Below are 72,089 nucleotides of genomic sequence, written 5' to 3'. Positions count from 1 at the left end.
AAGCCATCCACTGACCTTCTTATACCTATCTCCTAAATTGAACTCCTGGACATTTCCTGGCGATTTCTCTCTTCCTTTCCTACCACCAAAACCAGAGTTTGTAGTAAGAAAAGAAAAAGAATGGGATACAATTTATGTTTGGTTTGCAATGTACTTAAACGAGGTGAATTACCTCTGGCCTTAACCTGGAAGATTAAAATTTGAAAGCAGTTAAGTATCCTTAGGCTCTCCAGAGAACAATGACAGGGCTCTCTGACTCATCCTCCTGCACCTCCTTTCAACGACTGGCTTAAACCAGGAAAGTCTGACCACAAAGGAGAAACTAGACTGTTCCATTTCCTTTGGTTTGTATCCTCTGGGATGTTGGGAGAGACCTGTTTGAAAAGCCAACTGTGCCACTCACACCATTTCAGTTCCTAAAAACCTGTACCATCTTATACTATTATACACAGAGCCAAAATTATACTACTGACTACAGAGTTAAACTCGAAAGTAATGTCAAACACTACATGGCTTGTATTCTATGTCATAGTCCCATGCTCTATTTTATTAATGAATGACACATGATGAGCAGTTCTGTTATTTCCGTGGACACAAAATTTATCATTGAAACTTTGCTAGTAAAATAAGCCTGGGTCATCGGCATGAGACTATAGTTGACATGCTTCTGTTTCCATGTTTTTTAGCCCTCATGTTTTTCCAGCAATGATTTCATAAACACACCTCATCCTATTAATGACATCATGATCCCTAGCATGAAGCTCTCCAGAGGACAGAGAAACAAGCTAGTTTCAGGTTCTAGAAATGTACTCAGGCTATCATCATAGTCCTTGACAATAGGATATTTCCAAACTCTTACCTACCCTTCAATCCCTAATGCCTTAAGGGTAGCTTATGTTTTTCCTCATTCCAGAGAAGGGTGGAAGAGCAATATGAAAAGAATTCATCTTAGATATTTATTTTCATCTTTCACACTCATTGAGGCTATTAAAATGGTGATGGGGGTATTGTGACTTTTTTTAAACAAAGGAATGAAATGTAAGGGACTTCCTCTCAGCAAGTTGCCCAATTTATTTAATGTATTTAGATTAGACTGTATGGTCACTGAAATGGATTCCTCTATAATACAATTTTGAAATATCAGGTATAAATTTGAAAAGACAATGAAATGGGCGTAGAATGATTTTTTTTTAAGAATGTCTTCTGGGGGGATGCCTGGGTGGCTCGGTAGGTTAAGTGTCTGCCTTCAGCTCAGGTCATGATCTCAGGGTCCTGGGATCCAGCCCAGTGTCTTAGAGCTCCCTGCTCAGCGGGGAGTCTGCTTCTCCCCTCTCCCACCCCCCACCTCCACTCCCGTGCTTGTGCCTGTGATCTCTCTCTCTCTCAAATAAATAAAGAATTAAAAAAAAAAAAGTCTTTTGGCTGTGAAGATGGCTGCTGACTTGAACTGGTTTTCCAGCATGCTCTAGCAAAGCGTGCACCAGACCAAAGTTCAGGAACAGTTTAAAGGAAGTCGCAATTAAGTAAGGTTATTAAAGAAATATTGGATACTGTCTATGGTCACTTCCACTTCTAAAATTAAATTACATAGACTTCTTGTGGCTGATTTTTTTAAAAGGTCAGCTGGAAATGGATGTTTATTTCCACATGGAAAATCAGAATCAGAGTTGTCCCTACAGAGATGAACAAACAGCAACCCCAGCTCCCTGGTTCCTGTTCTACCAGTACCCACCTCAGACCCTGGTCTAGGGACGAACCCCAGGGCCAAGTCGCTCCCCACAGGCAAATCCTTCAACCCCTTCCCCTCAACATGACCTCCAGACCTCGTCTGACCCAAATGGATCAAGTAGGCAACACTAAGGTGAAATGCCACAGTTGGCACTGGTGGTGCACTTTCTGAAAATTTAGGCCATTTTTTCTTAAGAAGAATACTTTTATATAATGGGAGAAAAGTTTTTTAAATATTATTGTCCAACAAATAAATTTTTTATTTTTTTAATGCTGTCTATATTTCTTTGACGTTCTTTTCAAAATTGGCCTCAATAAAGCATAGTGTACTAATCAACTCAGTTTCCATGACATTTCAAAGTATATTTTTTAACTAAGGGGATAAAGTGTGAAATAAATTATAAATCAATTCTTATTACAGTACTTTTGACTTAATAAACTCTCAATAAAAACAAGCCAGTGAAAGAATTTTGAGGCACTTGTGTTGAACATGACCAGAGTCGGTCCATGACACCTACTACACTTTTAATAGATGCCATTGATATACAACCCCCAGGAGTGCGATGAGCAAACATAGAAAAATGTAAAATTACAAAATTTTCATTTGTTTACCTTACTAATTAACTCATCTGACAAGTTTTATTGAGAACCTACTATGTCTCAGGCATTGTTCTTGGCATTGGGAATCCTGTGGTGAACAAGACAGGGAAACACGTAGGGAAAAATAAAATAACTGGGTAGGAGAAGAAGCATATTCCATTGAGATATACATCTGGCTGATTCCTTTGTAAAAGAAGAGAAGATTAATCTCAAGTTAAGTACAAAATGCTGTATAAACAGCATTCTATAAGGATGAAAAAATCACCAATATAAACATTATGTGTTAAATCTGTTCATAGATCAGGAAATGTTACCCACTGCTTAAAAGGAGGTAGAGAACAGAAATGTACTGTTCGGTGAGATCGCCCAGCCTAGAGTGTACTTGCTCTTGGCTTCTTGGACAGCAATGTGTCCTGTTCTCTTCTTCCCTTGCTGGCTGTGCCCATGCAGTCTCCGTGGCTAACTCCTTCTGCTCTGACTCCTAAATATTGATACACAAACACATCTGTATTTTTTTTTCAGACCTTTGCACTCAGGCCCTTTCTACCATAGGTGCTCTGTACATGCTCTTTCCTCTCCTGGAACTTCCTTCCAACTCCCTAGCCTGGTTACTTTCCATCCACTCTACAAATATTACCTGTTATTTTCTCCTCTACCAGGTCAAATCCTATGAAGTCAAGCCTTCCTCCTTAAACAGCTCCTCTTGCTTACAGTACTTGTCACAAGTACAACGTTAAATTTGTTTGAATAATTATTTGACGAATGTTTGTTTCTCATCAAAGATGGTGTGGTTTCATGACTTCAGTGACTTGCTTCTTCCGGCTCAACCTTGCATCTCCAGCTCTACCCATCACGAATCCCCGCCCATAGACACCTAGTCAGTATGTGCTGTATGAGCGAGTAAATGAATGAATAAATGAGTAATGCCTGAGCACTTTTTGGTCAGTAATTCTTTGTTTTCCTTTCTCTATTTTTAATATTTATTGGCCTATTAAAGCAATGTCTTGGACCAGATTTAGCAGGATGGGAGTTCCTAATCTGACCTCAGGCATGATGGACATGTATTAGCATATTTGTTAAAATGTGTGATGGGCCCTTCAAGATTTCTAGTGTGTTTTTTGGGCACAAAAACAGATAAATATGCTAATGAATTTTAATTTAGAACTTAGAGACCAGTGCATATGTGGGAACTTAATATCTGATAAAGTGGGGATAGCACACACCATTGAGAAGAGGGGAGATTGCTTAGTGGTGGCATTAGGAAAACTGAATCATTATTGGAGAAAAACAAAACGGATTCCCTACTAAACACCACATACAAAGCGGCCTTCAGATGGTTTAAACTTTCCTGTGGTGACAAAGACATAAAGTCCACGGAAGATGATATAGAGAATATCTATGTGACCCAGAGGTAGGGAAAGATTTTTGAAATGATACCCCCAAAGCGTGTATCAAATAGGAATAATAATAAAATAGGATATATTCAATTACATTAAAGTCAGGCTTTCTATTCATCAAAGGACACCATGAATAAAGGTAAGACGCAGATGGTAGATTGGGAAAGACATTAGTTATGACTAACACAGACAAGGGAATAATATCTAGAACATGCAAGGAACTCCCACACATCAATGGGAACATGACAGAAACCTCAATAGAAAAAAATGGGCAGAGTCTGACCAGGCATTTTACAACAGAGGAATCCCAAAGCCTACAAAGTATATTTTTAAAAATTAGGGAACTACATGTTAAAATCATAAAATATCCTTTTACACCCGTTGAACTGACAAAATCAGAAGCTGATTCTCCCTGGTCAAAGTTACTCCCCAGTTCAGTCTAACTCTCCAGCTTCCCAGCTCCTGCATAGTCACGGCTGAATGTGGCTGAAGATGAACTCATACCCAAGTTCAGGAGTTTCACCTTAAGGTCACGATCAGTGTCTTAAGTTGGAATTAACACTGCCCAGAGCCTTACCCTATCTGCCTAGTCCACCCAGCCACCCCCCACTCTCTTTGGCTTTTTTTTTTTTCAAAGCCTCCTTTTCTGGGGCGCCTGGGTGGCTCAGTCAGGTAAGCATCTGCCTTCGGCTCGGGTCATGATCCCGGGGTCCTGCGATGGAGTCCAGCACCAGGCTCCCTGCTCGGCGGGAAGCCTGCTTCTCCCTCTGCCTCAGCCTCTGCCCCTCCCCTGCTTGTGCTCACTCACTCTCTCTCAAATAAATAAATAAAATCTTTAAAAAAAATTTTTAAAAATAAAATATAAATAAATAAAAGCCTCCTTTTCTCTGCTCAGACTTCCTGTATATCCCCCGTGATTCTCACTTTCCATTCTGACTTAGCTTTCCACTGCACAGAGAAAGAAGAAACTGTCAAGAGCTTTGGCAAGCTACCCACACCTACCACCTGCCTGGATCTGTACCATCCGAGTGGTTTCTGCTGTGCTATGGACGAACAATCTTGTTTCTCCCTTTGTGCATTCATTCCCATCTCCTCCCACCTACTCAAGGCCATTGCTCGGGTAGTGCTCCTCCTCTGCTACAGCATCAATTTAGTCCATCACTATCCTCTCCAGTAGCATATCAACTAAAAAATATAAAAACACAAACAGCAACAACAACAAAAACACCAGGCATCTCTCTGCCTTTCTAAGTCTTATCTCTCTGTCCAGCTATCACAGCCCATTTCTCTGCTCTCCTTTACAGAAAAAAATTCTAGGAAAAGATGTTTTATATTTACTGTCTTCGATTTCTTTCCCCATATCTCTTGAGCTCTTTCTTTTTTTTTTAAATGATTTTTTATTATATTATGTTAGTCACCATACAGTACATCCCCGGATTCCGATGTAAAGTTTGATGCTCCATTAGTTGCGTATAAACCCAGTGTACCATGCAATACGTGCCCTCCTTACTACCCACCACCAGTCTATTCCATTCCCCCACCCCTCCCCTCTGAGGCCCTCAGTTTGTTTCTCAGAGCCCATAGTCTCTCATGTTTCATTCCCCCTTCTGATTACCCACCCTTCTTTATCCCTTTCTTCCCCTACCGATCATCCTAGTTCTTATGTTCCATAGATGAGAGAAATCATATGATAATTGTCTTTCTCTGCTTGACTTATTTCACTTAGCATTATCTCCTCCAGTGCCGTCCATGTTGCAGCAAATGTTGAGAATTCGTTCTTTCTTATAGCTGAATAATATTCCATTGTATATATGGACCACAGCTTCTTAATCCAGTCATCTGTTGAAGGGCATCTCGGCTCCTTCCATGATTTAGCTATTGTGGACAATGCTGCTATGAACATTGGGGTCATATGGCCCTTCTCTTCACTATGTCTGTATCTTTGGGGTAAACACCCAATAGTGCAATGGCTGGGTCATAGGGTATCTTGAGCTCTTTCTGATCAGATTTTCTCGCCTACTGCTTCACCGAAAGTGTTTTTACAAAGGTTGGGGGGCTTTCATATTAGTATAATAGTCATTTTTCAGCTTCACATTGTTGTCTTAATTGCAAAGAGTTTGCACACTGTCCTTGAAACACATTCTTTACTTGGTTTCTCTTTTTCCTTCCGCACCTCACTGATTGATTCCCCTTCCCCTCCATGACCTCTAACTAGTTGAGTGCCCAGGACTCAGTGATTGGACCTTTCTTCTGGTTCTATCCCTGCTCACTCCCTTGTTGATCTCACCCAGGCTTCTGACTTTACGCGCCATCTCCATGCTGATGATTGGTAAACCAAAAGCTCTATCCCCCATCTTTCCCTTAAACTTCAGGCTCTGACTGTCCGTGTGACACTTTAGCTTAGATGTCTGGAAGGCAGTGCAAAGTTATTGTTTCCAAATCTGAGTTCCCAATCTTCCCCATTGAGGATGCCCACAGTCTCTTCCCTCTCAATGAATGGCGATTCCATCCTTCCCAGTTGTTTCTGTCAAAACATCTTGCAGACTTCCCCTCTTCCTCTTATACTCAAAATCCATTCTGTCAGTAAATCCTATGAACTCTACCTTTAAAATATACCCAGCATCTCCCCCCTGCCCACCATGTCCATTCTCGTCCAGATCACTGTTGTCTCCCACCTGGGTTGTTCAAAAAACCTCCTAATTGGTCTTTCTGCTTCCAAAATGCCTCACTTCAGTCTCTTTTCAATCCAGCAGCCAGACTGTCCCTGGTAATAAATAGGTCATATCATGACATTTCTCTACCCAAACTCCTCTAGAAGGATTCCAAAGTTAAAATATTAAAAAAAAAAAAAAATTCCTTCCGAGGTTTCTCATCTCATTGAGATCAAATCCAGAGTTTGTCCAGGGGTCCACGGGGGCTGACACATTCCACCGCGGTGTGTCTCGGGCTCCAGCTCTTAACTCCCGGATCTCGTGCTATGCCGCCAGCTCCCCCACCCCCGCCCCAGGGCGGGGGAGGGGGGGCTCGGCCGTTCCTTGAACGTGCCGGGTATAATCCTCCACAGGCTTTCCCTTCTGCACGCAACGCTCTTCCCTCAGCCGGCCACCCTGCCTGCTCTCTCACCTCCTTCAGCTGTTGATGCTTGTGTCCCCTTCTCTCTGGGGCTTCCCCTGTCCACCCTAATTGAAATTTCAAATCTCTGATGACTTCCTGTGGATTTTAGCTAAGAGCCCGGAGGGTTCATTGTGGCTCCTTCCCCTGGCAGGTCTTTGTCTCCCGCGCTACGAGACTGTGGAAATGGCTTTCTGTTTATCAGAGGGTTTTGCTTTTTGTTAGCTTCCCACCCCATGGAGGTTTAGAACCGAGCAAAGGCCTCGAAGGGAAAGCTGGAGGTAGGTGCAAACCCTCAAGTGTCTGTCACTCCAGCCTCCTACAACTGCCACTGCAGTGGCCTTCTGCTTTGGCCAAGCCTGGGTTCTTATCAGCTAGCCGTGTCCAGTAGCTTCAAACGCTCCCTGGGAAAATAGTGAAGTTATCTTCAGAGGATAAACTCCCTTTTCTCTGGTGCTCTCCTCTCCGGAATATCAGCCTCTCTAGCTCTTGTTGATTCTGCAACTTTCTGATGTCTCAAAACAGATAAATTTTTGTATTTTATCCAGGTCTCTTGGTCTTGGTGGGAGCTTTGGTCTCCCATAAGCTACTCTGTCCTACCATCAGTCTCTCATATTTTACTTATTTTGCTTTCTTGGTCTATCTTTGTCTATTAGAATGTCATTTTCATGAGGTCTTATATTGCTCTCCACTTTCAGTGGCCTCAGCTGTGCCTGTCACAATGTGGGCCTTTGTAAATATTTGTTGAACAAATATATTNGACCAAATATATATATATATATATATATATATATATATATATATATGCTATCAAACTGCCTGTAATCCATAGACTAATTATTAACAAATTATGATGTTACTTTGAGTTAAGCATATGTAAAATATTGGCTATAAGCAAACCTGAAATTTATACTCGGGCATCTGAGAAGTCACCCCATATAGAGGCAGTGATCCTTCAAAACAACTGAAAATGAGGCAGGAGAGATTTAAGTAATTTCCAGTTGCAGAAAACATATGAAAAATGTTAATAAACAATGGTCATAAGCATGAGGCTCAAACCAAAAATAAAAAGTCCCAGGATTCTTAATTATAAGCTTTGGTCTGCAACTAAGATATGTTCCATACAGACAATTCTATGGAGCTTGCGCGAGAGAAATAATAGCAGGGATTCAGGTATTTAACTACGGTTGGGTTTTTCCTCTAAGCAGTTTTGAGGAAGCCAGATAGTCAATATTGGATAGATAGAGAGATGGATGGATGGATGGATAGATAGATAGATAGATAGATAGATAGGGCTGTAGATAGAGATAGATACCCTAATGAAGATTAAAGTGTGTTTATCAGGGGCTGACAGGTAGGGGAGGGACAAAGATGCCAGTCAAAAGGTACAAGGCTTCAGTTATGAAATGAATAAGCTTTGGCGATCTCACGGGTACCTGGTGACCGTAGGTAACAACGCTGTATTGCGTACTTGCAATTCGCTAAGCAGGGAGACCCCAAAGCGTTCTTACCATACACACAAACCAAACAAGGTAACTCTAAGAACTGATGGATTTGCTAATTCACCTAATTCTGAGAATCATTTCATAAAGTATTATGTATAGTAAATCATCGCATTGTACACTTTGTATATATAAATTCTATTTGTCAGTTATGCCTAATAAAACTGAAGAGCAAAACCAAACACCAATGCCATCATTCCCCCGACGTTTGCCTACCAGTGACTGTGCTGGTGCTCCCAGCCGCCCCCGCCAGGCCCGGTCTCAGCCCATGGGCCTTCTAGAAAACACAGTCAAACACCAACCTGTTCGAGTACTTCCAGTCTTTTCTAGCCTTCTCAGGAGGTATTCTTAATACGCTGCAACCATCTTTACAATCTTTTCTTCCTTCCGGATGTCCTGTATTCAGTTTGTTGCTGCTTCCTGAAAACTTGAATTTAACTTTATCCTTCTTTCTCTTTCTCAACAACTATCACCACATACATTAAACCACCTCCTCATTCTCTGAGCTCTTCTTTTTTTCTCATCTCTTCTTTTTTTTCTTTCTTTTTTTATAACAAATTTATTGAGATACAATTCATACCCTTCTTTCTCACATTCATCTTATTTCACTCAGTAGTAATCCTCACTAGCACTGCTGGTTGGCGTGATTTTCACAACAAATCCTAGAGTCTAGAGTAGGGGTGAGGTGATACTAGTAGGGAAGGAGGAAAGACGTGTAAGGGGGGAAATGACTAGGTGGTCCTTGCTGAACAGAGGAAAGACGAGATGCTCTGAATATTCATACAGAGAAAACAAGTATTTATACCAATAGTTACTTAGATAGAAAGCAATTTAAAACGTTGTTCCTGCCCTAAATCAACTTCCAGTATTTAGGGACGGATAACCTGGACGTTATGTAATAAAAGGTAGGAGGTGGGGGTGGGGAACATCAATTATGTCCTTTCCAACTGTGAGACAGGACATACCTCTCTGCAACTCCCACAAATACTTCCAAGTTTAAAACCGCTCAAAACAAAGCCATTGTCTTTCCATAATAAAACTACTCTGCGTTTCTCTTTCTCGTGTTAATGGTTTCATGATGCTCCCACTTACTCAAGAAAGAAACCGGGGAGTCATCCTAGACACTGTCTCTGCCTCACGCTCACGTCCAGCTGTCTCCAGCTTAATTGCTGTATGTGATTCCTCATCTCTCATCTGGACCATCTTCATTGGTCTTCCAGCTCTAAGAGCCTTCCAATCCGTCCTCCATAATCGTGGTTTTTAGAACTGTGTTTTTTGGAACTCCAGTCATTCTTATTTTTTGCTTGTTTTGTTTTGCTTTGGGTTGTTTGTTTTTGGCTTTGTTTGCTTTGGGAATGCTGACTTCCACTTCAACTAGAATGCCTCCCTTCACCGTGCTCATGGAGCTGTCCCTCACTTCCCTGTGTAGGGAAAAGCACTTCCAAGTCTTCTGTGTGCATACAGGCGTTGACATGTGCCTCTGCTCTTTGCTATCTGACCCCAGTGTTGTAATTACTTGATTTATCAGTCTGTCTCCTCTGGGAGTGCATTAATTTTCTATTCTTCTTGTACCCAGATAATTGCAGAATTCTGGGTTTGTTGTATGTTTGGACAAAGAGTAGAAGATACTATTAGTCACAAAGATAAGGACAGCAGCAAAGTGCTCATTTGTGAAGGTTTTAAATGATTCGCTTTTGAAGATACTGAGTTTGATATTTCTGTGAGTCATGAGGCTGAAAATAATTTGTAAGGGATATGGATGTGGAAGTCAAGAGACATCCAATCTGGAGATGCAAACTTGATTGTTACACATAGACACATAACTAGGGCAACTCCAAATGGAAACAATTCATCTACTTAACCCAAGCTTCTGGTGTGGAGAGAATTGCTCTGATGTAAGAAAGACTGTGTTTTGTCATCCTCTTTCCCATAGAAATTTACCAGCTGACGATTGAAATTTACATTGTAGAAGGTCGTGAATAAGCAACCTAGAGTCACAGGACATATAATTTTCTTTTAGGATTACGAAGTCCTAAACCTTTTTTTCCATTGTGTTATGGATATGGAAGGCCATTTGAAGAGGAATGTTCAGGGTGCAATCATTGGTCAGACTTGCATTTAACTTCTGGCTCTTTGGAAACCTAGCAGTCTGAGCTTGTTTGAGTCAGCTAACCTCTCTCCACCTCAGTTTTCTTATTAGTAAAGAGGAATAATAATGCCTAAATTGGAAGTATGTTGTTAATATTTGTAATTGGATAATATTTGTGAAAAGAGAGTTCTGGAATGCTTGCACATAGTAAGCATGCAATAAATTTCTTCCAAAAACATGTATTGAGTTCCCTTTATGTGCTGTGCACCTTTCTGGTGGAGCTTACACTCAAATCCAGGGAGAAGAGAAACAACGAACACTGGGAAGAAAATTATATTGTGTGCCACATGGCAACATAATTCATTTTATATTGAAATTCATTTACCACAAGTAACTACACACCTCAATGCCTGCAGGGGTCAGGAAAGAAATCAAAATAAGTCAGGTTGGTTGGAAAAAGCAGCCCTTTTTAATTATTCTGAAATTGTTTCAAAAAAGATAAACGTATAGAAAACTTGTTTCAGCTGAAGCCTTCCTATCTAGACATGAAGGGCAAGCTTCAGAGGACGCTGGCTTTGACAGAGGGCACTGGGAAAGGCACTTTCCACTTCTAGCCAATTTGTAGCCTTTGGGAATATGGACTCAGTTTCACCAGAACTGCCAATTTTTCAAAAGAAGTCACAAATTTATGTTTCGGGTAAAATATCTTGATTTGAGTATAGCAATGCATTCATAATTTTTTTAAAAAACATTTGCCGGCTACATCTTGGCCTGCAGTTGTAATCAAGTTTTAATCTCTAAAAAACCTTAAGTTTTACTTATGTGATTTTTTAAAATAAGTTTTTGTTCCGCAGTACTTTTTAAAACTTGGCAAGTGAAAGAATATGTCTCTCCACTTTAAGTATACAGTCCCTTAACTATTATATAAGGAATAAATATTTTGCTAAGAATCATATTGACCTGGGGCAGAGTGATATTGGTTAAGAATAAGAAACAATATTCCTCATGCACATTTGTCCCCAGATTACCTCATATCATTATTAAACATCTTCCTTATAGTGCCTTGATTTTGTTTAGCTGAAAAACCACATTTCTTACTCTTTCTTGCAGATAGGGAAGGACATGTGGCTAAGTTCTCCAAAGGATATGCAGAAGGTGTTGGAGAAAGCTTCTGGAAATGCTTCCTAAAAAAAGTCTTCCTCTTTCCTCTTTTTTCCTCTTATAGACACAGATGTGATGGCTGGAGTTGCATTAGCCATCTTGTAATCGTGAAGCAATTTGTACAAAAGATGGTTGAGCAGAAAAAGTTAAGGTTCCTGGGACATTAAGAAGCATCCATACAGAAAAACAAAAACAAAAAACAAAGTACCAAACCCCAAAACTTATACTTGTACATGATAAAAAGAATACAAAGGATAAAGAGTAACTGATGAAAACATGTCTTTCTCATAAGAAAATAAGTCCTGCTTCTAAAATGTAACCATTACTAAAGCATTTTTATGTAACCTACCAAAAATCTTCTGAACAACTTCAAGTAATTTATAAGAGATTCTATTTCTCTACACTTTTTCCCGAATATATGTACTTTAAAAATTACTTAATTTGAATGAAAGAAATATAGTAGTAAACAGATGTTTAATTTTTCATTGTTTTAAATCTATCAGTGAGATTAGAATATTTTCATTCGTTCAAATGAAATATAACTGTTCTTTCTTCTATGAATGATCTGCTTATATTCTTTGCCCATTTTACTTAGTAATTTATTATTTTCATATCAACTTATGAAATTCACTAGTGTATTACTAACAGTAATACATTGTCTCTCACAAATGTTTATTTTTTTCTCCCTAATTTTCTTATTTGCTTTTTTGACTTACTTTTGGTTATCTATTCCTTTGGAGAAATCTTCAGACTTAATGGATTCAAATCTGTAAAGCTTCCTCTTCTGGCAATTCTAAAATAAATTAGAAAAAAAAAAAAGCATCCATACAAGTCCAAGATTTTTGAGCTTGTTTTACATTAGTGAAAATAAACTTTTACATTGTCTCAGCCACTTTATTTCCCTTTAGCAAGTACTCTAAGGCAAGTCCTAACCAATTCACTGAGATAATTTTTAAAATGCATTTTTATATGGCCACTAATGTTAAAAAACAGAATTCCAATGGAGTCTATTAGGATACGGAATCACCATTTGTCATGCACCCAAACCATAACATTGCCTTCTTTGTCACATGCTGAAACTTCTGTAATTTCCTGTATTTGTCAAACACGCCTTTACTCATTTTGAAGTCTATTTGAGCTGGTATAAGAACAGTTTCAGATTATGACAGAAATTCATTGGATTAATAGGAAAATAAATTTTATTTACTTTTATTTACCTATATGTTAATTAACTGAAAAATGAGAGCATGCGGCAGGCTATTAGAATGTAACAAAATATTGAATCTTTCAGACTTAAGGGAACACATCAATTTGATCACACAGTTCAGAGGAACAGAAGATGAAGTGGTAGAAATAGTAGGCAGCATTTAAAAATGTGTGTCTTGGGGCACCTGGATGGCTCTTTCAGTTAAGCATCTGACTTCGGCTCAGGTCATGATCTAAGGGTTCTGGGATGGAGCCCCAAGTTGGGCTCCCTGATCAGCGGGGAGTCTGCTTCTCCCTCTGCCCCTTCCACCTGCTCATGCTCTCTCTCTCCCTCTCCTTCTTTCTCTCTCACTTGCTCTCTACTCTCAAAAAAATAAATTAAATCGTTAAAAAAAATAAAAAATTAAAATGTGTGTCTTGGGGCACCTGGGTGGTTGTCGGTTAAGTGTCTGACTTCTTTTTTGGCTCAAGTCATGATCTCCTGGTGGTGAGATCGAGTCCCGCTCAGGCTCTGCATTCAGCTCAGAGTTGGCTTGAGATTCTCTCTCTCTCCCTCTGCCCCTCCCCCTGAGCACACTCACTCTCTAAAAAAAAAAAAAAAAAGGAAAGAAAACACTGAAATGTCTTCAAGACCAACCATTTTTAAAATCTTAGCCAAAAGAAAATGAGTTCCCAAGTTTATTGAATCATGACTTCGGTAAATCAATTATTTCCGTTCAGTCTCTGTTCTCTACCTGTATCAGATAAGGTTCAGCTACATTTAATGGAAAACCTAAAATTTCATTGATTAAACACTCAAGACTTTTCACTCGAGGGAACAAGCCTAGAGGTAGGACATCCAGGGCCGGTTTGGAGGCTCCACGATGTTACCAGCGATCCAGCCTCCTATCCTTACGTTCCTCCATTTTCAACAAATGGCTGATAGCTTCCAACCTGCAGCTCACAACGGGGTTGCCTGAGCACGGGCAACACATCTGTGTTCTAGGCACCATGAGATACGATTGGGGGAAGCAGGGGTACCTGGATGGCTCAGTCGGTAGAGCATGTGACTCTTGATCTTGGGGTCGTGAGTTCAAGCCCAACATTTGGTGTAGAGCTTACTTAAAAAACAAAACAAAAAACAATTAGGAGAAGAAAAAAAAACCATTCTTCTAGCTGAATCGGGTCCTTTAAGATACCTACTCAGAAATCTTATACACAGCATTTCACTTCTCACTGGCTAGAATTTAGGGCATGTCACACTTGGTTCAAGGGGGTTGGGAAATAGTGGTCTCTCAGCGAGGCACGTAGCCAACCGGAATGAAATCAGAGCTCCATCCCTAATGAAGAATTAAGTTAGGAGACAGTAGTTAGACAGCCAGCAGTCTCTGCCATCACCCTCACAAAATACCAAGGGACATTTGTTGTAAGTGTCAACAGTCTTCTTAATGTTTAACTTCAAATATATTTAATATAAAAGCATAAATATCAAATTAGTATTTAATATTAATCATTAATATTTAACATATTTAACAGTTATATTCTGTATTTCTACGGTATTATATATATTTAATATTAATAATGTACTATATTAAACTTAAAACAACTCTGAAATTTGTCTTAATTTTCTTCCACCCAGTCTGAAACAGAAGGAAATAATCATGACAGACTGTGGTTACTTAATATAACACCACTGGTTCTGACAGGTTCTCAGCCACACCTAGAATACTCAAAGTCAGGTCCACCCAGAAAAATAAAACGTTAGAAATGTACATGGAGATAAATTGATCCAGTCAGAAAAGAATACATCAAGACACCTATTTGCCAAAATGAAATCAGGAAACTATGAGTGTTTTGCTTAAACCATCAGGATTATTCAGGTTGAGTTTTAAACATGATTTGGTAAATTTATTGGCTAGGCTTGATCAAAAATAATTAACATCAAAATGTGATTTTTTAAATTATGGGTTAGCAAAATGAATTTACTAAAAGTAAAGTGACAATGAACGTGTCATCTCCCTAAATTTGGTTACCTTATGGGTCATTGTGTACTCTCCAGTGCAGGGCACTCTTAGGTATGAAGTCACTAGAGTCAGTTATCCAGGGACAGAAGTACAGAGAGCAGGACGTTCCGCTTTGTGGGTGGTGAGAGGCAAGCTGGCTTGAATTTAGGCTGCAAGGTGAACTGGGACAATTTTCCTACCAGATGGCAGCTGCAGACTTGCTGCCTGAGGCTGCTTGTGTCGCCTACTCTAATTGGCTCATTGTGCTGTTCACATATTAGTTTTTGCAGGTTCCTCTCAAGGGATCCACTACACACGCTAATCAAAGTTTCCTGTGAGGGTAGATTGCTGAAATGCAGATTCTGATTCACAAGGTCTGGGCTGGGGCCTGAATCCACTTTCCTCACAAGCTCTCAGGTGGTGTGAACAACTCAAGAGTAGCAAAGAACTAGGACTGAGGTGAATTTGGTAATAACTCAGCAATGCCAGGAGGGCCTCACCCTCCCTGTTTCCTCTCTGACGGACTAGGGGAGGGACCCCAAAATTAGCCTTTCTAACAAGTTCCTTTGTGATGTGGATGCTGCTGGCCCAGGAATCACATTTCAAGAACCGCTGGTAATAGAATTCCAGCATAGATCTCAGACAGGTGAGAAATATGGGGGGCATAGCCTGCATCATATCCATCTTACAGAATACTGACTACAGATGACCTGTCTTTGTGAATTTGGATTTTAAAATTTGTATAAATAAACTATACAAATGTCAGGCACCCTGAATTCCTCAATTTTCTATATACGTTAGGAGAGGCAAAGGCAGAGCAAGGGAATTCTTTTATTTCCACTTTGGGATTACAGAGTTCTGGCAGAAAATAATGCTACATGAATTTTTTTTTTAATAATAATTTCCTACATGGATTTTTAGTATGAATTCTAGGTAAAACCTCAACTATCTCAAAGGAAGCCTTGGAGTTTCTTTTTTTTTTTTTAAGATTTTATTTATTTATTCGACAGAGACAGAGACAGCCAGCGAGAGAGGGAACACAAGCAGGGGGAATGGGAGAGGAAGAAGCAGGCTCATAGCAGAGGAGCCTGATGTGGGGCTCGATCCCATAATGCCAGGATCAAGCCCTGAGCTGAAGGCAGACGCTTAACCGCTGTGCCACCCAGGCGCCCCTGGAGTTTCTTTTAACACTAGTAATTCCATGTTATAGCATTTAAAGTTCCCTAAATACAGGCAAAAAGGAACACTCCAAAATTACAGTTATTAATTATTGTACACTGACAACTAAATTTTAAAAATGTTGTCCCAGGGTCTTAGGATCGAGCCCCCTGTGGGGCTCTGCCGGCTTGAGGGTTCTCTCTCCCTTTCTCTCTGCTCACGCGTGCACTTGCTCGTGAACACTCTCCTGCAAATAAATTACTAAATCATAAAAAAAAAAATGTTTGGCCAAATACAGAGGAAGTCCACACCTGTTTCTAATTTTTTTTTTTCTCTACAGTTTGGAACAACTTCTAACTGTAGATTGGTTTTATCAAAGGGCATTTTATTCTTATCAATCAAAAAACTTAACTTCAAATAGTGTTGGGAAAGAACAACAGGCCCAAAATGGAGTCATTTGTCCCCAGGACAGCAATCCAGGACTTAATTGCAGTTTCAGACTCTCCCAGAAGTGTGAACTTTCAAGTCAATCTGAAATTTCCTGATCAGCATTAGTGAGATAATCTGCATAATAACTAACCTGGCCCAAAACAATCCTTTCTTTCCTTTTGCTAATGACTTTCTCCCCTCACCCCCTCCTTCTGCCTATAAAAACCTTCCATTTTGCACAACTCCTCAGAGAGACTGGCTGTTTACTAGAGGGGCTGCTGGTAGATTCATGAGTCCCGGAGTAAAGCCAATTACCTCTTCAAATCTACTCAAATTTTTGTACTTCAACACTGAAGACTTTAAAATAATTTGATCAATCTTTACAAAATGTGTGTTATGAATGTACTTAACGGATTTGTTTCTATGATGCTTCTTATTTTGTTTATTCATATATTTGCAAGTGGTTATTTTATTGTTAGTGATAAGAATTTGAGATTGTGATTTTTATTATTTTATGCAGCATTATGCTTTCAAAGAGTTTTTAAAAATTATGCTCCCTTAATTTTCCCAAACCCTACAAAATATACAATGGTCTATCCATTCTTAGTAACACATTCTCCTGCTCTCTCTTTTCCCTGTGTAATAGAAAGACAAATGCAGTGTTCCTTCAGATTTATTGGAAAAGCATCGATAAGAGACCAGAGACATGCAGAAATATACATAGTTTGTTTTGTTTCATTACCCTCCCTAATCTAACTGAGGATTTTCAACTGGTACAGGGTTTTTAAAGCTAAGACACCATGAAATGGAGTTAGCTTTTCTTTTCTATGATAATAAAATTCCTCAACTCAACATCTATTGTGAACAATTTCCAAAGAACAGCATATTCCATTTTCTAAAAGTAAACACAAGCATAGATATCAAGCTTTATAAAATATTTTTAATAAACTCAGGAGAATTGAAAGCTCAGTAAAGTTAGAGGTATTTAACAAAGCTAATTTAGAATAATTATATCAATTTTCATCTATCATGGTATCCCCATGGAATTTTTTCAACATGGTATACTTTTGAGACCTGAATCAAGATAAGAAAAACTTAATTGTATATTTTCCCTAACTATAGATTTAATAAAAGGAAGAACAGTTTGCAATGATTTACTTATTGATGGTTGATGATTAACTTATATGAACTAATCCATAAAAATAATAGAATGTTTTATTAACCAACTAAATTGGTAAACAGGACAGTGGAGTTTCATAAATTTTATCAGTGATACGAATAACATTTAATTTTGAATGTAAACAGAGAACATGGATTTCCTAAATAAAAGACAAATCATAGATCCCCTGTGAGATAAATTTTAATAATATTACAAAATATTTAAAATAGCCCAAACTGCTTAATACAAATTCATTTTCTGTACTTTCTAACAATTCTGATAATACTTTTAGTGTATCTTATTTTGCTATCCTTTGGACTTTAATTCTACTTTTTGTTCAGATATAAAATTTCTCTTTCCTATTGAAGTAAATACAAGAAATGAAAACATAAACAAACATATAAATTAATGTTTGGCTAATGGTTTTTAATTGCTCAGAAAATGTTCTGCACCTACATTCAAGAATATAACATGTCATGATTTATTTCCAAATTTTTAATATTATACCTAAAGATTTCTAAGCAGGTACCATTGTCAGAGTAATGTATACCTCAGACAACAGAAATTGCATTACCCCCCAAAATTATTTTACTCACAATTGCTATAAAAATCATACACTGTGGACATCCTATAAAATAAAATATTTATTTTTTAAAACTACTTTTATATCCTGCTCTAATATCCAATTTCACATCAAGAAACAGCTTTTTTAATCAGAAGCTGTAATTGAGAATAAGAAGAATAATTACAAAATTTAAAAAAATTAACCCCTTTTTTCAATAGTTAACTAGTTAATAGATTAAAGAAAATGAAACAGGTTTTTGGTCGGAATGAGAAATTTCCATGTGATATATACTGTATTGTCTGTAAATTTAGAGAGTTTGGCACAAAAGACTATTAAAATATTATTTAAATATATGGCTTCTTTCTAAATTACATTCAAAATAATCTATTAACTCACGTGTTCATTCATTTATCCATTGTTCAACAATTGTTTGGTTAAGTGTTGCTTTCATAGATTTCCATGTTTTAACATTTACATGCTAGAAATTCATTATTTCTGATTTTTAATCTCTTAAAGTAATTACCAAGGTAGGCAGAGTGTTAAATTCCAATATGGATGCTCCTTCCATTTTTAGCATATTTAAAAGGCTAAGCACCATAGATCAGGGTTGCAAGTCTAATGCCTGCCAGGCGGTTTCACAAACACTTGAAGATGGTGGGCCTCTGTCAAACTAGACAGTGCATGTTTTTGCCAAGGTATTTATGTTTTAAAAAGGTAATAGTACATCCTGGTGGGCAAACAAAACATATTTGTGGGTCTAAGTCAAACCATGGGCATCAAGGTTGCAATTCTTTCTTGGAAATCCTCCCATCTGATCATTACAAAATCTCTGTGGCTCACATTATTGTGGGCTTGTTCTGGTCCCTGCCTTTCCAACAATCCTAGAAGCTGTAGGAACCTGATTATGCATCCACAGGGGCAGAGATCCAAGGACCCAGTGCTGAAGGCTCCTGAAAGCAAACCGTGCTGAGAGCACCGCCGCAGCGTGAAAGTGTAGTGAGAAATGAGTATTTATTTACCAAATTGAAGACCGCACCAAAGAATACTTAAAAGTCCTTCAATACATAGCCACTCAGGTAGAGGAATCAATTCTCTGGCACCAAAGACAACATTTCTAAGAGTATTTCTAAGAGCAATCTCCCCAGAATTTTGAAAAAAAAAATTTAATTTTCATGTCAAATTAAAATTCTTTTTTTCATTAGCCTCGACAATACCCAGGTCTCCCACCACACACTTCATTAGCATAGAGAGTAACATAAGTTTTCAAATAGAAGATGCAAGAACACGCGTTGGTAGAGTCCTGAAAAGGGCAATATATACATGCGTATAAAAGAAAATTAACACACGAAATTTTCTTTCTAGAGAATATGGAAGTTATATCAGACGAGGAGACTTTAGGGGAGCTTTGTATTTATAGTATCCTTATCTATACATGACTCAAAGTTTACTTCCAATAAACAACATATTAGCAGATGCTGTCATCTTACATTCAATAAACTCCTACATATGCATTTGTAGATGTTTCTCTGTTAAAACACACATTTATTTCTTCACACATGTCTTTGCTAGCGTCCTAAATTTGGGTTCCAGATGATCTAGAAACTCAAGCCCTTCTTCTTCCTGCCGATCACTGCAGCAGCCTACAGAGCCGGCCATAGACCCTTTTCCTTCATAGTTATAGGAACGCACGTAGTCTTCGGAATGTTTACGCTCCTCGTCTTGTCCACACAGATACACCTTCTGTATAAAAAAAAAGCACATTTTATTATTTTTTTAAAGACACCTAAACATATTAGCATAAAAATAATGTCTTTGATTTACCTTTTACTGTTTAATTTTTAATCAGAGTGTGTCCTCTAATGGATTCCTACATATAAAAAATGCACATGATTGGTCTGTATTATATTCATTCTGAAAATATAGCAGATATATAAATGCTCCTAGAGAACACATTTATGAAAATTAAAGATACACACAAATCAAAAAGCTAATTTACAATTTCCCATTTGAACATAAGATTTGTATAGTTTCCATGTATCTTTGTAGCTTCTTCACATACTTGGGGGGACCAATATAGGCTATGATTCTTCTGTTTATGTACAGTTATATAGTGACAACAACGTAATATATTCAACTGGCTAATATTAACCAATATTGATTAATCTGAACATAAAACAAGGAACTAAAACCCAAAAATAAAAGCTGAACGGTCTATCTGGTCGACATCGATAGCTAGGCCTTCGTAACTAGACGGAAGATTCAGTACACTAAAAAATGTTTGTAATTTATGATCCATGCCTCACTCTATACAAATCTTTCATTTCAGATGATCTTCCTGGTAATTTTTAGGGAAGAAGCTATCGGTCTTCTTATACTTCCTAAACATGTATACACATGCCATTCCTAGATAGTTGTGCAGTTTTGTAAACCTTATTTTAAAAATTAAACTTGAAAAGATCATTTTTTTCCTTTGGGCTTGGGCCTGAAATCCTTATCTATGATAAAGACTGAAAAGGTGATGGGTTCCAGGTGCCTGAGGAGTAAAACTTTTGGGAAATCCTGATTTATAAATAGTTTTTAACTTTCATGGAATACGAACTCAAAGACATTGGCACTCACCTCTCCAAGTCGAGGTTGGGTGAAGCTGTGCCAGTCGTGATACGTGTATCTGCCAGTGTCCGTTACTCCCTGTCCTGCTCCCTTGATAGATTCCAAGGTCTGATGTCCACCTCCTTTGCTGGAATCCAAGGTGTAGCCACCTTTGACCATCTCAAAGCTTTGCTGTGTTTTGACTCCTTGGCCACCAAGAGTGCCAACAGACATGCTTGTGTCACAAATGTTGGATGTCTGTGTGGGGAGTCTAATATTTGCTTCCTGAAAATAAAGTTAAAGTTATAAGGTGAGTGAGTCGAATTGAAACTAACAATTTCCTTTCATTTCTTTCCCATCAAAATTCATTATGTTGAAGTCCTAACCCTCAGGGCCTTAGAACGTGATCTTGTATCAAAATAGGTCATTATATATGTATTTAGTTAAATAAAGATGAGGCCATACTCAATTAGGGTGAGTAAGGCAAAATTTGGACACAGACATGCACACAGGGAGAAGACTGCCATATGAAAATTTGGTTTATACTGCCATAGGTCAAGGAATTACCAGTTTGTGATTCTTTGCAGTCCTACAAAACTAATACAATAGAATTACAAAGTTTGGTTCCTGGGTGGCTCAGTTGGTTAAGTATCTGCCTTTGGCTCAGGTTGTGATCTCAGGGCCTTGACATTGAGCCCTGCGTGCTCCCTGCTCAGTGGGGCGTCTGCTTCTCCCTCTCCTTCTGCCCCTTCTCACTGCTCATGCTCTCTCTTTTTCACTGTCCCTCAAATAAATAAATGAAATCTTAAAAAAAAAAAAGTTAATGCATGCAGAGCATGTGGAGTTCTGCTTGACATAGTAAGTGCTCAACAAATATTAGTTGTTGTTATTATTATTATTATGTAACAATCAGCAGTTACCATTCGATCAACATACAAGTCATACAAAAGTGAAATCTAATTACCATCACTTCTTCTCCGGGTCCTTCAGTGTTTGACACAATTAAATTTTGCTGGGCTACATCTGGAAAACATTTCTTTACTGTTCTCTTAGCAGTAACACAGAAACAAGTGAACAGAATACCTAAAAAATAAAAAGTATTTAAGTAAAATAGTATTTTTTTCATGCAGGTGTATATCATTTAAATCATGTTTTTTTTAAAGTTTCTTCACAGAACTTTGAAGAATTTGTTCCATAAATTGAGATCTCTTTGGATCATGAAATTTAAAACACAATATTAACAAATGTATTAGCATATAGACCATTTCTGTCTTGTTGAGATTATGTTCTTAGCAAAATGAGAAAGAAATCAATACAAGTAAGAAGGATGAAGTGAGCATAGTTTACCAACAGGTCTCTTCTCAAGTCCAGAATTAACTTAAACGTTTCTCTTTTCTCCTCCGCACTGAAATACTAACTCCCTTTGATTGAAATTTAAGCTAGTATTATTGATAATTCAAATCGATAGAAAACACACTCAAAGGGCATTAGGCATAAATACAAACACGAAAGGCAGTGATCTAAAATCTGGGCCCAGTTTTAAAAGTGTATGTCAAGTAATAACCGTGTTAAGGGGAACGTCTAGTTTAACCTGAAACTCAAATCAGTGAATTAGGACACAGTGAAGACTATGGGGAAAGGCTGTACATGCAAATAGGTCCTGTATTCAAATACATTGTCAAAAAAAGAAAGGAAGGCATGAGGGAGGGTGAGTAGGAAGGAGAGATGAAGCGTGGGCAATGGTTTCCATCACTTTTGCATCTTGAAAAAAAGTCCACAGAATGCAAAATCTTAACATTCTTTGCATGTGTTACTTTTCCTCTGTGGTTCACCATATGACCATTTTCCACTAACAGGAGTCCTTTTTTTTTTTTTTAATAATTCCAAGTTTCTTTCTTTTTAAAGTTTATTTATTTATTTTTAAGTAACTCTACACCGAACGTGAGGCTCAAACTCACACCCCTGAGATCAAGAGTCCTGTGCTCTCTTGACTGAGCCAGCCAGACACACCTCACTGAAGTCTTCTTAAGACGTGTGTTCAATCCCTTCATTAATAACAGTGAGCATAAAGATCTAAGTGAATTTTGGAATACTCGTCACGAATTCTTCCTGTGTGTAAACCTGGCTCGCTAAAAGACTATGTTTTGTATGGGAAGGAATCTTAACCAATTTCTTTATTTTACTTGTGGAAAAATGAGCTCAAAGAAGAGGAAATGATCTATACAGCATCTCACACCTTCTTATTGAAAGAACTAAGGGTACACCTCCAAAAATTACTTTAAATTTAATTTGCTCTTACTGATATGTTTCTTCTGTGAATCGAAACCCCTAGGCATACAGTACACACAAGATTTTTAAAAGGACACATTTACCGAAGGCTATAAAGGTCATTAAATAAAGATCGACCATATATGTATATTTTAAATATTAGATAAGCTTTCAACTAACACATTCTAGATAATTATACTTACATAACAACAATGCAGAACCCAGCACCATGGCAAGAATAGCCCATCTTCCAAGTATCACATTTGATGGCTTAACATCTCTCACGTTTTTAGTATTCATTTTACAGTCAGACGGGGCTGTACAGTCGCAGACTCTCACTGTTAACATGTGTTTTGCATTTAAACCATGTCTATCTTTTATTATAATAGGCACAGTATAATAGTTATAATCAAGAGTTTGCCGCTGACGGAGAATGGCAGTTTTACCTAGAGAAAAAAAGACAGAATATATATTGATAGGACCTTTCACTAGCAATATTATTCCTACTTGGTATGCTTGGGGCAGGGTGCGGGGCAGAAGGTGCAGAGTTTAGCTTAAAGGAAAAACTCTATGGTTTTTTTTTGGTTTGTTTGTTTGTTTTTTTTTTTAAGAGGGAGAGACAGAGAGAGAGGACAGAGAGAGAAGACAGAGAGAGAGGAGGGGCAGAGGTAGAGGGAGAAAAAGAATCCTAAATTGACTCCACACCCAGCCCAGAACAGGGCTCAATCTCACAACCCTGGGATCATGACCGGACTGAAATCAAAAGCCCATGGACACTTAACCTACTGAACCACTCAGATGCCCCTCATTTTTGTTTCTAAAAATTGGTTTTGATTTCTTGAAAAACTAGGTAAAAGAAGTAATATTGCTGTACACAAAATACTTTAGACTAATCTATACTTAACGTTACTCAAATAGTATATTGAAATGGATTGATGTGTTTTCTTAAAAGATATTTGGAACAAGAATCTAAACATAAATATATTATCCATTGCTTTAAAAAGTAAGGTATCACTCTTTTGTCTGGGCTGCTAACACTCCATTCAGACAGAGGAAGAACCGGAAGCTTCGGAGCCACGGGAGGCACGGCCACTGCCGCGTGGGCTAGCACCGGAAGCACCCGGGAGGCCGGGCTGCTGCTGGCGGCATGCATGCGTCACTGCTGGATCGGCTTTGACAAACATCATCCAGGTCACTTTGTAAATGTTAGTATGAGGCATTACTGCTTGAAGAGGAACCAGAGCTTCTGCCCAGCTGTCGACCTTGACAAACTGAACCTCGGTCAGTGAGCAGACACGGGTAAATGCTGACAAGAGCAAGACTGCAGCTGCCCCTACCATTGATGTGCTGCGCCCCGGGTACTGCGAAGTTCTGGGGGAAGGGAAAGCCCCCCAAACAGGCTGTCATCGTGGAGGCCAGATTCTTCAGTGGAAAAGGGGAGAAGAGTAAGGGGTGTGGGGTTAGGACTGTGTCCTGGGAGCTTGAAGCCATGTGGAGGGAGATTCATTAAATGCTAACAAGAGCTTTTCAAAAATAAAAAAATAAAAAGCAAGGTATTATCTTTTTTGGGGGTATCAATAAAATAATTTACCAAAATGAATGTTTATTTATCATAATGAACTAAGGTGAATGTCAAAACCAACAGCCATCCTAAGTTCCTACTGATTAGAAGATTTAGCATAATTACATACCATCCTTTGTTTCTAAATTCCAAAGTTTGTTGGCAGAATTAACCAGAAAGAATTGAAAAGGTGGCCCATTCTCAGGTCCATCAGCATCTACAGGTTGGAGAACAGCATAATCCTTAGCGTGCTGACAAATTGTCACTTCTTTATCAATCTGTGGTGGGTGATCATTATAATCTTCCAAAAGAACCACTAATGTTCCCGTGCAAGATCTGCCATCTAAGAAAAATTAAAAATAGATTATTTCTTTATTTAAAAACCTATTTTCAACATCTCAGTGATACACATCTGACCTCTGCTGTCTAGTGGCTGTCTGAACTTGATTTTCACACACTTTTGGATCACAAAGACCATTGCTACAAGTACAAAATAGTGACTCGTCACTCTCCCTTGAAGATTGATGGCTGTAACAGATGATATCTTGAGGTGCTTTTTTCAAATGAAAAGGTATGAGATTATGAGCAATGTCACTACAGAATAGCCACTTGAAAATGAAATTGATTTCTTACAGCTTTCTTTGTGAAGAGCATATGTTCACCTTGAATATACGAAGACTTCACATTGGGTCTTCAATCGCTTCCTTGACTTCCTCTTCTGACTCATTTCCTCACATATTCTTTGCTCAAACTTTGTAAAACTTCTCATCAAACCCATTAGGTGCACTCTTTGCTGTCTGCTTTGGTACATTCTGTTGCCATTGCAGGGAATACTTTTCTCTTTGCCTGATAATATTTGGTTATCCTTCAAGAACCACTCAAATATCTCCTCCTCTTGAAACTTGCCATGACTTGTATGGACAATGGCAGCAATAGTCTCCTTTGATTTCTCAGAACACTTTGCTCATCACTGACTCACACACTAAACTGTGAACATGTTCATCCTAAGAACTAAGTCATGCTCATCTTGAGAGCCTAATGATCTGCCCAGCATTTCTTGGCTAACTTATAACTTCATATTAACACCTTGAACATAATGCAATTACTATTCTATACTTCCCAAAAAATGTGGTTGAATAAACCATAAAAAAAGTTTGCACGCCCTCCCTAATTCAACAAAGGTTTTTGACCATAGGAGCCATTACTCATCTCCAGATGGCCACTGTGACTGGCCTGATGCTTTACACCTTAAGTCTCAATATTTTTGATGAAAATATTGCCCATTATTTGTGTTTAAGAGATAATGAAGTTCCACAAACATGTTTAAATTTTACCGTTTGTGATAAGATAATAAGCTACAATAAATGGTAAGCTTTCAAAATTGAAATAAACATAAAATAATTGATACGGTTTCTCATTTTTTTGCTTTGAATGCTGGTCTAAATTTGGAGCATTAGATAAATTCATCATTTATCATAAAGACCGCTATAAATCATATGCAAATATAATCCATTTTTAATTTGAAATAACAATTACTACAAAATTAACTTATTAAAAGTTATTTTAAAATTCATTACTTCACAAAAGGCCACTATTGTATATACCTCTTTAAAAATTATTCTATATGAACAAATTTTATAATATCTAGAAATAAAAGAGAGATATAGCTCTTCTAATAAGAAATCTGCAATAGGACATAAACATTTGATCCTGCCAGAAATCTACAGATAAATTTGAATACAAGTAACAACATCAAAATCAGCAAACTAACAAAGATGTGAGTTAATTAGCACAATTAATCTAGTTAGAGGAACGTAATATAAATGAGAAGCAATGAAACACCCTTTTATAGAAAAGATACATTACTTGTGATAATTAACATATCATTCCTAGGGAAGGGGGACTTAAGAGGTATTAAGAGAGAAACTGGGGACGCCTGGGTGGCACAGCAGTTAAGCGTCTGCCTTTGGCTCAGGGCGTGATCCCGGTGTTACGGGATCAAGCCCCACATCGGGTTCTTCAGCTATGAGCCTGATTCTTCCTCTCCCACTCCTCCTGCTTGTGTTCCCTCTCTCTCTGGCTGTCTCTATCTCTGTCGAATAAATAAATAAAATCTTTAAAAAAAAAAAAAAGAGAGAAACTGAACACAGACGAATGGAAACAATCACAGAAGATGTCATTGCCTTTCATGTGAAGAAGCTAAGGGATCTGAATTTCAAACAGGAGGGGCAGTGCTGTACTAGGCAGAGGGTGACGACAGGGAAACCAGGCTGCTTGACAAAGAAGACTGACACAAGAAACAGAAATAAATAAATTGGATCTGAAGAAAGCTAGAAGAGGGGCGCCTGGGTGGCACAGTCGTTAACCGTCTGCCTTCGGCTCAGGGCGTGATGCCAGCGTTCTGGGATCGAACCCCACATCAGGCTGCTCCACTAGGAGCCTGCTCCTTCCTCTCCCACTCCCCCTGCTTGTGTTCCCTCTCTTGCTGGCTATGTCAAATTAATAAATTAAATCCCTAAAAAAAAAATGAAGAAAGCTAGAAGAATGTCTAGGTCATCATCCTGAACTATTTATGAACACCAGAAGTAAATGTTCATGTGGAAATACAAGGAATTACTTATATATTTGGTCCTTGGAAGTATATATTAATGGATTAAAGTTCAAATAAACAAAAGCATTGATGTCACCATGTGGTCTTACATTAAAATGAATAACATCCATGTTTTTACTTCTTTGTGCACCCAGCCAGGTTATCCATGAGCCTGGGACATAGATTCTTAGAGTTTAGGTTTGGCATTTCATTTCCTTGTATTTTTAGCAACAAAAGACAAAGTTAATTTCTTATATTTCTATTCTCTGTATTTTCCTTCTCTTCAAATAGTATTTCATTTTCCTATCACTAAGCTTCCTCATTTCTGTGAAATTTCCCTTTATCCTTTTATGGGGGCAGCTCCTAACTGATTTCTACTTCCTATGATACCCATACAGTCTTCTATGGGGAAAGTTGTCATGCCAAGAACCTGTTAGGAGAGTATAGTAATCCTTTCACTCATGTCATGTGAGAATTTGACCTTGTCTTCTGAATTCTAGTTTCTATGGTAACTTGCCTAGTACTTGGGACTAACTAGACTATCAACATTTGTGCAATAAATGAGTAAATGTAAATCCTTCTTTGACATCATAATTGTGCTCTTAAACCATTCAGCTTTCACTTCTGCTTATACAGGAGAAGCAAATCACCCAGGGTTTTAGAGTGGTGGCATTAATACATTAACTGTATTTCTCAGCTAATGTTTTCTCCATTCTTTAGTAGTTTTTTTTTTCTACCTATACGGAAAGAATTACATTAAAAGTCTGTGTGAGAGGTATCAAGAGGAACGGAAGATGATATGCATGTGGTTAAGTAATGATATTTACAATAATATTTACATTTAGTTTTTCTTTTAGATTTTGAAACCTAAATATTTTTGGGCACATGGAAATAGTACAAGTGCTTGTTTGTGCATTTGTAATTAGCCTAGTAGCACATGTATGCAAACATACTAGTAAACACAGAGAGGTTGCTGTGTGCAGATCTCAGTCTTGGATAACCAGTTTTGTGGCTAGGCTGGCCTTTGTGGTTCTTGTATGATTGCAATGTGTCCTAACCATCAGGAAACTTCGGGGGGAAAAAAGGTTTATTACTTACAAATCCTGGAGATTATGTGGCACTCCTGGGGCCACATGGCGAGATTGTGGGGGGCAGGGAGAAAAAAAAGCAAGCCTGGGATACTGCTTTTATTGGGGTCAAGAGTGGGGCCTGAGGGTTTCTCAAGCTCACTCTTTACTGGTGAATTTAAAACATATGAGCAGGAATTTAAAGCGCTTGGAAATGAAAAAAACAACAGCCCCAGGGGTCAGTTACTGAAATCAAGCAAGATCTCTAAAATAAAGGAGCCTGAGCTGGTAGGGCTATTGTGATGTGATCATTCTCTAGCCTGCTGGGCAACATTTATTCCAGATAGCCATCTTTGAAAAGGATGCCTTAGCAATCAAAGCTTAAGTCAGGCAGGCACTTGCATTACATCAAACAAAACTGTCAGGGCACATGCTACAATGGTCCACATTCAAAAATGGTGTACTGCAAGGAGTGTACATTCAAAAGGATTTGGAAATTACTACTTTATGACATTTGAAGGACATTTCTTCACAAGGTAAGTTCTAGAATTAACCTTGGAGAAGGACTGCAAACCATGTCAAAAGACTTAAGAGTCATGGTTTGACCATTTCTTAGGAAATAGGATAAATGTTCTATTCCCCGTTAAGAAAGCCTCAGAACAGACCAACCTTGAACCCAACTGTTTTAGGAGCTAAACCCTTTCAGCAAGGTTCAAACCATAATCATCCAAGTATGTACTCCTGAAAACAATGGGGATCTAGGAGGATGCTACCACATCTTTGGCCGTTCGTCCTCTCCTAGTTTTGCATTACTGATGCACTGGAGCTGACACTGGGTAGTCTCCAATAAATTGAACCATCAATGCAAATCTGTTTTGCATTAAATTTTGATATGAAAATAGGGGCGCCTGGGTGGCACAGCGGTTAAGCGTCTGCCTTCGGCTCAGGGCGTGATCCCGGCGTTATGGGATCGAGCCCCACATCAGGCTCCTCCACTATGAGCCTGCTTCCCTCTCCCACTCCCCCTGCTTGTGTTCCCTCTCTCGCTGGCTGTCTCTATCTCTGTCAAATAAATAAATAAATAAATTCTTTAAAAAAATAAATTTTGATATGAGAATAAACAAAATTCACCCCAAGATTTCCTTAAAAATATATCCTCTATTTCTAGAAAATTGCACTCACCTGTATCCATGGCAACCACAGAAACATTGTATTGGTCGTTTTTTACAAATTTTGATTCTCTATCTAGCACTTTTATAGTTCTCAAGTCACCAGTGTGTTCATTGATTTCAAACCAGTTATCTTCATCTCCTATCTTCTTATACCTAATTTTTAGAAATCAAATGTAAATGCTCCAACCAAAGAATGGACATAATCTCAAAATATGTCATTTTGAAGAATACCTTACCTTAAGCCTTCTCCACTGCGTGTTTCTGGATCCAACGCTTTGTATCCGTGCAATTCTTGTCCAGGTTGGAGGCCATCTCTACTCTGAACAACTTTTACTGGCGGTTGGCATTCAGGACCCTCATCACTGTCTTTAATTTTAACAGTGACAGTTGTAGTGCACATAGTAGGAGTTTTTGAATTTGCTGCTTTAGTGAATTGTGCTTCATTAAGCACGCCGATTTGCAAAACAACCTGGCGACTGACTTCATAGTTCAATGGCTGTTCAGTAAACATACGTTAATCAGTCAATTTGTAACACTATCTATAAAAGACAATTACGATTCCAAGTTTTAGCACAAAAAGGAATACTGTTTTTGTGTATAAAATGTTACCAAAAGCAGGTGCTAATGTAGTAAAGACTAATAGTTGACCTCCTATAATGATAAACACTATCAAATGCAAAATTGTTGATGACTCAACCAATTTTTCTTCTCACTTTTCTTCGGGAAGGTCTTGCCTTCATTGTTTTTCATTACAAGTTTAAATATTAATAGAAATGCAGAATAAGTGTTTGGATAAATCCAAACTCATCAAATGGGATAATAGTGATAACTAAACAACAGAAGTGTATAAAGAGTATAAGAAGTACGTAGAATCATTAGACCACTAGGACCTGAGATTTGGCTATCATGGAGCAGTTCCTCTGAGTGTATGTGTAAAAATTATAGTGATACTATTCAGTAGCATCTTTTGGAAGCACATTATATTTAGGGTTTTTTTAAAAAAATTATCATATTTAAGGTTGTATAGCTCCTAATCAAAACGCTCAGTCCTGAAGAATAAGAAAGAATTTTGAAACAATGTTTAAACAATTAGAGACTAAAATCCATCAAGATTACAAAAAAAGGAAAGCAAGAGAAAGAAACCTAGACACACCCCCCCCAAAAAAAACCCCCAAACAATCAGAAAGAAACACACAAAAAACACTGGGAAGAAAAAGAAAAAGAAAAAGGGAGTAAGTGAGAGAAAGTATAAGCAATATAATAATTTAAAGGGCATTTTCTAAAAATCTTAGAAGGAAAATACAACTTGTGCATGTAGTTTCTAACAAAATACACTGTCCCTAAGAAAGTAATCTGGGAAAATATGTCAGAGGTTAGTAAGGGCAATGCGTAGAAGGACTCAGAAATGAACCAGGTGTGTCTCTAGCTATACCACCCTGAATATGCCTGATCTCTTCTGATCTCAGAAGCTAAGCAGGGTCAGGCCTGGTTAGTACTTGGAAGGGAGAAAGGAACTAGATTTAGTGTATCATTCTGGGTGCTAGTAATTGGGACTGAATTTTTAAAATCCCAAAGTGCTGGCTACCTCAAATATAGGAGGATTAATGGGAACAGCTGCTGAATATTTAATAAATAGTCGGCCTTGAACATCATAGAGAAGTAAAAGTATAATGTGAGCAAGAAGGCAATTGTAAAGGCAAGAGGTTTGATTTCCAGTAGTGATTCTTCCATTTCTCTCTTCTTTGTGTTTTATAAAATAAGGGACAAGTGGGTGTCTAAGACTCCTTCCAAGACTAATATTTGATTGCTAATACAATATTTCTCTGCCTTCATTTTCCCCATGTATAGAGGACAATGTGTTTTGTGCTTGCAATGCCCATCTTCTAAGAAAAAAATATGAGGGTAAAATAACAATAATAATAATAAAAACATTTAAGTAAACCAATGTAAATCATTTCAGCATTGCATGGCAATTCTCTAGTCACATACATATAGGACTTACTATAGAGATATATAGTACATAGGATATAGATATGTGGGTACCAATGCCCAAGTGTACGTTAGTATTTTTTAAAGTATTGTTTGATTGTTTTGTTGTTGTTGTTTACCTTGACAACACACAAGACTCCTTCATTTGTATTGGGGTCTGTGCTAATTTTGAAGTTTCCATTTTCATTTCCCTGTAGGATCTTGTAGACAGCCTTTGAGTGAGGAGTGTTTGGCAAGTCCTGGTCACGTACTGCCATTCGTAAAATCTCGACGTCAATTCTGTTTTCTTCTACTTCTGTAAAATACTAAAACAATTGCCTCTTATTATTATAAATTCATAGCTTTAACAACATGATTTTCTACATTTAAAGAAAAAGAAAATAAAGTGATATGGGAACATGCAATCATAAATTGGAAAGAATTTACAAATTTCATGCACAGATTATCTTTCCTCACTAAAATGCTTTTTCAACTCTTACCCATTCTTCAAAGACTAATTCATTTCTTAACTTCTAAACTTCTCTGAAATCACTCAAGCCCTCATATTTGTCTCTATTCTGAATCTCCTCAAAATTTATAGGCTATGGCCCCTTTTGTATTAACCTATTAAGCCTTCAATATTTATAGATAATTATAACCTACATTGATTTCTTATTATTACTGGATGACTTTTTACTATGCCAATTTTTTTTTTAAAGATTTTATTTATTTATTCAACAGAGATAGAGACAGCCAGCGAGAGAGGGAACACAAGCAGGGGGAGTGGGAGAGGAAGAAGCAGGCTCATAGCAGAAGAGCCTGATGTGGGGCTCGATCCCACAACGCCGGGATCACGCCCTGAGCCGAAGGCAGACGCTTAACCGCTGTGCCACCCAGGCGCCCCCAATTTTTGTTTTTAATTTACTTCTGATTGCCTAGCAAACATCTAAAGGAAAAAATTTTTCCTGTTTTGAGAAATTAAATCACATTTTTTTCCTCTTCTTCCCCCCAAAAAAGAAATACAGTTACAGAAGCATATTATATTAAGAGATTTAGAAAAGTAGTAAATCAGAATCTTCTAGAAATGTAAAATGAATTCATAGAAAGATGATAACCTCATAGCCACTGGAGCACAAGAGATCTTGATCCTAATCCCAGGTTTTCCTCTTACATGGTCTATATTTATGAGATCGTAAGCAAGTCACTTAACTGACTTTTCATTTTCTCAAATAAACTATGGGATAAACATATCCTTGCAAGTTGTAGGGATTCATATAAAACACTGTATGAATGTGCCTATCACTGGAGGTTTTCTCTTCTTGAATCTGTACTCTGGTATAGATTGATGAAAAAATGATTACTTACTAAAAGTTCAGGAAAGAAGAGCCATTTCCTGGAAGTACCATCCTGTATATATATCTTGTATTGTGTACTTCCTAAGGGAAAGTTCACTCGTACATGATGCTGGGAGAATTTGCATATAGATAATGGCCTCGAGGGCCACACTGTACTTACTGATGTCCCAGCAAAGCAGAGGATATAAATCTAGTCTCTTTTCCACCTTAGGAAGTTGAAGTGCAAAGGATACCAGAGAGAGTGTGCCTCTTTTCCTGCACTCTATAAAATAAACTTAAATCCAAGGCATCCAATAATAGAACTTGGTATCTAAGAAAATGGTGAATACATGAACAGCATCAAGGGCTAAGAAGCCCTTAGATAGCCAAGAGAGTAGTTTTTTCCCTAGCATTTAGAAATAACTGGTCCTTCAATTATTTTTACAGAAATCATATTTTTTTGCATGTTATCTGTAAGTGGTAGCTCTTAAGACCGAATTATGCAATCTCACAGAACAACCAAATTTCTCGTGTGTTTTTTTGAAAAAGTAAATGAACCTAGGTAAATGAATACAAAGATATACTCACAGAAGTTTGAGTAAAATATGGTGGATTGTCATTTTCATCCTCAAGTGAAATAGTAATTGTTCCTGTATTAAATAAACCAAAAGGTTGGCCCCCCATGTCTCGCACTTCCATCACTAACTTGTATGTATCACAATGCTGGGAAAAAAAAGAAAGAAAAAGGTACATTGATGAACTCTGCTATTTCTTATAACTTGCAATTCTCATAGCCATTGCATAGGCTCTGATTATTTTACATTCCTTTTTGATTTTTTTTTTTACAAAAAAAAAAAGGCCACCTCAAATATAAATACAGAACAAGAGATTGGCTAGTTGGTATAATAGAAACCTGATAGGTCTAACATAATATTTCAAAATGTAAAGCTGTTGCACATCCACACAACACATCAGGTCAATGATCTTAAGTAAGAGCTTGTCTAACCTTGTACCTTCCCCAAACCTCTGTAGAGACAAAGGAAGTGTCCAGAGAAGCCCTCAGCACAGCCTGTATGGAAGCAAGCTTGGAGATGTGGCCAAACTCCTCTGGGAGTTCATTATCGGTTTAAATACAGTTTAGTGAGTCTAAAATTAATCAATCAGTTCATTACTTCTCTATCCAGTAAAGGTGTAGTTGTGGTGATGACACCTGTATCCGGATGTATGGAGAAGTGCTTCGGATGATCTGGAATTTGCTGTAAGATTTTATATTTCAGGCGAGTGTGCAGAGTGTCAGGTTCATCGAGGTCTATGGCAGTCACTTGTCCCACTGAAGTTCCTGTTCAGATAAATCCCATATTGTCAACGACTTAAAAGAGCGCTCTAATTGAATTACAAACAAACAAGGTATGGTTGTAGCATATTCTCCCCAAAATGACGATTATTGATTTTACAAACAAGTGGAGTGTCTTAAATGCTCTCCCAAACTCCAAACTCCAAACTCCCCTCACGTGGAAACTTCAATTATGTGGGTATTCTGAATAACATGATCTATATTCCACATGTCTGAGAACATCCACCCCACCTTTGGTAAGAGTGGTTCTCAAATTCTTCCCCCCATCCCACCACCCAGTTCACAGACCATTTTTGGATGGGACCTTCTCTGCATGTCTTGTTTCTTTTATAGGCCAACTTGATAATCTTAGTTAGAGGAATACCATAGCTTTGAATACGATAACAAAGTTTTATACCTTGATGTTTTAATAAATGTGCTGAATTGTTAATATATGCAAGTAATTATTAATATATGTAAGACAAACACTGTGTAGCAGTCTGAGTATCATTTGGACAAGATTTACAGCCCAGAAATCTGAGTATGAGAATGTTACTTTAGCAAACCACTAACTATGAAAAAACAATGTTAAACATGCATACATACATAAAGAAAAGAGAATGGAGGAGGGATTTCCTGTAACTTTTTTATTTTTAAAATAAACTGGATAATCTTCTGCCCGCTGATGTGCCTAGGTCACAATCCTGGCTGCCTATGACATCAAACCAGTTTAATTTTTTTAAATTTTTTTTGGAAAATATGCCAAGTAAATGTATATATATATATATAGTTATAAGTCAGATAAACATTTCCATTTGTTGATATATTTTGGGGTCCTTGAAAATGTACTGAAACTTTGTAAAGATTCAAATTATTTATTGCTTTATAAATGCATCTATGACACCTATGTACCTGGTCAAAATAGAAAATATGAATAGCAATTGCCTGTCACACATTCATATGCATTGTGGCTTAATCTAACAAAGTTGGTAACTTCATGTATCAGCCGCCTTGTACATGTGCACAGCAAAAATGAGCACAAAAAGGTTTGCCTTTGAAGAGTACATGATCTTCGAAGATTACAAAGTTTTATATAGAAGATCCTCGACATGCAAGCATTTTTAAATGTTTTTGCATACTTGTGTTTAAAACATTACCGAGGAATTGAATTGAAGCAAAAATTGAGTGTTTTCCTGAGACGTGAACTTACCAGTTCGACAATTTTCAGGCACACTAAAGACAGTCACTTTGTTTTCAAAATACGGAGCATTATCGTTATCGTCCTCAACTTTGAACAGCAAGGGGAGTGGGTACTCCGGGGCATAACCGTCTGCCGTTGTGGCATAGGCGTAGAGCTGAAAGATAGGCAAACACTGTCAGCTTGTTCTCCAATGACACCTTACGCACAAAATTAAGCCTATCAGTTGGGGAAAGACATAATGTTTAAAAAGTCATCCGCAAAAGAATATGCAACTAAGAACTTGTGCAATGGAAAACACACCAGCACAGTGGATGTGACATATGGCTTTAATCCTCCTGCAGTGTCCACAGGATTCTCCCACCAAGGACAATGCAGCCCAGGTAATGAGGCTACTCCATTCTCTGAATTAACCGCATGCCCTTCTGCTTGTTAGAATGTATGTAAGTTTCCCCCAGCTATGCTAATAGCAAGTATTTTATTAAAGTTTATCAAAAATATGATTCCATTTAGTAACAGATTTGCATATATGTATAAATAGATATCAACTCTCTTCAGTGATTCAATTACAAATTCTTTTCTCTATTTACCTGCATGTTCTCATTTTTCTATCATAAACATATTTCCTGCGTAATAAAAGTGCCAATAAAAACATATACACGTTCCAAATTCCATCTTAAAATGATCTATCTTGGTTCCAAAGGCCAGGATTTAATGTCTTTTTCTTTCAAAGACCATCAATTTATTTTTGCACTCCTCTAATGCGGTTTACCACCCCCACCAGCAGCACTGTGGTTTTCATCACCACCATCCTATCCGGATGTCACACTATTCAGCCTTCCTATCAATCTTTTCCTTTCCCCTCAGATTTTGCATGAATTTTTCTTTCTTTAAACTGCTGCCATTTTGAGATTTTTAGCTACAGAAAACTATGAAATTGGTTTATGTCTCTATAAGATGATAATTGTCCTCAGGGATGAAACCTGAGACATTCTGATATTTGTATGCCGAAGCTCCTAACACAGTGCCCAAGTCGGTAATTCTTCTGTAAATAGCTTTGTGCACTCAATTCCATCCATCTTTACTTTTTGAAAGACAAACTAGCCCTTAAATTGGTCCTTTGTAAAAAAATTATCGTAAACATTCTCCATAGAATCATTTGTAAGGAATTCTACTTCCTCACATTGGCCTTCAAATACCTCCCTACCTAACCTAAGTCCGTCCTGCTATAATTCACACAGCTCCTTGCTAGTGCCTCTCTGCGTCAGAAATGAAGATCATCTTGCTCCCACCATACAATCATACAATCACTTGTAGTTTGAAATAATAGTGTTTCCTGATGTTTAATAACAAGTAAATGTCATTATCTCACATTCCACGGATTCAGATGTGGTGATTTTGTTTCGGGTACTATTTTGGGTACACGGTTTTATTTATTTATTTATTTATTTTTACTAATGATGGGCTAACTATCTCCAAAATAAATCAAAATTGAAATCATTATTGTAGAAAGGATAATCTAAACTAGGAATATAACTGAACTTTAAAGCATAGCCTAGTTTCCTAGGAGAATCCATTTATGTGCCTGTAATAGAGGAACTAATTATAAATATTTTCTTATTTAGTCATTAAAGTAAACTCAATAATAGTACTGGTTTTACAATAGAGTTCACGTTATTTTATACTGCGAGCAATAATCACATACTTGATTATTGCTTTAAGAAGTATATAGAGTACTATACTTTAAAATTAGTGATATTTTTAGCTGAGTTAGAAGAGTATTATTTAAATTTCATGTGCATTTTTGATATATTGTTTCTCCCTTGAATCTTCTGTAGCTTGAAGAATCTCATATCTTTTAGCCCTTTCCCACTGCAATTTGCTGATTTTTTTTTTTTTTAAATCTTTGGGAAGATGGGAATAGTTGCCAACAGGAGTGGGAACTTGAGTTTGACGTTGTAAAGAAAGCTATCCAGTGTAGACTGGGCAGAGGTAAGGGAGAGCAGCAAAGCTGAGTGGGTACAGAATGTTATTAGCAATATACATATAAAGACAATGGATGGACCAGTGTGGCTGAAAAAGAAACATATGTTGCAAGATAATAAGGCTCTGGTTGGATGGGAAAGGGACTAGGCTGAAACCAATTTTTCCCTGTGTATTTACAAAAATACAGTCTCCCCAACACTCAAAGAGAAACATGTTTGCAAATGTTTTCTTTCATAGAATAGCCTGGAATTGTTGAAGAAATTCCTCTTCTTATACAACCATTCTTTGAAAAGCTTGGATAAAACGGACTTATACACATCCTGGAAAGATTAGATGAATTTAATGGTTTAAGACAAACTCCTCGCATTGCAATAATGGTGTGACTCATCCAGAAAAATACTTACACACCAAGATTAAATAATCTAACATGGGGCAAGAGAGAGAACAGGAGCACAACGAGGATGTGTATTGAATTAGACCCACGACAACCTGTGCCAATAATCAATGAAATAAAATTATTTCAAGTAACAATAATTGAGTAATACATAACATTTATATAGGTTAGATAAATGCAAAAAATTGAGAAATCCCATCAAAATCCTGTTTTGAGGACAAAATCCTAGAGCATGTATATTGTGTGACCTACTGCTAGAATATTTTTAAAAAGCCGTATGGTTTACATATTGATTTTACCAATATTTAATATGAGTATTTAATGTTTGCAACAGCTCTGAGGTAGATAAGACTATTAGTAGCCCATAAGACAGAGAAGGAAACAGATTCTTGAAGGTCGACCTATCCAAGGCTAAAAGAAAAAGAGGCAGATAATGAAGCTCTACTAATTTCCAGAGAAATAAGCTTTCCAATATAAAGCTAGTAAGTGAAATTGGTTTGATAGAAAAGCAAAGATGTATTATTTTAATTTACACCTCTATGTTGACAGAGAAATCTTCCATTCTCTATTGCCTCAAGTGATTTCATGTTTCATCATGTTTTCTTCTGGCTGTTATACATCCCTTTATGAATATTACTAATTTGCAAGTGGTATTTCTTAGTATCAATTCAGTCTTAACTACGTTAAAGGGAAATAGAGAAACATGGGTAATTCTGACATAAAAATTATCCAGAAGCCCAGTGTTAAGCCCAAATTCCAAATGATTTTATTCCTTTTGTCCTTTAAAAGATGTTTAAAAAAATAGCAAAGTAACTTTTTTTTTTAAAAAAAGTAATCTCTACATCCAACATGGGGCTTGAACTCACAATCCTGAGATCAAGTGTCACATGCTCTACCAAGTTGAGCCAGTCTGGCACTCCAACGAAACTTATTTTTATTTTTTTTTAAGATTTATTATTTATTTTAGAGAGAGAACGTGGGGGAGAACGGCAGAAGGAGAGGGAGAGAGAGTCTTAAGCCAACTCCAGGCTGAGCACAGAGCCCTAGGCGGCACGATCACCACCCTGAGATCACGACCGAGCCAAAAACCGAGAGTAGGTCACTTCACTGACTGTGACACCCAGGCACCTCTCTCCCCCGCCTTTTTTTAAATAAAACTATTCTCTCCTCCTTTTCTCCTGGAATGATCCAGTGAGAAGCAGCTGATGACTGCAAAATTCAAGAACACGATGTTATCGGCAGAGGAAAAAATGAAAGGTACACTGCCACAGCGGAATAGGCAGCTTATTATTTCTCCTTGGGAATGACTACTAGGGTTAGAACTTTTCTTACTATAATGGATCTATAAAAGGGGCAGAGGGATGCCTGGGCGGTTCAGTCGATTAAGCGTCCACCTTCAGCTCAGGTCCAGCGTCTTGGGATCGAGTCCCACTTCAGGCTCCTTGCTCAGAAGGGAGTCTGCTTCTCCCTCTGCCTGACACTTGCCCTGTTTGTGCTCTCTCTCTCTCTCTGACAAATAAGTAAATAAAATCTTTAAAAAGATGGGGGGCAGAGAATTTACATACTTACACACACACACCTATATCTATAGATTTATCCACTTTTTATTTGGTTTCTTGATAGACAAAATGTTTGCAATCATGCTTAGCATACCTCTCCTATTAGAGTCTATGTAAGCTATTTCTTAAAGTAATAATTTGATATTATTATGAATAAAGTATGCATATTCAGAGAATTTGGGTGGGAGCATAAAATTATAAAGAAAATATGTCATTCTAATCCAACCATTCAATTTAATTATGAAATCCCTAAAGTGGGACATTTATGTTGTTCTAAAAATTTCACCAGCTTATCCAGTGCTCTGACATCCTTAGGATGAGGTCTGCACTCCCCCTCCCCCCATGATCATTCATTTCTTTCATGGCTGCCTTTGTGTGGCTGCCAGTTCCTGCTTATCTTTCAGATACCTGCTAAGATGTTACTTCCTGGACTGCCCAAGTATGAGATAACTTTTCCCTTATATGGACTCCTTTAACAAAGAGTTCTTCCATTATACTCATAATTCAAGAATCCAAGCGCTTAAACAATTCAACTCACCATCTCCCTGAAACTCACTGTGAATTTCTCCTATATGTCAGGTTAGACCTCAGAACACTAAGGAGATATGTGAAGTTTGAAAGAGAAAAAAGAAAGGATTTAATTTTCAAAAGAGCTAGAATCTTTCTTTGGGTCAAATTAGATAGAGTAAGAGGAACTGGTAAACTTATTCTGGATTACTAAAGAAATAAAATGATACCCATGGTTCTCATGGCTGGACAATCAGAGAGAAGAAAAGAAGCACAATATTATTCAAGAGGTGAAAGCAGTGAACCTCAATCTTAGGAAATGTTTAGAATTACGTTGGGTGACTTCAAATTTTCAATTGCTGGGGCCCCATCCCAGAACAATTAAATCAGAATTTCTGGGAAGCGACCCAAGCATCAGTATTTTTTCAAAAGTTCTCATGTGATTTATAATGTACAGTCAGGTTGAGAATAATTGAAACCTGTTATTATAGGGAACTACAAACTCAAGAAAATTCACTGCTGTTGTCCCAGGGTTCTACAGATCAAAGCCTGTCCTTTAAAATCGTGTTGTTATATTTTATATAGCTTTTCTCCCCTTTTCTTCCCTTATGATACCCATTATCTTTCATTATCAATTGCACTAATAGAAATTTGAAGTTTACATTATACCTTAACAATTTTTAAAATAGTAAATGAAATAATTCTTCCAATATGTAAATAAGCAGCATTGAAAATATAAAGACAGTAACTAAAAAGATAATGCTTAATAATCCAATAATCTTACTGGAAACTGTTCATATTGCTCGCGGTCTATGCTTCGTGTACAAAAGATATCCCCCGTGTCCTTATCTATGTAGAACAAATTGAAGGGCTCTTTGTCCACTCCTGGTCCACTTATGGAGTAAAAGATGGTGTAATTCTGTGCAGCATCAGACTGGACCTATAACATTAAGTGACAATTTAGTAAAAGAACAGATATGCTATGGTAAATACCTTCAACCTAACCGGTTGTGATGCTTTAATTTTTATCATGTGCTCTTTCCTAGTCACCTATTCTTTATTTCCCTTTCTTACTTACCCATCATCCCTCATATTTTTCAGTTTGTATTCATATTCTGCAATGTGCAAAGCCACAAACTGGATCATCTATTTGATCCCAAATTCTTTTGAATTCTCTGCATATTAATGGAAAATGTTGGAACTGAGCATACCTTCACAATTCCAATTCACTTAATTCTTATTTCTATACAAAGTACAGTAACAATTTCAGTGGTTTTGAGTTATTTGGAATGGAAACGGTTCTGATTTTAAAAAGTAAAAATAATGCAACCTTCCACCCACAATTAATTCATAATTTCAAAGCTGGCCTATTTTTACACTCCAGCTAGCTGGCAGTGACATCACCTCTTTGGTAAACAAAAATACTGGTAGGTACAACTGAATTATGCAAAATCTGTAGGCACGTCCTCTGTCCAAGAATGCCGAAGTCTGGAAGTGTAGTCGGGAGAATGTGGATATCGATTTAAGAGCATCAGAAAATCAAAATATGAAACTTGTTTCTAAATGCTGAATAGGATTTCAGTGACAAAACACACCTTTTTTTTTTTCCTAGTTCTGGTGAATGGATGATCCTTACTAGCACAAACAGGTTAAAGCCCTGATTCTATTCAAATGTAAAGTTTTAAAAGTAAACAAGCAAAACCTCTACTATATAAAGTCAAATGAGGTAAAATGCACCTGCTGAACATGTTGTGGAAATGGCCCTAATGAGTTCTCCATTAGCGAGCAGGGAATAGGGGCCCATCGTCTCTTGCTGCGTTTGAGAACAGCGTCTCTGGTGTGTCTCTTCTCGGGAGCCTGCGTGGGAGGAGAGATGAAGAAATACAGCCCCGCCTCTCGTCAGGAACTGTGATTTTCACATGTACACCAACATGAAGAAAATGAGTGAGGGTTGTACATAGCCATATCACAGGGAATACCCAAACCATTTCTGCTTTTTATTAAGATACACACACACACAAGAACCAGTTTCATTCGATTTAACCAGTTAATCAACCAGAACTTTGTAGGGCATTGCTGAAAGATGCCATCTTGAGAAGTATAAACCCCCTAAACAGAGATAATCCGTCAACAAATATCTAAAAACTGATTTTATTCCAATATTTATTAAAACACTGGCACCAGTACAAAGCATTTGTTTAAGTATGCAAAGACAGAGGTCAGCATTCGTTCAAGTAAATTTAATTTTATGTGATGTGGAAACTCTACAATATGAAATAATGTTTTATAAGCCTTCTCCCAAATTTATCATATGTGTAATGCATATTAAAGTACAAAGCATATTCTAAATTTGGTGAAGAATTCTTATAATCAAAAAGAGTTTAGCCAGGGAAGTCTCTCATAAATTAAATTACTTATTAAAAATTTATCCCACAAGACTTAAACCTCATTGTGCAGAATTTGCTTAAAGTGAGATTCACGTGAATTTCAGTAACCTCTCCCTTTCCACTCCTCGGTCACTAGCGCTCACGGCAGAAAATGAGCCTAGAGCCAGAACATTCCAACCAGTCCTGTGGACTGGCTATACTTCATTCTTGGAAGAGAGGGACCCCGGTGACATTTTTCTGTTAAGATGGGAGTAAGCTTTAGACAATCTCTTTAAAGTGACTGAAACCCACAGTCACTTGGGAGAAAGCCACGCAGGGTGGAGTGCCACACCTCTGACCTGAATCAGTTTTCACTGAGTTTGAGACCCACCCCTGCCTGTTCTTCACGTTGTTTCTGCTAATTGCCACACCTCAAACCACTATCTGAAACCTTTGATATTCTGACCTTGCTTTCGGGCTGCAGAGCTGTTCGTTTTTACACCATTTTGTAGATAGCTCTACCACTCCTCGGAACGGTCTAGTCTTTACACAGGTTGCTTAGAAGTGGAATAAGCAGACAAGTGAGCGTTCAGGAACAATGATTTTAGCGTGAATCATAAGCAGATTGTATACCTTCTTTCCTCTCACATCCAGTACAATTTCTATCTTTTTCTGTTCCTGGCTCTGGCTGTCTGAAGGAAAAATGGAAAAGCTCTTGCTTTCAGAAGACAAAATGAGGTTGTGTGTTGTGTAAATGGAGCCATCTTCTAGAATCCTGAAGTCAGGATCACTGGACAGGATCAGGCTGGCGGACGGGAAGCATTCCTTCAGATTCACTGCAGGGAAGACATTAGCCGTAATTTGTAAAATAAAACAGGAATAGAACAAGTTTTACAGGAATGACAACTGTCAGTGAGTCCATGAGAAACAGAAAGAGGGAGGTTACCCTTGCTGCTTGTTAAGTACCTCCTATTATAAAATTGAGGGGCCATGGAAATTAAGTAATTAAATAAATGGAGTCACAGTTTCCATTATTTTCATCATAAATTAATTTGTGAAGAGATATAAAATATTTTCTTAGGGTCCCTGGATTTATTGTTTCCACTTTAACTCTTACTTATGGCTTGTACATATCCATACAAATTTATCATTTTATATGTCGTATATGCATATGGTATCAGTAGATTTGGAACATGTCTGCAACAATCTTTGATAACAAAAACTATCTTGCAAAAAGTAAGAAAACTGGCCTCTCCTTAAGTAATACTTAGTATATAAGGGGGTTGTTATCAAAATATTTCCTTTACAGATTCCTTTTTAACATATTTAGCGCATTTGTTATGTGTCTATAGAGTATAGGTTGTATTGTCGTTTAAGTGTTTTTAGAAGATATAAAGCAATGGATTAATTTAAAACTTCAAAGCACTGGGCTACAAGATGCCTGTCTGGGAACAGATACCTCTTCAGTATTCAAGGTGTAAACTTCAGGCCGAGGAAAAACCTGATAGAAGGAATGTGACCCTTGGACTCAGAGCAACCAACCCATGCTTTATGAATGGCTGCGATAGTAAGACTTGTGGAAACTGTATTTGACTTTCCCAAGCTATTCCGTGTGACAAATCACACACATTCGTGGGGGGTGGGGGGTCTTTGTTCATTGTAGTCAACCTCAAGCACAAATATTATTTGGGGGCATTTAAATTTTAATACATCTGTTTTCTATCTAATCAATTAAAGAGCATTGCCTTTGGAATTTGGGCAACAGATTAGTTGATATGAATTAAAACATGATTCTGGTTCCTGTACCTTCATTCGTGTGACCCAAGCTAATGTAGCCCTTTGATGTTTGCTAATTTTTCTGGCAAGAAAAGTATATAACTAACTTGGTACTTTCATTGTTTCTAACCACTACCAAAACACAAGCAATCCATCTTTCATTTTATGTTCATTTTAATGCCAAGGAGCTATTACAGGGCTTTATCCCAAACTTTACAAGAGCAGCCTGAAGCTACACGTAGCAGTTAACACTATGAAATTCTTAATACTGTTTCTCACCTTTGCCTACAAGTGTTTCAGCCTGAAGATGAGAAGGAACTTGAAGAGAAATTTTCTGACAAGCATCGCAAGAGAATATTAAAACCTCAAGAAAAAAAAAAAAAGAAAAAATCAGGAATTATATTTGATCACAGACTTATACATTACAGTTTTGTCTTATTGATAAAAATGTTAATTTCAGAGACAAATTTACCTTCTAGACCTTCAACATTTTTCATATTCATTTCATTTTAAAGATTTATTTATTTCATTCTAGAGAGAGAGAAGGTGGGGGTGTGGAGGGACCGAAGGAGAGGGAGAGAGTCTCAAGCAGACTCCATGCCTGATGCCCGATGCCTTGAGCCTGAGATCAGGACCCCAGCCAACACCAAGATTGCAATGCTCAACAGGCTGTACCACTCCCGCACCCCCTTATTCATTTTATTTTTATTTCTTTATTTTTTTATTTTTAAAGATTTCACTTATTTATTTGACACAGAGAGAGACAGCCAGCGAGAGAGGAAACACAAGCGGGGGAGTGGGAGAGGAAGAAGCAGGCTCCCAGCAGAGTAGCCTGATGTGGGACTCGATCCCAGAACACCGGGATCACGCCCTGAGCCTAAGGCAGGCGCTTAATGACTGCGCCACCCAGGCGCCCCCCCTCCCTTATTCATTTTAAAAGGGAAAAGCAAACGAAGTGGCTTTAGGGGCACCACAGTCATTCACTATTAATGAAAAATTAAAATGAACAGTAGTTCTTAGAACCAAATCATATGGTATCATTTAAAAGAAATGGGTTATAAACAATTGATTTTACATAGAGATTGTCATCTCTAAGGCCATTCATAAATGTCACTCTGATTTCTTAGCATGAAGAAAGTACTTAACTTTGGAATTTAATGATCACATATTTGTACACAAATCATTTCCACAGCCCCGCACAATTTGAGGTTATAGTTGATTAAGGCTAGAAACCATGAGGATTTTTTTTTTTTAACCTTGTAAAGAACAACACCCACAAATCATCACTCATCTCAGATCACTCCTGGGACTGGTTTGGCATAACCTTGAAAGAATGATCTCGAATCAAAAAACTAGCCTACAAAGTAATATAATTCAAAATATAGAGAGTAGCCTTCAACAGGTTAAAGATCAGTAACTAAATTCAAGACACAGCTATTGTTTTCAAAAACTAGGTAGTTAAAGGAAAGAAGATAGACTATCTGGGGGAAAAAGTTATTAGCTTAAAAGTGTTGACAGGTTCGAAACACAGTTTGCTGCTTCTTTTTTTTTTAAATTTTTTTTTATTGCTTCTTTTTCTTGGCATTTTGTATTTATTTGCTTCCTTTCTGTTTATCAAAATGACTGCTTTTTGAATATTTAAATATAAGGCAGAGCAGAGCTAGATTTCCCAGAAACAGGTCAATTTTATGATTAATGTTTCTGAGGACGTATTTCTAGAGTCATGGGACCTATTATTTGGGAGAAAGAGAGGGCATTATCGTTCATACTCAGAGTGCGTATTTCATTTCCAACTCAATTCAATTCCATTAACCATATTGTATCAGCCTATTTAAATAGTTTGTAATTTTACAAAAACTCTGTCATGGGGGTAATACCAAAAATTGTTATTTAAAAAGTCAATTTGTATTCATTTTAATTAATTAATCACACTTATTTTTTTTAGCCTCCATTATATTTTCACAACTCCCCCACATTTCCCTTCCTAGAATGTAGCATAAGCCTAATCATATAGTCATGAAATGCTCTTTCTGTTTCCAGGGCTCTGTTCCAATAGCTTGTAAGTTACTGAAGGGGAAAAGCCACACCTGTCTTGTTCTCCTTTAGAAACTCAGTGCTCAGCACATAGTAGGTACTTAGCAAATAGCTGCAGAATGAATTTGATGGAATTGTATTCAGTTTAATTCAAACGACCACTTTTTAAAACATCAGACATTCTTGTCTTTTTAATATACTCATTCCTAATGCCAAGGAATAAACTAAATTAAATCCCAAGAACTTTCTGAACATGAAGAATTCTATTAGTAATGATCTAAATATATGAAGAGTATTTTGTAAATGACAAAATATATATACATATGTGCACATCTGTGTGTGTATGTATGTGTGTGTGTGTACAGACATATATCTAACCTATATATACACACATATTATTCTCCTAGAGTATAGCCACATTCCCACTCCCACACCGATCTTCTTTCCTTCCTGCCCTAGGACCCCCACTTCTTTGTTTCTGCCTCTGTTCGCAGAGCCAATGGAGGTCTCCAGGAGTACTGTTCCAGTCTTCAATTTAAATTAGCAGCTTAATTATTTAGAGGGAGGTGGGGTCAGACACCCTTTTAGCTATTATGGGGGTTAAGGATGGATGGGCAAGGGATGAACCAAAGGATGCTGGACACAGCAGAGAGCAGAAGCAAAAGAAATCTGGACAAATCCCTCAGAAATCTTTCACTGCATTTTACCATATTAATTTAAGGTGGTCTCTGAGGTTGTTGTTGTTTCCCCCCCTCCAAGCAGTTACAGAATGAGAATGGGACCATCAACCCTGCATCATATATTTATGTGGAGAAAATGTTTACCCCTATACAGTTAAATCTTTAAATTCTGAAAATATAATTTGAAGCTAAAGTATTTTGCCAAAATGGAGAGGGGGAAACAAGGGAATTCCCAGGTCAGAAATGCCAGGTGGAGATATGGGACAAGTCTCCTCTCCCTCATCCCCACCAAAGAAAAACAACACCTGAGTACACACGTACAAAGCTCTGAAAAACCTAAGTGGAAGCCAACTGAATAGAATTTTTTCAATGATGGTCACATTTTTCTTTATTGCTTTTTTCAAGTTAAACCCCTAGCTCAAGCTGGGGGTTCTGCTCTTCTCTTAGCTCCTGGTGGGTAAAATGAAAGTCCTGGATAATTTGCACCTTCACCCAGACTCCTTTTCCTCTTCTTGCAACTCAGTGGAACTAAGCATGTAAAATACTGACAGCTTATTTAATGACTCCTAGCAAAAGCAAACCTCAGAACCTCTGGGCCAAATGTCTGAGGAATTAATTCATTCCACTAATCCTTAGGAAAACACCACAGCAAGACAACAGGGGATTCCCTCGAAAAACTTCAATGTCCTTGCAGTGGGCACGTGAAGAACAAACAAAACACCTGCCATCCCAGGTCACGGGTTTCTCAACTCTTCCTTGAATTTTCCTCCGCTCTGTTTTTGTTTTCCCAGTCTATCTTCTCTGCCTTCCACTGCCACCCCTACTCTCTTTCAAGCCCAAACTGGAGGGAGGAAGCACGTAGTGACATGCTTAAATTCCCTAATCCTTTGGTTGTTACTCACCAGGAGACAGAAAAGGAGCTGGTTACAGAAGATGCTCCCTGGGGTAGCAGAGGCCAGAGCCATCAGAAGTGGTCCCAATGGTCAGGGATGGTGGCTGGAAGATAGGGCAGCTTGGGAGGCACGGGGTGGCTTAAGCAGATTCCCAATGGCTGGCACGTGTGCAGGGTCTGCTGCGGCCACCTTGGCACATCTGAGCTGGGCTTGGAGGAGAGTCAGGAGGCAAGTGACAAAAGACAGGAGAAGGAGCAGCAGAAGATTTGCTTTCCTCCTATTTCCAGGTCAGTCCTCCTCCTTCCAATTCAATAACCTCTGAATGTGAAGAGGTTTTCCTACAAATGGGGAGGGTAGGGTACGAAACACCCCAAAACCCAGTCACTAGCTCCTCCTCACAGCTTTCAAAATTTCTTCTGCCACTTGACACATAGACAGAAGCAAGAGGGAACACCCTCCATCTTCCACCCTCCTCCTTTTCCCCCCCAGGTGGATGCTCCCCAGTTATTACCCACTCCCACGTCCTCCCCTCCTTCTTGGCCTTATTAATCTATCTTGCCCCTGGGTGCAAACAGAAATGGTGCACAAACTCCGTACAAGGAAGTGATGTCTCCTCAGCTGCCGTTTTGGCAAATCAGGGGCCATATGCATGTGCAATCACAGCCATCAGAAGTTATCTCCCCATCTAAGCGTTTAGGTGTTGTCTGCCACAGACAGCTCTGGAGCTCCTCCCTCCCTGCAGAGGGTACAGCGGCCACCTCGGCGTGTTCACTCCCTGTGATCGGCTGGCCACTACGGTTTGGTCTCCTAGGTATCACAAAGAATTTAGCAGAGTGTATATAGACCTCATAAAAGAAAATAAAGAAATAGCCGGGATGTAATTTTTTTTATGGCATTCTTTTTGATACTTGTGAGGCAATATATATTTTTTTTCCCCTGAGTATCATTATTTGAGAACAACTACGATCTGAGATGAATGCTCTTTCAAACCACTCCATTCATCCTAATTACCGGTACATCACCTGCAGGCTATCCTAGCCTAAAAGTACCATATTCCATCCAGTTAAGTTTTTAAACACTAATGACACTTGCAAGGAGGACTGCAGCATCACCNAAGAAAATAAAGAAATAGCCGGGATGTAATTTTTTTTATGGCATTCTTTTTGATACTTGTGAGGCAATATATGTATTTTTTCCCCTGAGTATCATTATTTGAGAACAACTACGATCTGAGATGAATGCTCTTTCAAATCACTCCGTTCATCCTAATTACCGGTACATCACCTGCAGGCTATCCTAGCCTAAAAGTACCATATTCCATCCAGTTTAGTTTTTAAACACTAATGACACTTGCAAGGAGGACTGCAGCATCACGTCTCCCGTCACGACTCAGTGAGTTCAGTATCGATGGTCCCCATCAGCAGTGATGGATGTTAGGAAAGGAGGGTAAATATTTTCAAATGGTAATTGTTTCATTTGGCCTATAAAGAAGGAACTAAAATTCGTATTTCCTGAACCACTGCGAAAAATCTGGAACCATGGCAGGCATTTCAGAGAATCCTCCCAGACAGCGCAGCGCGAGCTCCTTGTAGATGATGGAACCACGAGAAAGTATGTGATCATCCTTTGCCAACAGACCGATTTCAATGATAAATATAGACCCATATGTTGAAAAGGAGCAGAAAGTGATCAGGTGTGAGACACCCGGTGGCTCAGNGAGCAGAAAGTGATCAGGTGTGAGACACCTGGTGGCTCAGTCAGTTAAGCATCTGCCTTGGCTCACATCATGATTTCAGGGTCCTATGACTGCTCAGCGGGGAGCCTGCTTTTCCCTCTGCCTGCCACTCCCCCTGCTTGTGTGTGCGCACGCGCTCGCTCTCTTTCTCTCTCTGACAAATAAATTAATAAAACCTTAGAAAGAAAGAGAGAAAGAAAGAAAGGAAGAAAGAAAAAGAAAGAAAGGAAAGAGATCAGGCATGTAAAAATTTAGCCTGGCTGGATAAACCAGGTTGGGACTAGTAAAACCATTGCTAAACCATTACATTATGAATATTTATACATGAAATTACTCTTCCTGCTCTTGTTACTGATATTTCTACCTCGTGTTTAACTAAAAAGTAAAGGCACAGCCTAATACCCGTGCTGCTGAGAAAGGAAGGATGAAAGATTTTCTTTCGGTTATTTGACAGTGAGAGCAATTCCTTTCCTGCATATAAATGTGGAAACAGCAATATAACTGCTCCTTTGCACATAGAGGCTGGGAAGATTTGGGAAATAAAAGACCAGGGAACAACAACTAAAGATACCTTGTAGTATTCTATTGCCAAAGGTATAGCTACCGATAAATATAGTCTGTGTTTGCTCAGAAAATAAAGTCACTTTAATTAGATATCTTCATATTTGATACTTCGGGAGAAAAGAAAAGAAGGGAATTAAAGAAATAGGAATAATTACCTGAGTGTGTATGTGCAGATCCAAGTGTAATTCTGTCCGTGTGTGTTTCTGCCTGATTATCTAGGTGTATATTTAAATATAGGTATATCTAAATGTATTATAATACTATAGATTATTCAGAAAAAGCCCTATTTTATTTTCATTTTTATGTGTATGTTAGTTGTATTTTGTTTTAATCTATGTCTAAATTGCCAGCATATGAACGATTGATGGTGCAGTACAGTGGTTAAAAGTTTAGATTCTTCAGATTAAGAGTTTAGACTCTGTAGCTAGATTACTGGGCTTCAACTCCTGGCTTTACTACTTACTAGCAATATGCCGTTAGGCAAGTTACTTAACCCTTCTGCATCTCAGACTCTTCATCTATAAAATGGGGATAATAATAGCTGCTAATTTATAGATTATTATGAAGATAAGTGTAATAACACATAGAAAGCACTTTGAACAATGTCTGGCTCAGAGCAAGTGCTAGTGCTTTATACCATGTGATTGCCTAAGTGTGCAATACAAAGTTAAAGAGACTGCACTCCAAGTAAAACAAACACAACATTATTGTAAGTCCAAGGTCTCTTATGTAAAACCTATCTAAAGATACACAAACAGATGTATTCATTGAACAAATATTTAAGGGTCCGTATACAGGACTGTCACCTCTGCTGGAAGATAAGCACCATAGACAGAAAAAAAGGAAGACAGGCATCTTATCAAAATTTTAAAAAGGCACGACTTTCTGGAGGAAAGCAGAAATGTAGTTTTCTTTCTAGTTCAAAATATAGAATAAAAGAAGGCACTATAGCAAATATTAACTATCTTAGCAATTTAGAAAGAAATTAAGAATAGACAATGATTACATTCTAGATGCAGAGTCCTGTAGAAGAAAAAAAAATTTAAACATGTCAGCATTACATAACCTGTTTTCCACCCCAGATTTATGGTCATATAGAGAAAGATTTAAATCTAAAACCTCACATGGCCTTTATAGTTCTTTCATTTTTAGCTTAAGACATGTTGAGAAAATATGTCTTCTTATGAATTTCCAAGAATATGTCTTATGGAAATATAGTGACAAATTTCATAAGAAATGTTTATGCACAGACAACTTGTAGAAAGTGTTATTTATGAATAAATTAAAGGCCTCAAAATAGCCACATACTGATAGAATTATTCTCTCTGTCAGGTGACCCAATTTATTTTAAACGACTCTGGACTGGTAGGAATCTCTATACATTGATGAACCCACAACAAAGCGCTTTGTGTTAAATATGCAGGACCAAAGATAACAGAAACTACAGGGGTAAATGAGGGTGTGTGATCTTAATGGGAGGCTAGAAGTGTATGAACAAAGAAAAAAAAAGTCTTAGCTATAAAAGACACATTGGGTCCCATGAGTTCAATGTACTGCAGTGGAAAGCCCCTTCAATTCCACTGGACTCATAACCTTTCAAAAGGTTATTGAAAATTAGAAGTAATTCATAAATACTGAAAATTATTAGCAATGATTTCTTGAGGTTGCTTGCATAGGGGATGGATTAATTTAACCTTAAAAATGACTACTTCCTATTATCAAAACTGTTGGCAAACCTATGAAAAGAAAGGCCAGCATAACGTCTCTGTATGATTTAGAACTCTATTCTGCACTCACACCTAAGTCAAACTGGCTTAAGAGAAACAAAACAAAACAGTTAGTTAGGGATAAAGGGATTTGTTGGGGCATGTAATTGGAAAGTCCAGGGATATCTCGGATTCAGGCATAGCTCAAGCCAAGTGATCAAATGATCTCACCACCACGCTCTTAGTTCTCTCTGTCTCTTAGCTCGTTCTTTGTGTTCTTTGTGTGGGTTTCATTGTCATTCAGTGCTCTCAGTGTGGAGGCAGAGATGACCACCAGAAACACTAAGATTATATTCTACCAGTTTGGTAACCCAAAGTTGAAAGAGCATGTCTTGCTTCCAATAGTTTGGGCAAAACACAATTCCACTGGCCAAATCTTGTCCATAAGTTTAAAGTCAAAGGGCAGGACAGATCACATAGGCAGAAAGTGGAGGAGAGGTCATTGCCCAAAACAACTGTAAGCTATTGACAGAAAAAGGAGGAATAGTAGCTCAGCAGGCAAACATCCTCCAAACTGACCATTTCTTTGTCATTTCCATAATACCAATTATGCACCAAATCATTTATTAACAGTGTCTATACTCTAAGCACTACTGACGGTGCTGATGACAGAAAGCCAAAGAAAACACGACCTCTGCCCTCATGGACCTAAGAATCTATTATACATTTTGAAAATTAGTTAAAGTACTTCATATAATATAGTTAGGATTAAAATCCTGGTGAAATGAACATAATGAATATTTTAGACTTTTATTCACTTCTTGAAATTTCCTCCAATTTTTATTTTCTTTGCTGGCCTTCAAAGTTAAATGTTAGAAAAGTGTGTTGTTTTTTTCTATGATACATGGAATCTTACTGTCAATTACTTATCTTACAAATTAAAAATAATGTTATTAAATGTTGATATTTATGGATAAGAATAGATGCTCACTACCTTAACTTTGTTAAGATAGAAAATTGGGGGGAAAACTTCACCCATGATCTAAATGTAATCTTCCAGTGTATATCTTCTAGTCTAGTTTCTGTGTATAGAATTTTATTTTATTTTATTTTATTTTATTTTATTTTATTTATTTTTTAAAAAAGATTTAATTTACTTATTTGACAGAGAGAGAGACAGCCAGTGAGAGAGGGAACACAAGCAGGGGGAGTGGGAGAGGAAGAAGCAGGCTCCCAATGGACGAGCCTGATGTGGGGCTCGATCCCAGAACGCCGGGATCATGCCCTGAGCCGAAGGCAGATGCTTAACGACTGAGCCACCCAGGTGCCCCAAGTGTATAGAATTTTAAACATTGTTATACTGTGCTAGAAATTTAATTTTGTAGCATGCATTTTCCCTTTAATAATTTTTATAAAACAGACTTTTGTCCCATATCATGGCAAGTCCTATTTAGATATGTCAATAATTTTATTAAATTCCTTCAAATAAATGCATTACAACTGATTTAACCACTCCCTAAGGTTGAGTACTTAAGTTTTTCCCAATTTTTTATTATTATAAAAACCATCATAAAAGCTAAAGTCTTTTCTGGATATAGGATCAATTCTTGAGATAAAGTCCTACACACAGATGTTCTGGGTCAAAAGATATGAAATGTATCTTTTTTTTATATAAAGATTTTATTAATTTATTTGACAGACAGAGAGAGAGATCAAACAAAACACAAGCAGGGGGAGCAGCCCAGGGAGAGGGAGAAGCAGTTTCTCCGCTGAGCAAGGAGCCCAATGTGGGGCTCGAACCCAGGACCCTGGTATCATGACCTGAGCCAAAGGCAGACGCCTAACCGACTGAGCCACCCAGGTGCTCCTAAAAGATATGAGATTTAATGGCTCTTGGTATATAAAACCAACTTAATATCCCAAAAACAGAGTACTGACGTGCACGCTCACTGACAATGAACACAAACAGTAAGGATCCAGTCAGGATCGAATATTAACATTTTGTTAAAAATCCTATTTTGATAAGTAAGACGTTACCATTTTAATCTGAATTATTTATCAGATCATGTCAAGCCTTTTCACAACTGCTAAGCCATTGCATTTTTTTCATGATATATATACTCTTTGAATATGTTGGCATATATTGGCAATCATAAGGAAATTGGCACATTTGAAGTAAACCAAACAAGTTAATAATTGAAACTCTCTTCAATGGAGCTGCTTCTTTGAAATAAGAAGATTGTTACATTTTTAGTTTCTAGCCTTTTATATATTTGCGATTGAATCTGATGACAGTACAAAAATATTTTTGCCTTATAAGTCCTTTGAAAAGCTAATACTCCCTGAGAAACTATTGGTATTTTCTGAAGTAACAACCACAAAACTCACCTAGAGCTTTATAAGTTGATTTGTTGGCTAGATTGCAACGTAAGTATTGTCATTTCTATAGGAAATGTGATACCTACTCAAAGGAACCATTTCTAATTTATTTGCTATTAAACTGAAAAGAAAACCCATTCTCCACGATTCCAGCAGCTTGTTTTGGATGTAACAAAAATAAATGCCTATTGATCAGATTCTGTATCTTGTTTCACGAAACACCCCTGAGAATTTGTTCTTACCTAAGGTTAATTGAACAGACTGTCATCTCAATGGTTCTCTGCTGCTTCATGGGTCTAAGGTGAAGGTGAGGAATTACATTGCTGGTCTACCTGGGTTGCTATGAAACGCTGCTATTTCTTACATTCTGGACAATAATTAGAAAGATGAGAATGGGAAACAGAAAGTGCTCTGCGTGATCAAACAAAACACATTCTCTTGGGTGCATAGAGTAACATTTTGTAAATCATGCTGTCTTTTGGTCAAAGTGTCCCTGTGTGAAGTTGAACTAGAATGTTTCTGAGAATTTCTGCCTTTACTTTGAAGATGTGCATGCATGCATGTACTATGTTTCTCTAAAACAGGTCAGAGGGCTCAGGTACAGTGAAAAAGCTCGGTGTTACCTCAATTTAGCTGAGTCTGTTAGGCTGAGTGTCTTGCTATTTTACCACTATTCTGAAAGGGAAGCACAATTATGGTATGTTTTGCTGAAGCCTTGGTGGTGTTCTTTTACAACAAATAATCTGACTTCTAGAGAATGTGTTGTTGCACGGCCATGTCCTGTGGGCTATTCTCGTCTGGGGAGGAGGGTGGATATTGATCTTAATGGAGAGAGGGGTAAACAGATTCATACTGTGAACAACTGAAGACAGGAGATTGGACCAGCCCAGGAAGTGGAATCAGTGAATAACTTCTGGTGGCTTTCTTTTTTTCTTTCCTTTTTCTTCTTCTGCCTGGGATTGAGAGGAATAGTCATGCTTTGAATTGTTTTAATTTTTTCTGATGTTTTAAGATTTTTTATATATTTAGAATTTAAATATTTTAATTTATATATTATAGCATACTATATATCTATATCTATATCTATATCTATATCTATATATATGGAGAGAGAAAAAGAGAGAAAGAGAACCTAAGTCTAGGAAGAGAATCATAGGAGGAACCAGGTGACAGAGGAGAAGCAGGCTGCAACTTACATTGGCTCATGGATAGCCTGTCAAATGCCCAGTTTACCTATTATACTAGAAAATAGATAGCAGAAAATGAATATAGCCTGATGGAATAGTTGAGTTGTACTACTTTAAAAATGCAATGTAAAGCATTCTACAACTCTAGTGTTTTTTAAATGAAATAATTGCATATATCTCAATGTATCGAAATAAAACCACAACATCTAGGATTTTTAAATGCTGTGGCACAAATTTAAAGATAGTAGTAATAGTAAAAAAAATGATAGAAAATATCCAAGTTTATAAATTTTAAAATAATATGCTTGACAAAACTATTAAAAATGAATTAGAGTCAGAAAGACCAGGAGTAAAGAAAAAGAGACAAGACATGAGAAAAGATAGAAGAGGAGAGAATGATTGATTCAACTAGCTGTACTGAGTGCCTATTATGTACCACACACTAGAGCAGGATTTGCTCAAAGAAAAGGGCAAAGTGACATGGCTACAATAAGCTCACTGTCTGACAAGGCACAAAGGAGTCATAATTAACCAACCTAGAGCAGAAGGGACAGGGAGATCTTTCCAGAAACATGGCATTGGAAATGAGTCTTGAAGGAGGTGTAGGAATTTATCGATAAAAAAGGAAAGAGAGAAAGGTATTCTATATCAACAGGACAATAAACAATGACACAAAGGAGAGAGAGCTCAAGATTTGCAATATGATCAAAGCACTCTGCATGGCTAAAGCAAACAGATGTTTATTTCAGAGCTGATTCAGAAAAAATATTATAAATCAACTTGGAATAATTCTTTGTGCTGTGCACCTTATCTGTGTCCTGACCTACCTGTGAAAGTCTGACAGAATGTACAACTGCCTTCACCAAAAACAACAGGAGACTTTGTTAAATTGATTTTTGAGGTCCCCGATGCTAAAGACTATGAAGAAGGGAGCTCCTAAGGTTACTCAGATTTTACTCTTTTTATCTTCAAATTTTATCATTTAGGCTAAGTATTTTCTTTGAAGTACTAAAATATCATATTAGAGTTTATAGAACCCTTAGAACCCTTTTGCATGCATTAGTTCACTTAATCCTTCATTTCCAGCTGAGAAAACTAAGAGAAAAAGGATGTGCCCAAGGTTACACCATTGACCTTGGATACAGTCAGATCTAGGCCTATTGCCTGTAAGTCCATATATCTGGCTTATTGATTTGAGCAGTAAATCAGTGAAAAATAGAAAAATCAAGGCTATAAGATAAGGGTTTTTTTTCACAATTATAATTTCTCAAATTGGATGTTAGGTGCTTTACGATAGCATTATCTTTCATATTTTTAACTTCTGTAAACCTCTTAGTGAATTTCAGTTAAAAGAAATGGCAAATATTTGGGAAAATCTTTAATATTATTAGTTGCATCATAAAACAAATAGACAAAATATAGAATGGAAATAAATCTTTGCGTGGACATCTACATTTCTATTTTCATTAATAAAGTATATAAGAACTTTTACCTTACAGATTTAGTGTAGACTATATAAATAGAGATGGAGAAAGAGACAGTAGTAGCCCATGAATATTATTAGACTAAACTACATTAAAAATACACTTCTAATTTTAGATTTATGTTAACTGTGGTTTCCTTAGTGTAAATGGATTAAGAGTGAGTATCATTAGACAAAAGAAACTAGACCCTTTAAAGCACACTCCCTCTAAGAATTAGCCTCAATTAGCCACTGGGCTCAAATTGTTATTGCATTATAAATGCTTCTGCAATCAATTGGTAACAGACCATTTCCCTGCCACGGAATAATTCAGGAAAAGTTAGTCTAGAAAATGCAGAGTTTAGGAACTCCCAGATTCCATTCACGGAGTTTGGATTTGGACCCAATATTTTAGTAGGTCCTCAGACAGTGTGAGTCTAGAATAAGCCCACTATTTATTAAGTATCTGTTATGTGGCTAATAGGGAAGAACAATTATGCCTTAAAGAGGCTTACAATGTTGCTAAGCAGACAAAATGTATATGTATCAAAGAGAAAACGGAACAGCAAACATAATCACAGGCTAAGTATTGGTACAGAATTGAAGTGTTCCCAGCATTTAGAGGAAGGACATTCAGTGAAGAATAGGATAATCAGAAAACCAAACCATCAGCACATAGTAGTTAGCCAAATTAGTTAGCCTAGTAAGGTGACCTGTGAGGAATACAAGCATAACATAAGACAAGGGTCCTGTGCTCAGACAAACTAAAAGTACATTAAAACGAGGAGAGGCAAATTAATGGTGTCTTACTAACTATAAATGAAACAGGTTCAGAGAGAGACGAGCATATCCCATAAATGGAGACATGAAAGGCAGATAGGGATTTGATAAGTAGAAGGAGGATAGAGAACACCTGAAACGAGAGAGGTGCAGGAGAACTGACCAAAATGGATCAGAAGGAATAGCTACGGGTGCCTGGGTGGCTCAGTCGGTTAAATGTCTGCCTTTGGCTCAAGTCATGGTCCTGGGGTCCTGGGATCGAGTCCTGCGCTGGGCTCTCTGCTCCGCGGGGAGCATTCTTCCCCCTTTCCCGTTGCCTGCCGTTCTGCCTGCTTGTGCTCTCTCTCTGTCAAATAAATAAATAAAATCTTAAAAAAAAAAAAGGAAGAAGGAGAAGAAGGAAATATAGTCCAAGTAGGACCAACTTTATCAACCGATATTCAGCATGCCCCTTCTATGTGTCTAGTGCTTTCCTAGGTTTTCAGCAGACAGGCATGGCCTCTCTTATTTGTGTAATAAGACAAACAGAAAAATATTACAACAGAGCATGATGAAATACAGCTATGAACAAATGCCATGAATATAGAGAAGAAAGTCATTCAGCATGGTAGATAAGGAAGGGTTATTAGATTTGGTGTGTTGCAAGGAAGGAGGTACTTTTTAGTGGCTCTTAAAATCATAGGAGTTAACCAAAAAGAAGGGTCCAGAGGAAAGACAACTGCCAGAGAATTGTATAATTAAAATCAAAAAAGCATGAAAGAGCAATGCTTATTCAGGAAATGATGAGAAACTCCTAGGCAGAGACAAAATTTCAAGTTGTATCATGCAAAGAATGGTTAAGGAAGAGGGGAACTTTCATCCTACAGAAAAGGACAGGGGTGATAGTATATAATACTTGTTTTCAATGATCACAGAGGGGAAATTTTACACTTGGTTTGCCTGTTTTTGTTTTTATGCTTTAGAACAGTTTCAGATTTACAGTAAAATTGCAAAGACAGTACAGAGTTCTCATATACTTTGCACTTACTTTCCCTGTTATTAATATGATAGTAATAATTATCAGTATCATTAGTTATTAATATCATTAGTATGGTACAATTTGTTATAATTAATGAACCAAGATTGATACATTATTATTTTTTTTAAGATTTATTTCTTTTAGAGAGGGGGGAGAGAGTGAAAGTTGGGGGAGGGGCAGAGGGAGAGAATCTTCAAGCAGACTAACACTGAGTATGGAGCCCAATGCTGGGGTCAATCTCACAACCTGAGCTCAAACCAAGAGTCGAACACTCAATGGACTGAACCACCCAGGCACCCCACAATTGATACATTATTATAAACTAAAGTTTATACTTCATTCAGATTCCCTTAGTTTTTACCTAATGTGCCTTTTCTGTTCTAGTTATTCCAAGGATAACACATTGCATCTGGTCATTATGTTTTCTTAAGTTCCTCTTGACTGTAACAGTCTCTCAGGGTGTCCTGATTTTTGATGACCTTGACTGTTTTAAGGAGAGCTGGTATTGTGTGTCCTGTTTGGATTTGTCTGATGTTTTTCTCATGATCAGATTGGGGTAAAGTGCCATTTTCATTACATGCTATCAAAGGTACATACTATCTACACGACTTATAATAAATTTGAAACATGCTAAGAAGTAGAAAATATTCTAAAGAATGTCATTAAAAAGCAAGATTTAAGTACATTATTTCCAAAGACTCAGGGTCAGAGAGGATGAAGTTATTTACCTGAGTTCATGTGGCCAATAAATAGCCAGACCAAGACTCAGATCCAATTATTCTGATTTTAAATTACGTGTTTCTTCTTCTATTTCGTCTGGTTATAATGGATATCAAATGAGCAAATGCGAGTAAATTTCCTGCCGGGGTGTGCCGCATGTCCTGGTTCTCTAGAGCCAACAATGAATATCTCTTCTAACATCTGCACTAAGAGGCATCGTGTTGGTAGTTCGAAATCAGCTATGGTGGCAATATTCACACCATGGCAATCATCACGTGTTCTAAATCAGAGGGGTTTCCTTTTTAATTTTTTATTTTTATGGAGAGTTCATTGTTAAGTAAGCGATAAGTAAAGCATTGATTGTCTATTCTGTATGTTCTGCTTTGGTTTTACACCTAGACAATCTCATTCTATTTCCAACTGTAAATTAAAAAAAGAAAAAAGAAAAAGAAAAGACAGTATATCAATACATTTCATTTTTTCAAAGAGGAATTAAAGCAAAGTAAAAATATTAAGCCTAAGTAAAAAATCTAACTGCAGAGAGTTTGAAGATCTGAGTGAAATATCCATAGGTAAAAAGGAAAGAATATAATGACGAAGGGAAAGGAAGAAAGGAAGGAAAGAAGGAAGGAAGGAAGGAAGGAAGGAAGGAAGGAAGGAAGGAAGGAAGAAAGAAAAAGAAAGCAAGCTTTTTGTTATTGTCTCAAATTGTATTTTTTCCTCTTATTGTTGATAATGATGCCGTTTTATTCATTTGTGTTTGTTTTCTTCGTTTGCTAAAGGTGGAAATCCTCCTGTGTCTGGAGCAACAACTTGATATTACTGAACACAAGTTGCAAAGTGTTCCTTTTAGGTCAAATATGTATTTCTAGAACTCCATGCTGATTTGAGAAGTACAAATGTACATAGCAGATACTGTAAATTAAAATGCTCTGTGTAATATTTAAGCTATGAAAATATAGGAGTTCTTCCATCCCTACTCCACCCACTTGGACTTGGTAGTTGCAGTCTGATCCCTGGTTGAAAGACACCTGTCTAACAAAGCAGCTTTGTAGACAGTCTCATTGGGCAGAGCCACTTGGAAAGACTGGTCAGCAGAATGGAACTCCCTTCCCACCCCCAATTAGTGGTATTATCTCTAAAATGAGGATGAGCATAAGGTGATCTGGTGCAGAAGATTTGAAAATTGAAGGAAAATGTGCTTGGTTATATGCATCCTAGACCCAGTGTTGTCACACTCTAAGAACGTCAATTAAGAATCTCCAATTTGTTTGCATAGAACATGATGATTCAGAGCTGGTAAGGAAAGAAGGCTCTGATTGTAGAGAAAGAAATGCTCCCCAAAGAAAAATATCACTTAAAAAAGTGTTTTTGGTGTTTAGAGTGATTATATATACACAAATATTTTACCACCGTTTAGTTTGTTGTTTTCCTATGTTGCGTGCATGTGTGAATGTGTATGTATAAAATAAATATTGCAAATTGGTTCTTGAATGCTCTGAAAGGCATTGATGGATAGCTAAACCAAATACACATACACAAACACATACAAACATAGAAAAAAGTAGAATATTTTGAAAGGAGATTTTTTCAATGAGAGGCTGCGGTAAGATAAGTTTGAGGAAATTTTGTCATAAAGCAAAAAACAGACGAGTCTAGCTTGTTTTGCGTTTTTATTGGCTGTCTCCAGCGTTTCTCAAACTTGGCTAGTTATCAGAGGCGGATAGGGTTCCTATTAAGGTGCAGATTCCCTTGGTCCACCTCAGACTTACCGCATAAGGTTCTGAGGGCGTGGCCTAGGAATCTGCCTATTTAACAAATGCCCCAGGTGATCTGGATGAGTAGCCAGGATGAGAAACAGCCCAGATCAGGGATTTCCAACCTTGGCTACACACTTCAATCGGTTGGAGAGTTAAAAAATATATATATACTGATGTCCCGGCACCACCTCAGACCAATTAAATCAGAACCTCTGAGATTGGAGCTCAGGCACATTCATTAAAACGAAACAAAACAAACAAATAAAACACCACAAAACTTCCTGGTGATTTTAATGTGCTACCAAGAGTGAGAATCACTGGCCTTACCTTAATAGGAAGCTGACAGAATACTACTCTAAAACGGGAATCACTGAAATCATAATGAGGAAACACCTATTGTCCAATCTGTGGACACTACAGATATTTAGGGAAAAAGTAGCAAATTTGGGGCATTTCTAGATGTTCTGATGACTACAGAGGTGAATCTCTCCCTCTTGTCATTTCATGTATGCATTTTTGGACAGAGAATTGGCAGGAAGGGAGGAAATAAAGTGGGAGAACTCCCAGCATAATCTGATAATAAAAAAAAAATAAATAAAATAATACAAAATAAAATCTCTAAGGACATCTCACCCACTCCCCTTAGCAATTTAAACGTGAGTCTAGCCTATTTATATGGATGTCTACTTGATAAGAACTTTTTATTTTCATTATCCCATCTTGTAGAGAAAATACACTCCTTCAATTTTAATAAATTCCAATAAATGTCTAAATAAGGATATAATCAAGTTCCCAAGGAAGTTGCTCCCATCTTCACAATTTGCAAATCCAGCAAAGGGCAGCAAATTGGGCAGTTAGGACATGGCTAGGATTAATGTTATTGGAGAAAACCTTATCTTTTAAAAAAAAGATACTTTTTTTTTTTTTAACACTTCAGAGTGACTGAATACCATTGTCACTTATGGAATAAAATATAGAATTAATTATCAAGTACAATTTACAAAGCTGCATATTTACCTATAAATAGATTTTTTTGAACAGACAGACATGTCATACTTAACATTTACCAAATGAGAAGGATTTATTTCGCTTTCACATACTTTCTGGTATATTCTACATATACAGGCCTTGCAAAACAAGCTGTTGCATTTTTAAAGAAGCTTTATTTTTTAGAGAAGTTTTAGGTTCATGGAAATCCTGAGAAGAAAGTACAGAGATTTTTCATATACCCTCTTTTCATATACCCGCATTATCAATATCCCCCATGAGAGTGTGACGTTCCTTACAAGTGAGGACACATTGACACATCGTGATCACCCAAAGTTCATAGTTTACATTCGAGTTTACTCCTAGTGGCGTACATTGTACGGATGTGGGCAAATGTACAAGGACATACATCTATCATTATGGTATCATACAGAGTAGGCTTGCTGCCCTAAATATCCTCTGGGCTCTGCCTATTCATCCCCTTTCCCTCCTAACTCTTGATGACCACTGATCTCTTGATTGCCTCCACAGTTTTGCCTTTCTCAGAGTGTCATTATAATTGGAATTACATGCTGTATGCAGCCTCTTCAAATTGGTTTCTTTCACTTGGTAGTATAAGTTCAAGTTTCTCCACATCTTTTCATGGATTGATAGCTCATTTATTTTCAGTGCTAAATAATATTCCATTGTTTGGATGTATCACAGTTTATCTGTTCACCTACTGAAGGACAGCTTGGTCGCTTCCAAGGTTTGGCGATTACTAATTATAACTACATATAAAATTCATTATAATTAATAAAGCTGATATAAACAGCTGCATACAGGTTTTCACGTGGACTAAGTTTTCAGTTCCCTTGATGGATTACATGATAGGTGTAGGTTTAGTTTTGTAAGAAATTGCCAATCTGTCTTCAACAGGGCTGTGCCATTTTTCATTCCCACGAGTAATGAATGGGAGTTACTATGGCTCCACACTCTCAACAGCATTTGGTGGTGTCAGTGTTCTGGGTTTTGGTCATTCTAATAGGTGTGTAATGATATATCATTGTTATTTTAGTTTGTATCTCCCCGATGGCATTTGATGTGGAGCATGTTTTCATCTGCCTATTTGCCATCTATCTTGGTGAGGTCTCTTAAGTTCTTTGGCCCATTTTTTCGTTGACTTCTTTGTTTTCTTACCGTTGAATTTTAAGAGTTCTTTGCATATTTTGGATAATAGTCTTTTGTCAGATATGCCTTTTGCAAATATTTTCTCCCCAGGGCACAATATTTATGTGTAGGTGCATGTGTGTTTATGTGTGTGCTTGTGATACAGTGCCAAGTTATAGGTGAGGGTATGCACTTCTGTATATTTATTTCATTTAATAAATATTGTAGGTAATTCCAAGTTTATATTTGTATTAGTTTGCTAGAGGTACCATTACAAAATATCACAAACTGGGTGACTTAAACAACAGGTGTTTATTATCTCAGAGTTCACAAGATGTTAGCAGGGTTGATTCCTTGAGAGAAGGATCTGTTCCAGTCCTTGCTCCTTCACTTACAGATTGCTGTCTTTTCCTTACATTTCCTTACATGTCTCCTTACATTGTCTTTCATCTACATGTGTATCTGTGTCTAATTTTGCCTTTTTAGAAATACCAGTCATATTGAATTAGTGTTCACTCTTATGACCTCATCTTAACTAATAATATCTGTTCCCGGATAAGGTCACATTCTGATGTATTGGAAGTTCGGACTTTAGCATACGAATTTTGGGGGCACGCAATTCCACCCATAACAACGTTGAAGTCATTTATTCAACTTTCTTGATCTGATGGAAAACACAAAACCAAACCAAACCAGTTACGCCCCATGTATTTTCATGCACTGTTTGTTACATATAACTCCATATAAGTCCACATATCTGCTTAGACATCACTTTGTAGGCAAATCTTTCCTGGTTCTGTTATGCCCATCCAAATTTGTGTTAGCTACTCTTCTCTTAAGAGGCCTCCTCACTCGTTAGTAGTTCACCTCCAGTGGACTCGTAAGTTTTCCTTCCTGGATGATAAATTCTTTATGTTCAGGGACCATGTATTCTCAGTGGCTGGAATTATGCCTACCACATAGAGGGAAACAAGTAAGTATTTGTTGAATGAAAAAGAACAAGATTAAGTATTGAGAAATAACTTTGTCTACACAGGACCACACACTTCAGAAGTTGTTCTTGTCTTGACTTGGCTGCTTCCTGTCCCTCTGTCTAGAGTGCCTCCTTACCACTAGCAGGTGGCTCCTCGTTCTCGTCTACTATGAATCAGCTTAAATCATCTCAGAGAGTTTCTCCTGGGTACCCAATGTAAAGTAGATACCCTGGTCCCCATTATTTTCTCTGCCAACTCCTTCTTTGTTTTCTTCTTAGCAGTTATTACAACCTACTTTGTATTTTACTTACTTTTTTTTAAAAGATTTTATTTATTTACTTGACAGAGAGAAAGACATCCAGCGAGAGAGGGAACACAAACAGGGGGAGTGGGAGAGGAAGAAGCAGGCTCTCAGTGGAGGAGCCCAATATGGGGCTCGATCCCAGGACTCTGGGATCACGCCCTGAGCCGAAGGCAGACGCTTAATGACTGAGCCACCCAGGCACCCCTACTTTTTTGTTTTTTGTCTCTTCGTCCATCTTCCCCATTAGAATGTGCCCTCCCTTAGGACAGGGACTCATCAGCCTTGTTCATCATTGTATCCCCAGAATTGGGCACAGTGCCCAGTGGACAGATTTTGTCCCTTTTGCTGCTGCTGAACTTTCACTGGGGAAAAAAAAATACAATGAATGAATACATTTTTTTTCTTTTAGGAAAAATTGACAGATTTATGGATTCTTAGCTTAAAATTCCATTCCAAGAACCTGTTACACAGGTTTTTTGTTTTGGTTTGTTTTGTTCTCCAAGCACAAAAAGAGACGGATAAAGACAAAGAAAAAGGAGGAAGAGGAAGAAGAGGAAACATCTAATCTCTTGGGATAAGGCTCCCACCCAAGCAGGCCTGGGTTTAAATGCTGGTTCTACCTTCCTACACTTGCATACTTTGAGTAAGTTAAAAAAACAAAACAACAGAAAAACATTTCTCTGCAAATCAGTTACTTAATCTGTGAAATTTCACATTTAATTTCATATTTAATAAAATATGAAAGTGCTTTTTTTCTGAGTAGATACATGTTTTATGAACTTGAAAATATTTGAAATTTAATTTCCATTGACTTCATACAAGGTAGACAATTTGTTAGAGTGTAATATTCTTGGGTCACAGCTTTTATTCATTTTTCCTTAAACTTATTTTATTTTCTGTTAATTCTTACATTTTTGCACACTCTTTTAGGATTTTTCCCCCTGGTCTTGAAATGGAAATATTTTGCGAATGTATCTGTAGGTGTGGGTCTCTTTGAATTTATTTTACTTGGAATAGATGCAGCTCCATCCATCTTTATCCATTGTAACTTCTCTGGCTGTGCTCTTTTTTCCTTTTTAAATCTGATATTTTATTTATAACAACAAAATATGTAAATCTCAAACATGTTGCTCAAAAAATATTGCAGTTTGTTGCCTTATTCCTCCCAAATCCCAATTCTCACTGTTAAAAGCAAGCACATTCAATTTTTTAAGCCATTTGTTCTGTTATTTGCCATCACTTTGCTAAATACCATGTTTCTACAGAAACTATTATTTTCCAAATTTAGACCATTAACTTTCTACAATGGTTTCCATATGTGTTTATATCTCTTATATCCCCCCATCCACAATTCTCAACCTCTCACCCAACTTCCCTCATAAATTTAGATTAAATCAATGTCCAGTTTCTACTTCATTATGACTGCTGATTAGGTTAGACATATCTAGCAGTTGTTCAATTCCATTTATGTTTTGTAGGAATTCTTCCTAAAAAGTTCCGTCCTGTCCCAAGATGGCCTTGTGGAGTTCTAGGCCTTCAGCTCAGCTGATTTCCTGAGACTGCTCATCAATATCATTGCAGAAATTTCCTTTGTCAAGTTTTGCCTCTTTTCTATATTTTTTCCTGTAATTTTTTAAAAAGATTTTATTTATTTATTTAAGAGAGAGAGAGCACAAGTGGGATGAGGGTCGGAGGGAGAAGCAGACTCCCCGCTGATCAGGAATCCCAATGTGGGTATTGATTCCAGGACTTTGGGACCATGACCTGAGCCGAAAGCAGATGCCCAATGATTGAGCCATGCAGGCAACCTTTTTTCCTGTAATTTTTGATGCCCCAGTAGCAATGAGCACACCCAGTGCTCAGATCTTGGTTTCTAAATCTCCAGTTAAGAGGCACCTAGGTGGCTCAGTTGGTTAAGCATCTTACTCTTGATTTCTGGTCGTGATCTTGATCTCCTGGGATTGAGCCCCATGTTGGTCTCCATGCTCAGCAGGGAATCTGCTAGAGGATTCTCTTTCTCCCTCTGCCCCTCCCTTCCCCCTGCTTGCTCCTTCTCTCTATCTCTTTCTAAAATAAATAAATAATAAATAAATAAATAAATCTCCAATTAAAAAATCCAGAAATCCTTTAAAACAGATTGCAGGTTTGAGGCAGGAAAAATACCATATGAACCTAGCACATCTCATAATGTCAGAAAGTAAGGAAATGCTCAAAAAAGAAAGGGATGGTGGCATGCCAAAAGAACACAGAAGCCAACCTAAAAGAGTTCCCAGTGGCTAAAGTTAGAACAACCTGAGCAACAAAATAATTACATATTACTGGACTATAACCCAAAGGATAAAATAAACATTACAAGCTCATACTGATGTAAATAACTAGCTATATAAATAAATGGGGGTAAACAGACAATTCTTCTTACATATGAACTCTAATTAATAGATGTAGAGGGAAAGGAGATAGAAAATTACTTCTCAATGCTATAATAGAAATTGTCATTATATGGCCTGGATAAACTGACTATATCATCTTCCTCACCTGAATCAGCTCACATCCCTGTATTGTCTTAGTAAGTAATGCTAAAGCCAAAATTGTCCTTGACTCTTCCCTTTCCTCCTGTTCTCTTCCCTTGCCATGACTGCTTTATTTATGATCTCTCTTCTTTAGGTTGAACAACTGCAAGACATTCCAATAGTCCAATTGAGACGAAGAGACTATGAATCAGGTTTAAAGCTTATTGGTCAGGGCCAGCAGAAACCCAAAGGTCAAAGGTTAAGATGGTAGCTATAGTGATGAACTGCAGTATCTGAGCTGGAAATATCATCATTATTATAATCACCATTAGAGTCATAACAGATACTGTTTATTGACTAGTTTCTACGTATCAGACACCGTTAAATGTTCTACATGCATTATCACAAATCATGCTCATAGCAACTCCAGAAAGCTGGTACTGTTATTATGACACTTTATAAACAAGAAAACTGAGGCCTAGAGAGTTTAAGTAACTTCCCCAGGGTCAAAGAACTAGCACTTGGTGGAGAAGAATCTGAACTACTTGAAACCAGTAGGGCACTGTGAATGGGATAAAATGTAGGGATCAAGAATTGGAAAGCACATAAAATAATAGTAACAAAGTGACAGGATTGAATTAAAGGACATTTGATCAGAGAATAGAATGTTTGAGTTTACTGTCTTACCCTTCAAGTATTTCTGGGTGACAAGTTTCAAGGTTCATTATGGAAGTAATGAATCCACGTGGTGCCCATGCATGCATAATATGGAGCATAATCTTGAACAGTGAAGATGCAAGCTGAGAGATAGATAATTCTTCCTTTCATCCTCTAGCCAGAAAGTTCTGGGAGACATTTCATAAGGCTCCCCGTGCATCAGTCACCTGTGTTGGTGACAGACTCAGTAATGTACCTGTGTATTGGCTTTTCCTTCTCTCATGTTTCTCTCCCCTGCCCTCCACTCCTCCTCCTTGAGATTTTTTCCTAAATAAACAACCTGCACTCAAGTCATTACCTTGTCTTAGGCTCTGCTCTGGAAAACCCTCACCAAAACAATAGGAAGTGGCCTTAGAAGACAAACCTTCAGGATGAATGCTTCTTGCTGGAAGTGAGCAGCCTCTTTCAAGCTCTACCCCTGCTTCTTCTCATTGCTTTCAGGACTATAATTAAGTTTAGGTCTTGCGTTAGCCAGAGTTCTTCAGAGAATCAGAATGAATAGAACCAATATAAATCCAACAGAATGTGCGTGTGTGTGTGTGTGTGTGTGTGTGTGTGTGTGTGAAGACAGAGTAAGATAGAGAGATTTATTTTAAGGAACTGAATCATGCAATTGGAGTGTTGGGGGTGACAAGTTTGAAATCCATACAACAGACTAGCAGGCTGGAAACTCAAGAGTTGATATCTTGAATCCAAATTCTGCAGATCAGTGGTCTAGAAACTCAGTTTTTATGTTGTACTCCTGAGGAGAATTCTTCTATTTCAGGAAAACTCTGTCTTTGCTCTTAAGGCCTTCACTTGATTGGATGAGGCCCACTCATATTATGGAGGATAATCCGTTTTACTTAAAGTCTATTGACTAATCACATCTAAAAAAATGCCTTCATAGTAACATCGAGACTGGCATTTGACCCAACAACTGACATCCTACCAAGTTGACACATAAGATTAAGCATCACAAATCTCAACATAGCCTTATGGGGATATAAAATCTCGGCTCTGGAGAAAAAAATAGTTTACACACCAAAGGAATTGAAGGTGCTGGTCCATTTGGACTGGCACGAACTATGAGATCACACATGGAAACTGGTGTTGAACTACAGAAAGGAGAATATAAAACTGGATAAGGAAGAAGTTTCTGATATGAGAGCATTCTTCTTTGACTAAGGATTTAATGTCCAGCAAGCACCTTTGGAGCTGATCCTAATATGCTGCTGAGAACTTTCCTTGAAATTTGGACATGGAAATGGTCTACAGTACATGAAATGGAGATGTTGAAATTTGGTGGCCACGAGGTTTGTGAAGTGGGAATATTCTAATGAATTTATTATGTGAGATGGTAGAATCCATCATCTGATTATGTTTCTTGAGAGGGCCTAGCGGGTACTACTTAAACCAAAGAAATGAGGAACGCACTGGCACAAGAGCACTGGCACTTTGAGGAAATGGATATGACCATCCTCTACAGGGCTGGAGCTCATAGGAAACAATGATGCCACAACTTCCTACTGCTGGTGGGGATAATGAGGTTCCCGGATGTCAGAGGCCAGATGTAAGTCTGACATAGTTATTATAGTGAGCAGCAAGGCTGGAGTGGCAATTAAGGTCCTGGACACAGTAATATCCGTGGTGATGGATAACAGTTTATAGTGTCTAAGAGTAGATATATGTGACCACCCATCTGGGTACTGCTTTACCAAAAGGTGATGAGAAAAAGGCTGATAGCCATCATAACAGAAGATTTATGGTTCTCTGTCCAGTTTCCAGATGTAAGTGAGCTTGCAGATGCGGAATCCACGGACTGAAGGGAAAATTAGCTCTCCCTGAGGAAGGGCCCTGTAATGCAACTGTTTTTCCCTCATGTTCTGGATATTATAAAATATTCCAAAACATAAGAGCTTGCTCTTACTTGTGAGAGCATGAAAAAATTCATTAGATGATAGATATTATATATTTGGAATTGGGTCCAAGAAGGCCCGGAAGGCACAAGTCAATTATATTACCAGACAGCCCAGATTCCCGTAGCAACTATTTCTTTTATATTCATGTCTCTTCCCCAACTAACACTTGTTACCTCACAAGGGGCAATTATGATGGACCGATGAAGTAGGGAAAAACGAAACAGAAACTACACCTGTTCCTGCCTCTCGGATGGGTCAACACAATATGTTGAGGTTAATCGTAAGTGGACCGCTGCCATACTACAGCCCCACTCAGGGGTGGCCCTGACAGTGAAGGGAATTCTCCCAATGGGTAAAGCCAAGAAGAGTATACTTGTTTTCTCATGTTGTATGAAGGAAGAAGTGGCCTGAATTACAGCGATTTATAATCCCTGTCGGTGATGAATGGCCAGGCTGACTGGTCAAAGTCCTCAAAGAAATAAGAGTAAAAGATTGGGCAAATTCAGAATGAAGGGTCGTGGGGATGGTGATACTTGTGGTAAAAATAGTGATTCTTAGACTCACCTGCAAATGTTAGTTCCATCTTATCTTCTGAACAGTAGCAATCTATTTGTAATAAATGCCCAGCCTTCCAGCTTTCTCCCCTCTTTGCTTATTGCCTTCAAGATTTCTCCATGGGGTGGGGAGGGGATGGTGCCTGGGTGGCTCAGTCAGTTAATCAGCTCAGGTCATGATCTCAGGGTCCTGGGATCCGCTGCCACGGAGGGGAGTCTCCCTTTCCTTCTGCCTCTGCCCCTCCCCCCGCTCATGCTCTCTCTCTCTCTCAAATAAATAGATAAAATCTTAAAAAAAAAAAAAAGGATTTCTCCATTGGGGAGCCAGTGTCATTTATGCAAACGTGGAGAGTTGAAGAGGACATACATTTCTATGCGGTTGTGCTGTGGTCCGGAATGAGTTTTCTGATCTAAGCAACACCCCTTGGGTCCCCCCTGGCCTTTGCTATAGAACACATTATTTTCCAAACACAAAAGTTTCCAAAGCCGGGGCGCCTGGGTGGCTCAGCGGTTAAGCGTCTGCCTTCGGCTCAGGACATGATCCCGGCGTTATGGGATCGAGCCCCACATCAGGCTCTTCTGCTATGAGCCTGCTTCTTCCTCTCCCACTCCCCCCTGCTTGTGTTCCCTCTCTCTGGCTGTCTCTATCTCTGTTGAATAAATAAATAAAATCTTAAAAAAAAAAAAAGTTTCCAAAGCCTGTAAATATTTGAGCTGATAGTTGATGTCTTTAAAATGCTTGATATTCACAAGCTATGACTCTTAATTTATTGTCTTCTATTTATCAGTAAATGTTCACGATTTTCTCCATATAGATTATGCATATATCTTATTCAGGTCATTCCTAACTCTACGATATGATATGACATGATATGATATTGTTGCTGCTAATAAGTGTTTTTCCTAAAAAATCTAAGTGCATACGTTTATTTGCTTTGTATCCTGAGGACGGGCCTCTAGGGAAGGGTGAGCAAGAGATGAGATTTGGCCACAGCCCACTCCCACCAGCTGTGGGCTCTGGCACAAAGCTGTGTGTCCTAGAAGAAAGAGCTGCTTTTTCTATTTCATGGAAAGTTACCTCCTAATGTCCATGTCCTGTGTGTGTGTGTGTGAGACAGAGAGACAGAGATAGACAGAGAGGGAGAGAGGAAGGGGTTTTAATGTGGTCATCTTTATATTTCAAAATATGTTGATTTTTACAGATTTCTTTACTTTTTCATCCACTTCAATTAACCATATTTCACATTATTTTTAAGTATTTTTTCCACTGAAACCTAGCCCACTCTCTCTGAACAAAAGCCCACTGGGACAGAAATACTAGTTGGTGTTGCTTAGTTTCTGGGCACCAGTACTTCGACTTGTCAAGACCTTGTGTGTATAGTTAAGAATATCTTAAGGGTTAAACTCAAAAACATATAAAGAAAGCAAAAGAATTTATAAGAGTGACTCAGTTGAGAGTCGACTAACTCAACCTATATTCTGTAATGGGAACTGTAGTCAGCTTACCATACATGTTTCTGTAAAATAAATTATAAGGATGTGTTTCACAAAGGTTCCCAGAAGAACCAATAAACAGCCCTCTCTTAGTTGTTTACTGAATTCAAGCCTGGTAATGTGTTGATTAAAATGTTATGTGCAGGGAGGCCTGGGTGTCTCAGTTGGTTAAGCATCTGCCTTTGGCTCAGGTCATGATCCCAGGGTCCTGGGATCAAGTCCTACATTGGGTTCCTTGCCCTGTGGGGAGCCCCCTTCTCCCTCTGTCTGCCACTCCCCCTGCTTGTGCTCTTTCTCTCTCTCTCCCTTTCTCTGACAAATAAATTTTAAAAATCTTTTAAAAAAATGTTATGTGCAAGCAGCAACCATTTTTCTCTTTCTTCTAAACCCTTCCAATTTTCTTCTATTGTATCACACTTGTCAGCATGTTGAGTAATAGATAAAGCATTTCTCTTTCATTTATGAATTCATTGGAAAAGCCCTGCATCACCGTGAGGTCTTTTCTACTCTACAAAGACATGCTTTAAGTGGAGCTGGCCTTGGCATACCTCATGCTACAGGGAGCCACAGAATCCAAGCTGTGAGCCAAGGTAGTGTCTCTGGCGATCCCAGAATTGTTGCCTTAGCTGTCTACAACTACCACCAGCTCTCAGCCCCAGCAAGGCCCTCCTGTTGACACCTGTTACTTAGGTGTCCACCCCCAGGTCATCCCATTGAACTTTTGACTTTGTGGCTCTCAGGCAGAACCCAGCTCTCATCTCTCCAGCTCTGAAGTCAATCAAAGCGTTACCACGGTTAACAGGGCTCTGCTCTAGATCTGGCAGCA

At 37.8% G+C, this 72,089-nt stretch overlaps 1 protein-coding gene across 3 annotated transcripts; it reads right to left on the bottom strand.

Moving 5' to 3' along the window:
- Window positions 1–17,020: 17,020 nt before the first annotated feature.
- Window positions 17,021–47,809, bottom strand: DSC1 (desmocollin 1). Of its 3 annotated transcripts, none has more exons than XM_019807422.2 (17): window positions 47,372–47,809; window positions 44,035–44,119; window positions 42,613–42,815; window positions 41,351–41,470; window positions 40,398–40,553; window positions 35,180–35,324; window positions 33,809–33,975; window positions 33,225–33,359; window positions 31,443–31,628; window positions 29,571–29,830; window positions 29,345–29,487; window positions 24,636–24,848; window positions 23,148–23,390; window positions 21,641–21,759; window positions 20,707–20,961; window positions 19,909–19,998; window positions 19,810–19,827 (listed from the first exon to the last, which is right to left on the bottom strand). In XM_019807422.2, the coding sequence occupies exons 1-16, from the start codon at window positions 47,432–47,434 to the stop codon at window positions 19,930–19,932; spliced, it is 2,562 nt and encodes an 853-aa protein (XP_019662981.1). In that variant the 5' UTR covers window positions 47,435–47,809; the 3' UTR covers window positions 19,810–19,827; window positions 19,909–19,929. The 3 variants fall into 3 exon arrangements, with proteins under 3 accessions (XP_002926707.1, XP_019662981.1, XP_002926708.1); XM_002926662.4 differs by having other exon boundaries at window positions 19,909–19,954; window positions 47,372–47,808; XM_002926661.4 differs by lacking the exon at window positions 19,909–19,998 and having other exon boundaries at window positions 17,021–19,827; window positions 47,372–47,808.
- Window positions 47,810–72,089: the final 24,280 nt, after the last annotated feature.

Source organism: Ailuropoda melanoleuca, unplaced genomic scaffold (assembly GCF_002007445.2).
Source record: "Ailuropoda melanoleuca isolate Jingjing unplaced genomic scaffold, ASM200744v2 unplaced-scaffold6034, whole genome shotgun sequence".
In the NCBI taxonomy this organism is placed as follows: domain Eukaryota; kingdom Metazoa; phylum Chordata; class Mammalia; order Carnivora; family Ursidae; genus Ailuropoda; species Ailuropoda melanoleuca.
This window is presented reverse-complemented; position numbering and strand designations above follow the sequence as displayed.

Excerpts from the sequence above, each read along its gene's own strand:
- DSC1 (XM_002926661.4), bottom strand. The coding sequence starts at position 47,434 with ATGGCTCTGGCCTCTGCTACCCCAGGGAGCATCTTCTGTAACCAGCTC. Across the intron at positions 44,120-47,371 it reads AGCTCCTTTTCTGTCTCCTG|GTTTTAATATTCTCTTGCGA; the intron begins GTGAGTAACAAC and ends TTTTTTCTTGAG. Across the intron at positions 19,828-20,706 it reads CCCAACCTCGACTTGGAGAG|AAGGTGTATCTGTGTGGACA; the intron begins GTGAGTGCCAAT and ends TTTTTTATACAG.